This window comes from Triticum aestivum, chromosome 7D (genome assembly GCF_018294505.1).
Source record: "Triticum aestivum cultivar Chinese Spring chromosome 7D, IWGSC CS RefSeq v2.1, whole genome shotgun sequence".
In the NCBI taxonomy this organism is placed as follows: Eukaryota; Viridiplantae; Streptophyta; class Magnoliopsida; order Poales; family Poaceae; genus Triticum; species Triticum aestivum.
Window position 1 is genome coordinate 604,924,696 of NC_057814.1, and position 72,089 is coordinate 604,996,784.

General features: G+C 47.6%; 2 protein-coding genes across 2 annotated transcripts; both read right to left on the minus strand.

Annotated features, from left to right (window-relative positions):
- Positions 1–22,812: 22,812 nt before the first annotated feature.
- Positions 22,813–26,342, minus strand: LOC123170143 (L-type lectin-domain containing receptor kinase IX.1-like). Its single transcript, XM_044587981.1, has 2 exons — positions 24,226–26,342; positions 22,813–22,927 (listed from the first exon to the last, which is right to left on the minus strand). Exons 1-2 carry the CDS (start codon positions 26,253–26,255, stop codon positions 22,813–22,815), a joined length of 2,145 nt encoding a protein of 714 aa, XP_044443916.1. The 5' UTR covers positions 26,256–26,342.
- An 18,425-nt stretch (positions 26,343–44,767) lies between these two features.
- Positions 44,768–47,012, minus strand: LOC123170144 (L-type lectin-domain containing receptor kinase IX.1-like). The gene has a single exon (XM_044587982.1). The coding sequence runs from the start codon at positions 46,911–46,913 to the stop codon at positions 44,850–44,852; it is 2,064 nt and encodes a 687-aa protein (XP_044443917.1). The 5' UTR covers positions 46,914–47,012; the 3' UTR covers positions 44,768–44,849.
- Positions 47,013–72,089: the final 25,077 nt, after the last annotated feature.

Here is a 72,089-nt window from a genome sequence, read left to right on the forward strand (position 1 = left end):
TAGATGGATGGCGGCTAAAGGAGGATTTTGATTACTCGTACCAGGGAAATAATAAGTACCTCGTGCACTTCGGGTGCGAGGCCGATATGTCAAGAATCCTTCGAGGGGGGCCATGGGAGTATGAGCACGATCCGTTGTTAATTGAGGCCTATGATGGTATGAGGAAAGTGTCGGACTATAAGCTGGATAAGATGAGGATATGGGTACGTATTCTTGATGTGCCCATGAACTGGAGGACCGATGCAGTGGTGAAAGCATTATGTGTTAATCTGGGAAAGATCTTGCAAGCGGAGCTCAATGAGAAGGCTGGTAACTATGTTCGGGTCAGGGTGGAGATCCCGGTGTACCGTCCGCTGGAAACTTCAGTAGCTATGTTCGCCAAGCTGCAGGATACAAGAACTAAGATGGAGTTTGAGATTCAATACGAGAAGTTGCCACATTTTTGTTATACATGTGGATATCTTGGACACCAAGAGAAGTCTTGTGGTAGGAAACGCAAAGGAGGTTTGCCAACTGGCAAATACAGTGGCAAGTTGCGCTGCTCACCACCACGTCGCTTTGGTCGGCAGTCTGGTACGGTGAGGGCGAAGACGTACCCGATGGTATTTCGGGGGCTTGATTTCTCGTCCGAGAGCACGGCATCATCGGCCCGTGGACGCGGCAGCAAGGGGGCGCGACGAACGGAAGGCGGCTCGGTTGGGCGTCAGCAACAGGCCGAGGAGCATAGCACTGGGAACCCTGCGGTGGACGAGCTACTGGCTGCAAAAATGGAGGCTATGTCTGGGGGTAGCAAGGACGTGTTGAAGGAGCCACATGCAGCTACAGTGGGAGATGGTGCTAGCCACGGACTCGCCACATCGGGGGCTCAGAGCTCCAACCACTCTGAACCAAGGAGTTCTGACATGATACCAGCCATGCGCAATCTTTCACATGAAATCATCATGGCTAACGCTGATCTCTCTGATGATTTATCAACCCTGGGCAAGCGTGCAGCCGTTGGAGACAATAGTACTGCTTCTGTACAGGGGGCGGGAGACCTTGCTTTGGTGCCATATGATAATAAGGCCACTTTGGCCAATCGTGTGCTTTCAGGTACCCCCAAAAAGCGCAGAACGTCGGGAACTCGGGAGGTACAGCAGTCCCAGCATGAGGGCGAGGTGGCTGACCAGGAGATGGTGGACCGGACCAACAACTTGGAGGCTGTCGGCACAGGGGCCGCCGACGAACTGACGGGGCCGGCGGAGCCCCGTCAGGAGCAATGAATCTCCTTAGTTGGAACTGCCGAGGGGGTGGGAACTCTCGGACAGTTCGTGACCTTGTGAGTCTAGTGCAGGCTCACTCCCCGAGTATCGTTTTTCTTTGTGAGACTAGGCAGTCTAAGAATAAAATGAAACGTCTTCGTGCTAGGTTAGGTTTGAGAGGTTTTGATGCTTTTGATTGTGTCGGTCGTAGTGGTGGTCTTGCTTTGTATTGGCATGAGTCTTTGAGTCTTGATGTAAAAAAAATAAATGAATGATATATTGATGTGTATGTAACTGGTACGGCGGGTGAGACACCCTGGAGGCTTACCTGTGTCTACGGCGAGCCAAGGACGGAGGACCGTCATCGCATGTGGTCCCTTCTCCGTGATCTTCACCAAAAGGCCAACATGCCGTGGGTCGTTGTGGGAGACTTCAACGAAGCGATGTGGAGTTTTGAGCACTTCTCCGACACACCGCGTTCAGCAGGTCAGATGCTTGATTTCAGAGATGTTCTTGAGGTTTGTGGTTTGGGCGACCTTGGTTTTGCAGGTCTGCCCTATACTTTTGATAATCGTCGAGGGGGGCGGGCTAATGTAAAGGTCCGCCTTGACCGCGCCGTGGCCAACAACATGTGGAGAGATGTCTTCGCTCATGCCAGGGTGGAGCACCTGGTGGCGCCCAGCTCCGACCACTTGCCCATCTTGCTTCGATGCGCGCTCGAGGAGACGAGCCAGGCAACAGGCAGGAGATGCAGACAGTATGAGGTAATGTGGGAACGGGACCCATCCCTGCCCGAGGTAATTATGAACACATGGACTGAGTTGGGTGCTATGCTGAATCTTGGTGATATTGCTTCCGGCTTGGGTAACTTGATGAAAAAACTGCAAGGCTGGAGCCGCAAAAAATTTGGTAATGTGATTAAGGAAATTAACAAATCTCGCTCCCGCTTGGAGGAGCTTATGTCGATGAATGCATATAGGAAAGACATACGGGAGGAGACCGATCGCATGAACGAGCTGCTATACAGAGAGGAGATGTTGCGGATGCAGCGGTCTCGTATTGCATGACTGAGGGAAGGCGACCGCAACACTCAGTTTTTTCACCGGAAAGCGGTGTGGCGTGCGCGGAAAAATTGCATTAAGGCACTCATTGATGAGGCAGGGGTCACGTACAGGGACCATGGTTCCATGGCGGCTATGGCCACGGCCTACTTTTCTAAGCTTTTTACTGCTGATTCTTCTCTATGTGCGGATCCAGTTATAGATTTGATACAGACTCGTGTGACTGACAATATGAATGATGGCCTGTGCACAGAGTTTTTAGATAAGGAAATAGCTGATGCTCTCTTCCAGATTGGACCACTCAAGGCGCCAGGGCTGGATGGATTCCCAGCCCGCTTCTTCCAGAGGAACTGGGCAGTTATGAGAGAACAGGTTATGGCAGGAGTGCAGGAATTTTTTCGTACAGGGATCATGCCTGAGGGGGTGAATGACACTTCCATTGTTCTCATCCCGAAGGTGGATAACCCGGAGAGGCTAACTGAGTTTTGTCCAATAAGCCTATGCAATGTCATATATAAGGTGGTGTCAAAGTGTTTGGTGAATCGACTGAGACCTATTTTGGATAATATTATCTCTCCGCAACAAAGTGCCTTTGTCCCTGGCAGGATGATTACAGATAATGCACTAATTGCCTTTGAGTGTTTCCACTTTATTCAGCAGGAGAAGGACCCTAGCAAGAGCTTCTACGCATATAAGCTGGATTTATCAAAAGCTTATGACAGGGTGGACTGGATCTTCTTGGAGCGAATGATGAAAAAGATGGGCTTCGCTCGCCGGTGGGTGGACTGGATTATGGCTTGCGTCACCTCGGTGAGATATACAGTGAAATTCAATGGAACCCTCTTGGAATCATTTGCACCGTCGCGCGGGCTACGGCAAGGTGATCCTTTGTCCCCGTTTTTGTTCCTGTTTGTGGCTGATGGTCTATCTGCGTTGTTGAAAGATGGAGAGCAAAGAGGAGATTATACCTCGCTAAAAATATGCCGAAGAGCGCCGGGAGTGTCTCACTTATTATTCGCAGATGATACCTTGCTCTTCTTCAAGGCAGAGGCGGACCAAGCTAAAAAGGTCCAACAAGTGCTAAATACATATGCAAAGGCCACTGGACAATATATTAATCCGTCTAAATGTAGTGCCCTGTTTGGCACTTCGTGTCCAGCCATGATGCAAGACGTGGTGAGAGATATTCTCCATATTGGTACTGTTACTTTTGAGGAAAAGTACCTAGGCCTTCCAACGCCCGAGGGTCGCATGTCTCGAGGTAAATTTCAGAATCTGCAGTCCCGGTTGTTGAAAAGGATTATTGCATGGGGCGACACCCTCTCTCTGGCTGGCAAGGAGACTATGATCAAGGCAGTAGCTCAGGCCATCCCTACGTATATTATGAGCGTTTTCAAGTTACCTATGTCTGTCTGCGATGATCTGAACAGAATGGTCCGGAATTTTTGGTGGGGGGCATCGGAAGGCAAACGGAAAACACATTGGATAGCATGGCCAAGGATACAAGCTCAGAAAAGCAAGGGTGGTTTGGGATTCAGAGATTTCCGCCTCTTCAACCAGGCGCTCCTAGCGAGACAGGCTTGGCGTTTGCTAACTAATCCCACCAGCTTGTGTACGCAGGTTCTCAAGGCACGGTACTATCACGACAGGCGCCTCGAAGATACGGTATTCTCGGGGAATGCATCTCCGACTTGGCAGGCGATTCAGCACGGCCTCGAGCTCTTGAAAAAGGGCATCATATGGCGCGTCGGGGGCGGGCAGGACATCCGCATTTGGCGAGACCGGTGGCTGCCTAGGGAGCCATCACGCCAACCCATATCCCTGCAGGGTACGTGCCGCCTAAGGAGGGTGGCGGAGCTCCTGGATGGCGAGGGGTCCTGGCGCATGGACCTGCTCCGCCGCTACTTCCTCCCTGCGGATGTCGACGTCATCACCAGTATCCGTACGTCGACCCGCGTCACCGAGGATATTATTGCATGGGCACCGGAGAGGAACAATATCTTCACCGTTCGGTCCGCCAACCGCCTGGCCATGGACGAGCGCGAGCGTCCTTCGGCTTCCGCCACGAGCAGGGCACCGGATGGTCGTCGCGCCATCTGGAAGATCATATGGGGGTGCCCTGCTCCCCCTAAGGTACGCGTGTTCGCTTGGAGAGTCGTCACCAACTCACTTGCTACTTGGGCCAATAAAGCCTCGCGACACCTCGAGCTTACTGACATTTGCCCCTTGTGTGGTGTTGAACGCGAGGATGGATTCCATGCGCTTTGCAGGTGTCCCCTGGCAAGAGAGCTCTGGCGAGTTATGGCCTTGGACTGGAACATCCCCAAGGTGGAGGCCATCGTCAACACTGGCCCAGAGTGGATCTTTTCACTGCTGGACCCCTTGGATGAGACGGCGAGACTGGTGGTGCTCATGACCATGTGGAGAGTATGGCATGTCCGGAATGAGATCACACACGACAAGGCGCCGCCCACTGCCGAAGCCTCTCGACGCTTTTTGCACGGATACATCAACTCACTCATGTGCATACAGCAACATCCTGATGGTAACCTAGAGAAAGGGAAGATGGTGGTCCTGCCTTCACCACCACGCGCTCCAGAAAGTACGGCGCCCAAGGTGCGCGCACACTGGGTACCGCCCCAGCCGGGCTGGGTTAAGTTGAACACGGATGGGAGCTACATAGCGGCCACAGGTGCGGCGGGAGGAGGTATGATCCTGCGTGATGACAGAGGCGAGATCATCTACAGCGCATGTAGGGAGCTACGTACATGCGACAACGCTTTAGAGGCGGAGCTAGAAGCGTGCAGAGAAGGCTTGGAGCTGGCCTTGCACCGATCTAACCTACCTATTCTGGTTGAGTTGGATAGCGCGGAGGCGGTGTCGATGATTACAGCACGCGAGATGGATAGATCGTCACATCATGCACTTATAAAGGAGATTCGTAGGTTGGCTGTAAGCGATGCTAGGGAGATCTCTTTTACCCTTTGTAGCCGTCTGCAGAACAGGATTAGTCATGAGCTGGCCGCCTATGGCCGTAGCACTCCGCGCACAGCAGTCTGGCTTACTGCCGGGATGGACTTTGTTATAAACCTGGCTCTCGCTGAGAAGCCTCCTTGAGTAATGAGAATTCCATTTTTCCCGCAAAAAAGATATGAGCTGTAAAAAAACAAATCATGTACTTTTATAGTGAATAGTACATGTGCTAGGCATTCATGTTTTTGTTATGTTTGTGTAGCTCACATAAAAATATATTTCGCCATGAAACTTTGCAGACTAGTATACATTCATATGTATGCATTTATTTTCTTCAGGATTTTTTAAACCTAATAAAACAATATCTTATATTATCACAAGACAAGTTTTTGCATGTGACAATCAAATAACCTTAAAATGTTGATTTCACCGGACAACTCTTTTCGCAAACACTTTAATATGGAGTCGAGTATCTCTAAGACTAGCTCCTTGAGGAAATTAACAAACGTAACCCACGTCTGAAAATAATCTCTCTTATTCTCTTTATCTTTCTTTCTTTTCTCATCTTTTTTTTTATTATTAAAAACTAGTTCCACGGCAAGTCTTGATTTTATTTTATTTTTGCAGGGACACGGCAAGTCTTGGTTAACTAGAAGAAACAAAACAAATGCTACATGTATATATGTATGCAAGCCGGCTGGTGTTGCTTATATGTGATTCATGCTAACGAAGCAAACCATGTATATATCCTTAAAAGCTAAAGCAGACGTCTGAACCATATGCATGCAAATGAAGCAATCCATGTATATGTATATGTGATTCATCAGCGATTAAGAAATAGTTTTGCACCTAACGAAGGATCGAAAATTGCCGTAACCAACTGAGTGTAACGCACCGAGACCGACGCTTCAGAAGCCTTCAATGTTCTTCGTTGCTATCGTGTGTTTTATTTTGTTTGTTGCATTTTATCATGTCATCATGAGCATTGCATTCTCATGTTTTCATAAAACTTGCATCCGCTAGTAGTTGCCGCTTCTTTCGTGTCTCGGTTGACCTTCTCTCAGATCAACCAGACCGCTCTCTTCTCTCTCTTTTCTGAGCTCATCAAATCCCTTGTTCTTAGTTTTCCCTCATGTCTAAACCGGAGTCTCTCTGTACAGTACTCAAACCCCTCGCGTGCGTGTCTGAAACTTCTCCGAACCCGACCCGGGCAGTCATGACCGTTGGATTCGGATCATCCCCAAACATCTATAAGACATCTCTGTTTTATTATTTGGACTTCCTACCTATTTTTTCCCAGTTGTCCGATTATGATCGTAGGGACGAGCTAGCCCCTACCCAAAAAGCAACCTACTATTTATAATCAGCCTAAACCCTAGGGAGCCTGTTCGGTCGCGCTGCCGTCGCCTCCCACCTCGGGATCCCTCCAAATACCATCTGCCCAATCCTCTCGCGCAGCCACTTCCAGCCAACCAACCCGTGCAGCCCCCACCATCGATCTGGACCGTCCGATCCAGTACGAATGGCCCTCATCGTCCCAGTTCATCCCACCGAGGCCTGGATCCAGCTGCCCCGCAAGGCCCGAGCGCCTCGTTCCCTCCTCCCGTGCCTCGACCCGATATGGATCGGAAGCAGCACTGCCCTGCGCCAACCTCCGGAGCGTCGTCCGCCCCGGCAACCTCGACGTCAAGCTCCAGTAGGAACTGCTTCGCGCGCCCCTGTGCCCGCGAGCGTCTGAGGCTGCGCCCTCCTCCTCGTCCAGCCCCTCCACCTCGCCGACCAGCAGATGAGCCCCGTCGCGCCCTCTCCTTCCCCTGTTTTCCTCCTCTCTGTATCTCATCTCTCTCTCCCGTTCTCTCTGTATCAGGATGCAACCACCAGGAACCGCTCGTCCGCCTCGGGTCCTCCCAGATCGGGACCGTCCCGGCCTTCCCCGCACCTCTTGACGCCCAGCGCCGCTCGCCTCCGTCCGCCAAGCCTCTGCGCCGCCGTGCCTTCTTCCTCTGCTTCTGCATCGAGCAGGAGGAGGACGCCCCTGCCTCTCCCTCGAGTCGTTCGAGCAGCAGGAGCCCGCTCGTCCCGAGCGTTGACCACGCCTCTAGCGGTCTCCAAGGCCCAGCGCCCCTTCCAGCCTCCCTCTCCACCGAACCGGGCCGAAGCCCATGGGTGAGGCCACACCCCAGCGCCCCTCTGTTTTTTTCCGCCGATTGGGCCAACCAGATTCAGCCCGTTGTGTATTTTTTTCATGCTGCTGCGAATTAGCTATTTTTTCAGAGAGTGCCGTTTTACGGAAAAACCCTCCATGTTCATGCATATAATAACTTCAGAACCGTGCATCATATGTAAATAATTTATATATGAAAAATGCTTAGTTTTTCATCTAGTTTCATAATCTCCCACTTTCATCTATGTTTAAAATGTTTAAACTTGCCGTTTGTTTAAATTTGTATAAATGCCATGTCAAAATGATTTATTTCATAACTAATTAACCGTAGTTCCATTTTAAATAAACTTTATATGTAAATGGGGTAGAAAAATGCATAAATTCACATGTTGCACTTTATTTTCCTGTTTAACAACAATAAAATATGGTTTTAGACAGAACAGTACCAAATCTAAAATATGGACATGAGGATTTTCCAGAATTGTTGTTTGTTGTTCCGGCCTCATTTAAACTTGCCTAAATAGTTAGTTTACTTATGCTTCACCTCTTGCCATGTTAATCAACATTTAATATTGTTGAGTACATAAATGGGAGAGTACTTAATAAGTCATGTGGTGTTTCGTCAATATGCAACTCGTTGCATATTGAGCTCCACTTAATTTGTAGTGTTGTTTGTTGCACTTTGCCATGCCATGCCTCATTAAATCTGACATGCATCATACTTGTTTGTGCATCATGCCAATGTGTATGTGGTGGTTGTTTACTATGTTGTTTGTTTCTTTCCGGGTTGCTTCTCTCGTTAGCTTCGTTTTCGTTCCGGAGTTGTGAGGATTCGTTCGACTACGTCCGTTTGTCTTCTTCATGGACTCGTTCTTCTTCCTTGCGGGATCTCAGGCAAGATGACCATACCCTCGAAATCACTTCTATCTTTGCTTGCTAGTTGTTCGCTCTATTGCTATGCCGCGCTACCTACCACTTGCTATATCATGCCTCCCATATTGCCATGTCAAGCCTCTAACCCACCTTTCCTAGCAAACCGTTGTTTGGCTATGTTACCGCTTTGCTCAGCCCCTCTTATAGAGTTGCTAGTTGCAGGTGAAGATGAAGTTTGTTCCTTGTTGGAACATGGATATTTTTGGGATTCACAATATCTCTTATTTAATTAATGCATCTATATACTTGGTAAAGGGTGGAAGGCTCGGCCTTATGCATGGTGTTTTATTCCACTCTTGCCGCCCTAGTTTCCGTCACACCGGTGTTATGTTCCTTGATTTTCCGTTCCTTATGCGGTTGGGTGATTTATGGGACCCCCTTGACAGTTCGCTTTGAATAAAACTCCTCCAGCAAGGCCCAACCTTGGTTTTAACATTTGCCACCTAAGCCTTTTCCCTTGGGTTCTGCAGACTCAAGGGTCATCTTTATTTTAAACCCACGGGCCAGTGCTCCTCTGAGTGTTGGTCCAACCTGTCAGCCGCCGGTGGCCACCAGGGGCAACTCTGGGCTCGCCTACCGGAAGTTTGGACAATCCGGTGTGCCTTGAGAACGAGATATGTGCAGCTCCTATCAGGATTTGTCGGCACATCGGGCGGCTTTGCTGGTCTTGTTTTACCATTGTCGAAATGTCTTGTAAACCGGGATTCCGAGACTCATTGGGTCTTCCCGGGAGAAGGAATATCCTTCGTTGACCGTGAGAGCTTATAATGGGCTAATTTGGGACACCCCTGCAGGGTATAAACTTTCAAGAGCCGTGCCCGCGGTTATGTGGCAGATGGGAATTTGTTAACGTCCGGTTGTAGAGAACTTGACACTTGACTTAAATTAAAATGCATCAACCGTGTGTGTAGCCATGATGGTCTCTTTTCGGCGGAGTCCGGGAAGTGAACACGGTTCTTGTGTTATGGTTGTGCGTAAGTAGTTTCAGGATCACTTCTTGATCACTTCTAGTTTCACGATCGTTGCGTTGCTTCTCTTCTCGCTCTTATTTGCGTATGTTAGCCACCTTACATGCTAGTGCTTGCTGCAGCTCCACCTCACTACCCCTTTCCTACCCTTAAGCTTAAATAGTCTTGATCTCGCGGGTGTGAGATTGCTGAGTCCTCGTGACTCACCAGATACTTCCAAACAGTTGCAGGTGCCGATGATACCAGTGCAGGCGATGCTACCCAGCTCAAGTGAGAGCTCGATGGAGAACTTGGTCGTTACTATGTTTCATTTCCTGATGATCAGTAGTGGAGCCCAGTTGGGACCATCGGGGATCTAGCATTTGGGGTTATCTTCTTTTATTTTGGTTCCGTAGTCGGACCTTGATTGTATTCTGGATGATGTATGTTTAACTTGTTATTTGCATCGACACATGGGAGATATAGCCGCATCGTGGGCGTTACACTGAGCTACTCTGTAAGATGTACTACTACCGATATATATCTTGTTTAAGAGAAGGAAAAAAAATGTCAACAAGATAGTTGCTCTCATTGTTTACAGTTTCAGCAGGGGAAAAAACTACAGCACATTTGTTTTTAGTCGTATATCATACGCTGGTGTAAGGACTGATGATTCAACAAGAAGTCGACAATATTCACCACCAAGGACTTGATCAGCATGATGTTGACAATTTGGCCTGTAGTACTCTGATCCATCATTAATTGGCGTAGATATGACTTGATGTTAAGCAACTTGATGATTGGATTGGATGTAATCGTGAATTCATGGTTAGCTTAGTCAAGGAGGCGGAGCATTGGAAGCTAGCTGGGCCAAGGAGCATAGGCGTCTGTTACTTTTTTTTAAGATCTACATTGCATGGATACTTTAGAAAGCACGCTTATCCAGCCGGATACTACCCCAATACTTGGATACTGTCCTGGTACAGCCGGATACGTATCCTGTACGTGTCCCTCAATTTTTTTATTAAAAAAAGAAAATATTGTTTGATACTTCTAGGATACTGTTGTGATACATTTTGGATACGTGAAACCTCTTGTTTGATGTGAAATCTCTTCAATGGTAAAGGTACTCCTTTTGAAGATTTCAAAAATGGTTGTGAGTTCATGTCAAAAGGCGACTGTCGATGTTCTTGTTCAGTTGAAAGGTGAGCAAGAGAGAGCTGATGCACTAATTGAGAGCAGCAAGCCTAGGAAAATGCCACTGCCAACTGATGGGAGTGGGCCAAGTGCAAGAAAAAAAAGGGGGGTAATCCTATTAGGGCCCGACGACCCAGGGCCTTGTTGCGGTTCTCCAAGCTCAACAACAACGGGGAGGTAAAAAGGAGTATTTTTCCCCTGCTCTAGGGTTCCGTTTTCCTCTGGCGATTTGTCAGAGTACCAAAATCCTGAAGATCTAGCGTGATTCCTCAGGTCGGAGAATGAGTCCAAAGGGGATCGAGAGTGCAGTTTTTTCGTCAGCCGCATGGCGGAACCACCATCTGAGGTAATAGGGGGCGGTGGAGAGGTCAGAGAAGAGGTAGTTGAGAAAGTGCGGGGGGAGAAGATCGCGGGAGACGAGGATAGCCGGGAAGAGCAGCTGAAGGAGCAGGCGGGGGAAGATGGGGGGAGCGGCAGTGGGAGTCGCAATGATGCGGAGAGGGAGGAGCATAGTTGGGGTCCTATCCCTAACCTTGAAGATCGATTCGAGGGGTTAAATCTTCGGGGGGAAGAGGAGATTGATCTTGATTTCTCAGAGGAACTGGAAGATTTGATCAAAGAGGTTAGGTGGCTAGCAATTTTCAAGGTGCATACAACACGCGAATTTAGTCACTCAGCGTTGTTCAACTCAATGAGAACGGCGTGGTCGGCGGCGCAGCAAGTTCTCTTCAAACCAAAGGGGGCAAATCTCTTTATTGCACAATTCAGCTGCTTGGGGGATTGGCGAAGGGTGATGGATGGTGGTCCAGGCTTTTCCATAATGCAGCTGTGGTGTTATAGGAGTATGACGGGTTCAGCAATGTTAACGATTATAGGCTTGACAAGATTTTGGTCTAGGCCAGAATTGAGGGGATCCCGGATGGACTGATGAGGAAGAAGGAACTAGCAGAAAAGGTGGCACGGAAGGTGGGAGAGCCACCCATCACAGTTGTTGTGAATGAGGGATTCATTGACACATCAAAATATTTGAGAGCGAGAGTGTTTCTGGATGTTCAGATTCCTCTTGTCAGATTCGTGCCGATAACTCTGAAGGAGAGGAAGAAATATCCAGTTTTTTATGAGAAGCTACCAGATTATTACTATTTTTGTGGTTTGATGGGTCATGTGGTGGAGGAGTGTGGAGATGGCGTGCATGACCCGGGCGATTGTGAATGGGGACCTTGGCTATTGTGGAATTTTGAAACGGCTGTTCCCAGACAGAATTTTGCTAGGGAAGGAGGAAGAGGAGCTGGACAGAGAGGAGGCCGTGAGGCGGGAGGTAGAGGTGGATGGGGACGCGGTGGAGGGGGTCGGGGACAGAATGAAGCACCAAACGAGCAGGTTGACACGGAGTACTCGACCCAAGATGCTAGAACAATTGGTGAGATCTCACAAAGAGGACCCAGGAAGCGCCTAGTGAACCAGGATGGTACGGTCAATGTACTGGGGTAGCCTGCGGTGCCGATACAGCCAGGCACAGTTGCGGGAAAAGTGTTGTTAATTGATGGAGTTACTCCGGTGACTGTGGATGGTAATGTGATTGGCACAACGGGTGGCGGCAATCTGATCGCTGATGGCTCTTCTACCACTCCAAGAAAGGTTACAGTAGTCAAGAGGAGAAAGCAGGGAGGAGCAGAAGATGAGGTGGACATGGATATTACACATGAGGCGGCCTCCCAAGTGGAGGGTCGCCGGAATAAATGAGAATATTGTGTTGGAACTGTCGCGGGATTGGCGACCCCGCGACGGTTCGTGAGCTTTGGGAGCTCATACGGGAAAGTGCGCCGTCGGTGGTGTGTATTGTGGAGACGCAATTAACAAAACAGCGAGTGGAGGGCCTGACATCTTTGTTAGGCTTTGATGGGGGGTTTGCAGTTGCAAGTTCAGGGAGGAGCGGGGGTCTTGGTGTGTTCTGGAGGAATGGAGTGGTATTAACAGTGAAGAACTTTACAAGATATCATATTGATGCCTGGGTGACAGAGCAAGGTAAGGAAGATTGGCGACTCACATGTTTCTATGGAGAAGCGAACCGAAGTTTGAGAAAACAAACATGGGACACCATGGCTCACTTGAGGGGGGAATCTACCATTCCGTGGTTATGCATAGGAGACTTTAACGAAGTTTTAAGAAGGGAAGAACAATTGGGTCCGAATGAGAGAGATGTTTCCCAAATGGGTGGTTTTCGAGAGGCGGTTGACCTATGTGGGCTTGATGATCTGGGCTATATTGGCCTCGATTGGACGTTTGAGAAACGTGTAGCAGGAGGGCAGTTCTGTCGTGTAAGGCTGGACCGTGCTTTGGCAACTACTAGTTGGAGCGATCTCTTCCCTTTCACTTCGGTTAGACACCTACTAGCTACTAAATCAGACCACAGTCCAATCGTTTTATACTTGAACATGGATTCAGCAAACCGAAGAATGGCATTGGATAAACCCTTTAGATATGAAGCGATGTGGGAAACGCATAATGATTTTATACCAATGGTGGAAAGGTTGTGGAAGGATGATGCACATAGTGGTTCGGTAAGCGATATGAAAGACAAACTGGAAAGGTTGGCGAGTACACGAGCAAGTTGGGGGTCATGCACTTTTGGACATGTCTGAAAAGAATTAAAGCAGCTTAGAAGGAAGCTAGAAGAATTAAGAAGCGACCCGATCAGGCTAGGACCATCATATGAGGAGAAGAAGGTAGAGGCCAGAATTGTTGAGTTGAACTTTCGAGAAGAGATCATGTGGAGACAATGCTCACGAATTCAATGGCTTGCAGAGGGGGATGGCAAAACAATTTTTTTTCATCACAAAGCAAGTAACCGGAGAAGAAAGAATCGCATTGAGCAGCTCACACGCCCGGATGGCACGTTGTGCAATGATGAGAGAGACATAGGTACTATGGCTTCCGAGTTCTATGAAAACTTGTACAAGTCTGAAGGTACAGTGGGGATGGAGGAGGTCCTCTCTCATATACCTACGAAAGTCGATGCAGGTATGAATGCAATGCTCAATGCCCCATATACGGCTAGTGAAATAAAAGATTCCCTTTTTCAAATGTTTCCTACCAAGGCGCCGGGTCCGGATGGTTTCCCAGCGCAGTTTTTTCAGAAAAACTGGGGTGTGTGTGGTGATGAGGTGACCAAGATGGTCTTGCGTGTTCTGAATGGGGAAGATTCTCCGAAGGTTTTAAACAAGGCATTCATTGTTTTGATCCCTAATAAGGTACCCAACCCAATCTCCCTCACTCAATTCCGACCTATAAGCTTGTGTAATGTGATCTTCAAGATCACATCAAAAGTTTATGCTAATCGGTTGAAGAGGATTTTGCCGGAGATTATCTCACCCGAACAGTCTGCGTTTGTTCCTGGAAGGCTCATCACTGACAACATTATTGCTGCCTTTGAGTGTTTACATTTCATGAAAAGAAATAGAAGAAAAAAGAATGTTCATTGTGCTCTAAAAGTGGATATGATGAAGGCCTATGATAGGGTAGAATGGAGTTATCTGCAAGCAGTTTTGCTGAAATTGGGCTTTAGTTCTCAATGGGTTAGAAAAATAATGCAATGTGTCTCCATGGTTTCTTTCACTGTCCTATTGAATGGCAGCAAGTTGCAAGAGTTTCAACCTTCGAGAGGTATCCGTCAAGGAGACCCTATCTCTCCCTATCTCTTCTTGCTAGCGGCAGAGGAGCTCTCGTGTTTATTGAAGGCTCACAACTCAAATGAAAACGTGAAGGGGGTTATTGTTGCACCGGAGGCCCCTCCGGTTAACCAACTTCTCTTCGCGGATGATTGTCTGTTATTCTTTAAGGCCAATGAAGAGGGTGCCAATACCGTGAATGAGATGATCAAAGCTTATTGTGATGCTTCCGGACAGCGTGTCAATCTATCCAAGTCTAGCATCTTTTTTAGCAAAGGATGTCCAAATAATAAAAAAGAGGTGATTAAAAATATCCTAGTTGTACCCAATGAATCACTTTCTGAGAGGTATTTGGGCTTACCTTGGGTTGTTGGTAAATCAAAAAAACAACGCCTTCAGGTACATCAAGGATAGGTTGTGGGGTAAAGTCCGGGGCTGGATCGAGAGGTGTATGGCTTCAGCTGGGAAGGAAATCTTAATTAAGTCAGTAGCTCAAGCTGTGCCCAACTTTTCAATGTCTTGTTTCCTCTTACCGAGGGGTTTATGCCAATACATTGACACTATGTTGAGGAAATTTTTCTGGGCAGCAAGGAAGGCGAAAGGAAGGTGGCATGGGTGTCTTGGGACGTTCTGACCATGCCAAAATATCTGGGGGGGCTCGGTTTTCGTGATACAGAATTATTTAATCTAGCAATGCTGGCCAAGCAAGCCTGGAGACTGATTCAAGACCCTAATTCACTTAGTGCTAAAATCCTACGTGCCGTCTATTATTCCAATGGTGATGTGTTAACAGCAGACCTCGGCAGTCACCCGTCACAAGTCCGGAGGGCAGTTCATACAGGTGTTTCGGTGCTGAAACAGGGGCTCATTAAGCGCGTTGGCAATGGCCGTTCCATCAAGCTTTGGGAGGATAATTGGATCCCTCGCGATTTCATGCTGCGGACTCTCCATCCGAGGTCTATTAGCCCACCCATGCTGGTCTCTGATTTGATTGACGAACCCTTGAAAGCTTGGAACCGCCAACGGGTCTTGGAACACCTCCAAGCTCCTGATGCTCAAGTAGTGCTGAACATCCCTCTAAGTTCTCGCAATTTGGACGATAGCTGGGCATGGCATTACGAAAAAAGTGGCAATTTTACTGTCAGATCTGCCTACAGGCTGCTGATTGACACAAAAAAAAGGCGTGAGGCCTGGTTGGATGGTAGGCCTTCGACGTCCAACACAAGTGCAGTTCAGAAAGAATGGAAAAAGCTTTGGAAAGTTAGAGTCCCGGGGAAAATAAAGAATTTTGCGTGGCGGCTAGCACGGAACTCAATTCCTATAGAGGTTGTTCGACACCACAGGAGTATGGCCGACTCTGCTGTGTGTCAGGTTTGTAACAATGCAGAAGATTCATGGCACCATGCGCTAGTTCATTGCAATATGTCTAAGTGTGTGTGGGCACTTCTGGATGATGAGCTTGTTGAAGACCTTACTGCTAGCAGGCATACTGATGCAAGGTTGTGGCTGATGGAGCTGATGGAGTCGACCAGAGATGAGGAGTTCATCATTATTTTGGTCTCACTCTGGGCTATTTGGTGGGCTCGGCGACAAGCAATCCATGAAGGGATTTTCCACTCTCCACTCACCACTTATAACTTCATTCAGAGGTTCCTGGGTGACCTGTCTTTGGTTCACGGCAAGGTGCCCAGTTCTACGACAGTTGCCCCAGCAGCAATTCAGGGACAAGGGAGTTATTGGAAGGCCCCAGCTGTCAGATGCATGAAATTAAACGTCGATGCTGCAGTCTCGAGAAGCCAAGACAGGGGATCCTTTGCTGTAGTTTGTAGGGACGAGAAGGGATCCTATCTTGGAGCTTCGGTTGTGGTTATCCAGGATGTTGTCCAGCCGGAAATCCTAGAGGCTATGGCTTTCAGGGAAGCGCTTGATCTGGCATCTGATCTATACTTGACAAACATTCAGATTGGCACTGATTTTGTGCGGCAACTGTAAATCACCTCAAAGGTGCTTACAGAGGGACCAGCAATGCAATTATTCAGGATATCAAGATGAAGATGCAGGTTTTAGCCCAAGTCATTTTCGACCATGAGAAAAGAGAGCACAATTGGGAGGCTCATAATTTAGCTAAAGCTTCAGTTTCCCTTACCTTGGGGCGCCATGTGTGGCTTTTTGGTCCCCCAGAGTTCATTTGTATGGCACACAACGTTGTCAGTTGAATATAACAGTGGGGATCTTTCTCAAAAAAGAAAAAAAAGAAAAAACAACAACAACAACAACGGGGAGGTGCAGCTAGCAGCAGCAGCACAACAACAACGGGGAGGTGCAGCTAGCAGCAGCAGCAGCTCGTGGTCATCGCTCGTCGATCGGACCCCTACACATACGTACCTTGTGGACCTGTTGGATTCGGACGAGGAGGCGAACGATGACTAGACGGCGTCAATGACATACTAGTATAGATAGTAGCATCCACAGACAAGTGGGCAAACTGAGCTTGTGAATCAATGTCTTGAGAACTACTCCCTCCGTTTCAAAATAAATGATTCAACTTTAGTATAAAGTTAGTACAAAATTGGATCATCTATTTTGAAACGGAGGGAGTACCTGATATGCTTCATCGGTACGTGTCCGAGCAATTGAAGTCAGTGGATTCTGTTGGTCGAATTCTGGAATAATACATCGTACCACATAAGTCCTCATTCTTGAGGAATGGCGCTTTGGATCTCAGCCTCCATGGAGGCCGAATTTTAAAGAAAAAAACAAAATTGAAAATTTTCAGTTTCTAAAAAAATAAAAGAAATGTAAAAATAAACAAGGATGTGAGGTGTATGTGTGTAAAATTTTATAATAATATAATTAAAATGCAAACTATAAAAAAATAAAAATTCATAGTCTAGGGAAATGAATAGGATTTTTAAATATATATATATATATATATTTTTATAAAAAATTGGTATAATATATAATCTAAGTTGGAAATATCACTTATGTGACCCTGTCGGCCTCCCGTAGGCCCAAGAGAGACATTTCGATTTTTACCGAAGTTGAAGTGGACTTTTCGACCTATTATGGACCGAAGAGTAACGTTTCCAGTCCGAGGAGGACTCTTCTGCTGTAGGCCGAACAGGACTCTCCATACACACGTGTTGGCCGAAAAGATCTCTATAGCCAACGATGACCCCGTTGACCTTGCAGCGAGTCACGTAATTAGTATTTATCTCCGTGAATCTCTCAGGTTCTGGCTTTATTGTGGAGTCCTTGCCCCGTGAATCGTTTTCCTCTTCCCTGGCGGTTGCAACCCTGGCCGCCGTCAGGAGAGGCCAGTCTTCCAGCGCCGTTTTCCGGTGGCTCCTCTCTACTGGCGATCTCGGTCGTCGGTGATGAGGGGGTCGCCGGATCTATATATGTGGATCGTTTTTTCTCTTTCGTAGTCTAAGTTTTTTAGGCTGTTCATCGCTTTGGCTTCGGCAACGACGATGACAGCGCTGAATAAAGATTCCTCAGATCCTTCCCTCACGGGGTCATCGGTCGTATGGTTGGGGATAAATTTGGAAACCAGTCTGTTCAAGTAAGGATGATGTGGTGGCGACGGCATCCTCGTGGTGGACCTGTGTCCTCGGGCTTCGCCGTTGTGACGGCGTTTGCTCCAGCGTCGGCACGGAGCTTGGGAGGTAGTCCAGAGCGGATGCAGATTGTGGTCTGCATCGACGACATCTGGAAGACGGGACGTGTGCTGAGTTCGTGGTTCGTGGATGGCAAGTATGGTTTCCTCCTTCGGCGTTTTAGTCGTGGTGGGGTTCTAGATCTGGAGTTCGATGGCGTGTCCGGGGTGTTGTCCCGGTCTGATTCGTTTAACGGTAAGGGCTTCACTTTTGGTGAGCCACCTTGGAGGTACGCAAAGCTGCATATCAGCTATGGAGCCGCGTCGAGCTCGGGTGAGGAGGTGATCCGTCATTCTTTTCTTCGGTGGCCGCCGTGGTGGTGCCGAAGGCAGACGATGGGCGTTGGGGTGAAACTCAGAGATGTTCTGCTATCTTTTCAGTTTTGTCATCTCGGTCCTTACGTGACTTGTACTTTAATCTTTATGATATGAATGAGACACTTATTACCATGAAAAAAAGGTTCTGGCTTTTTTTTGCATGGACTATGTATGACTATTCGAGTACCCACGTCTTTTTTTTGCATGATAATACATGTCTCATTTATACATAAGGATCATAGTACAAGCCACGTACATACCGACCTGACAAAATTAAGAAGACAGCAGAACCCAGCCAAGAAGTAAAATTACAAACAAGACTGAAGAATCCTCTGAGCTTGACACCAACGCCCTTCACCTGCCTCTGGCACCACCATAGGAGAAAAATGACGGATCACCTCCACACCCGAGCGCGACACGGCTCCATCGCTGATATGCAGCTTTGCGGACCTCCAAGGTGGCTCGCCAATAAAAGCGAAGCCATTGCCGTTGAACGAATCAGACCGGGGCAACACCCCGGACACGCCATCGAACTCCAGATCTGACACCCCCGCACAACTAAAACGTTGGAGGAGGAAACCATACCTGCCTGCCACGAACCACGAATCCAGATTCACCATCTTCCAGATGTCGTCGATGCAGACCACAATCTGCATCCGCTCCTGGACTACCTCCCAAGCTCCACGCCGGCGCTGGAGCAAACGTCGTCGCAACGGCGGAGCCCAAGGACACAGGTCCATCACAAGGATGTTGTCGCCGCCGCACCATCCTTGCTTGAATAGTTTGGTTTCCAAATCCACCCCAAAAACGAATCGCCTCATTGCTAAAGGATCTGAAGATTTATTAATCGGCGCCGCCATCACCACTGCCGAAGCCATGACGATAAATAACCTCAAATCCTATAAGAAACTAATACCTAAAACAATCCACAGGCGTGGATTCGGCGACCCCCTCGCCACCGACGACTGAGGTCGTCAGCAAAGGGGAGCCGCCAGAGGACGGCGGCGGAGGAAGACGGCCTGGCGGCAGGAGGCGAGATCGAAAGCGACCCGTGTGTACCGAGTATTGTTGTTGCCTCCGACTTCGGGTACCCACGTATACGCGCTGGCCGGTGGCGCGAGTCTATTTGCATATGTATGCGTATGGGTATTCAAATACGTGATACACTCACGTAAAAATAAACGTGATACACACAGGTACCCACCGAGTCATTGTACGCATGCACTTAGAAAACGGTAGGCAACCTTTGCATATGTACTTACGATCAGCACCTACGTGCCATATTTACTACTCACTCCGTTTTAAGATTCTTGTTTTAGATTTGTCTAGATATGGATGTATCTAAATTAAAACGTAAATAGATACATTCGTATTTAGATAAATTTAAGACAAAAAATTTAGGATGGAGGGAGTACCTTGTATAAGGGCATCTCTCATAGTGATCCAGAAATTCTCTTCCATATCTAAGGACCAGTCCACGGACATGGATGCCACAGACGGTCATCCAACACTGTTCACATACATTTTAAACTATTTTTCAACAAGCCGAATGAAATTCATACAAACAAATCGGATTTTATGCAAACCGGACGAAAATATTTGCATTTTAAACATATTTTAACTAAGAAAGGTAAAATTATATGCACGTCCGGCCGCGCGGAGCTCCATTCCCATGACACTAATAAACTATACTAGTCTAAGACCTGTCGCGACGGATCGCTTTGTCTTCTTCCCCATGACCGACGGCCCGCTCATCGAATTACCGGGAGCCCCGGAGGTATATTCTTCCCCCGTATCTTCCCTCTATCAGGTTGCGCCGCTAATCGGAGTGGCAAAGAGGGTGTTTCAGCCGGAGGGGAAGGGGGCTCCTAACTTCCGTGGTGCCCAGGCGGGGCCAGCGATGGTTCGAGATAAAGAACCAGGCAAGTCACCAGTTGTGCAAGACGGGAATGCGCCGACTGTGGCCTTCCTGGGTCCCAAGTGGCGGCAGATCTCCCATGTTTTACTTTCCCTCGACGTTCGTGGCCGACGCGGACGCGTTGGCCACCGACTCGTCGATCTTCGTGTGGCCGGCTTCTTTCTCTGGCGACAAGGCACGGTTATGCACGCGTTGACGGCGAATGGCGCGGTCATAGGCACGGGAGGCGCGATACGACATGGCGTCATCCGCGGCAGCCACGATGCCTGTCCCCTCTCCCCCTCCCCCGCGTGCCGACGTGGAGCAAGTCACAACTCCTCCACGAGCTGGCTTGGAGCCGCAAGTTGCTGAACCATGCACTGGCTTGAAGCGGCAACTGGCTCCGTCGGGCTAGGCGAGGGAGGTGGAGCAGCGAGCGGCCTCGCTCGTATTCGGCGGGTTCGTCGGGCCATCCAGCCGGCTTTTATGCAGGAGAAAGTACGACCAGATCGCCCGCGAACCGATACAAACCCGCGTTGAATGGCACAACACGTCCAAACTGCGCAATCTGTATGGTTTGAGTGTCATCGTCGGAGATGTCCTAAATTTTCATGCTGCTTGTTTATCTGTATATTGACTCTTTCAGCTTGTGTGTGCCATATCTAACTCGCGCGCTAGTATCCGAGTATGTACATGCATGTTTATGTCGTTAATTATTCGGCTGTGTGTATACGTCTGGCCAGGACATGTGAGTATTCAAATGCATAGTACATACACGAACGAGGCCACACTAAATCTTTGCATGCATGCACTTACGAATATGCATGGGTATTCAGATACAGACTTTCTCTGTTTCGTGTGTACCATGACAGGGCACTCTTCGGCCTACGTAAGCAAAAGAGTGCTCTTCGGCCCGGAACCACTCTCACTTCGGTAGAAGAGTGCTCTTCAGCCCGGAACCACTCTGTCTTCGGCTTCGGCTAGACCGTAAAGTTTCTCCTCGGTCTACGGGAGGCCGACGGGGTCATATAAGTGATATTTAAATTTAGGTCATATATTATCAGAAATTTTTATAGAAATAATTATATTTTAAAAAATTGATGAATAGTATCATGTGTTAAAAACCCTAGATTTGTTGTTTTTTTTTGCACAGCCCTTATTTCAACGTACTTTGTCCTGAAAATTTACACACATGTGCATTGTGTCATCATCTATATCTATATTTGTTTTAAAAAAATTGAATGTAAAATTTTGAATTTTCACGAGTTTTGAATCTTGCATTTGAAGACCATCATGGAACTCGGCCTACAAAAGCAATTTCCGCCATTCTTGGCTCTATATAGACGTCAGCCATGCTTCTATGGGGATATCAAACACTTCTGCTCAAGTAGCGAACAACCTTGCCGCCTGATGACATCGTTGCTTCGTCAACATCTTCATCGAGCTCTGCAACGAATGAAGGATTTTGCTGACCATAAACGTACATAGTGTTCTTTTGTTGCAGGAGATTGGGCCTCCTTCACGTGGAGCCGTACATACAAACTTCTCTGCCGCACAAGGCCAATGTGAAGCTTGTCTTTCGTTATTTTGGGCCATACCGAGGGTTGGAGCCACTCAGAAATCAGACATATGGACTTCTACTGCCTGAGCATGCATCAGAAGATCCATCCCATCTTCCATGTTCCACAGCCGTATGCAAGATTGCCAACGACAAGTACCGTGCACCAGCAACCGCCTCGCCTCACTGACGATCAACTATCGCTGCAAATTCAAAAGCATGAGTTGGATCGCCGCACCAAATGTCGTGGGAGTTCCACCATTGAGGGGATCCTTGTGCAATGGTCTAATTTACCGAAAAAATCTAGCAACCTGGGAGAATGAGAAGGAGCTTCACGTGAGATTTCCCAGCATTGCGGCTTGGGGACAAGACACTGGTAAAGGAGGGGTATGTTATCGGCCCATCCATGACTAATCAAGCCACTACTAGGGATCAACGCCCATAGAGCAAATTCTAGACAACACTATTTCAGAAAAAAAGTCCTAGACAACACATCTCCTTTACCACCTACTCCCCCCCCCCCCCCCCCCCCCCCCCGCTCTCTCTCTCTCTCTCTCTGCTACCATTCCCCTTCCTTCTCCCGTCAATTCGAATTATATAAGAGAGAGATGTGCCTCGGATAGATATAATCGAAAGTAGATCATGACAGTATAGATGTCAAGCTATGTCTTGTTTGTTGGTGTTTGCACACAACGTGTTGCTGAAATACCTTCAAGGATTTAACTTACTTTGGTTGCTTTGTCGAAGGCGTTGTCTGCTTGCTAATGTGTTGGCCTTCAGTGGTTAGTCTCGACAAGCAAAATGAAAATATGTGTCCTAGTTGTGTAAGGCCGGACGCGGCAAAGGCGAGGTGTGGGTGTTCATCCATTATCGAAGGCGTTGTTGCGGAAGAAGTAGATTTAGTCTCAATGCTTTATTCATATCTTATAGTGACTCTATTGTGGTTGCTTATGTTCTGTACATCATTTATTGATGTTTTTGACCCCATTGCCTTATGTCAACTTTAATTAAAAAAATGGTCATGTGAATCATAACAATGCAGAGGTTGGGGTTCCAACCATCTTTAAAAAAATTGTCAGCCGGTTCAAATGACATATATGTTTGTTGCCCCTAACATTAAGTTTAATGTTATGCTTACATATTATGGTCACCATACTTACAAATTTGGATCAATCAGTTAGCTAGATCCTTGGAATGTCATAGCAACGCAGTTGAGGATGAGCCGGAAGAAAGACGGTCGCCGCCGGTGTTGACCAAAGAAGAGCGAACACTATTGGAGCTGGAGGTGGAGCTGTCAATGGAGAAATTAAGCCTCATCCGTGCCGGAGGACGACGCAGGGTCCGGCACAGTCCTGTACATGTGCAATGGGAGTGCTCACAGCCTCGCCTCATTGGACTGCAGGACGTACCGGTTAGGGTGCCCGCACTAGAGCCCGTCGACAAGCACCCGCGCCATCCACCGCTCGTCCGCCTTTTCACCCCTTAGCCGCTCATCGGCCACGTTGAGGATCGTGTTCCTTTCGTACAAGCTCCACACCCACCTGACCAGTGTGAAGGATTTTCCCGCGGTCTCCATCACTAGCCAGACGCCCGAGACGATTTGCAGGAGGACGACACTGAAGTTGTACATGTCCAACTCGGTGCATGGCCGTCGCGTGTTGAAGAACTCCAGGTAGATGTACCCGACTGTGCTGAGCACGGCCTTGGTGGTCTGCATCAACCTAGTGTCGTGGTTGAAGAGCCGGGCCAACCCGACGTCTCCGTGCTTGGTGCTCATCGATGAGTCAAGCATGATGTTGCTTGGCTTGATGTCGCCATGCACGACGCACTGCTCCCACTCACATGGAGGTAGTGTAGCACGGATCCCAAGCCAAGGATTATCTTCTACTCCCTCCGTCCGGGTTTATTAGGCCCCCTTTTATTTTGAGCCAAAGATTGACCATGAATTTTAACTAATAAAATAAAAAGTACATGCCACAAAAAGTATATCATATAAAACCTCTTTCAAATACAAATTCAACAATATACTTTTTGTAGCATAAACTTTATATATTTTTAATTAAATACATGGTCAAAGTTGGACCCAAAATGAAAGAGGGCCTAATAAACCCGGACGGAGGTATGACCTCTATGGCCATGTCAAATACGGGATGTCCTTGCCGTAGAGGTACGTGCATGTCTAAGCTGCCCTCGGTGGCGAGCTTATAGACGAGGAGGAGACCCCTGTAGCTGTCGTACCAGCCCAGCAGCTGGATAAGGTTGCGATGCTTCTGTCTGCTGATAATTCTCACCTCTGGCTTTAACTCATTTCTCCCCTGCAGCGACGACTCCGCCGACAATTTTTTTCAGTCCAACGCTTGGCAGGGGAGTATATTTAAGCGTGCGCCGAGCCGAGGAGTAAATTTTTTACTCCTTTATACGGGTTAGGAGTTCTCTAGCCTTTTAGGGAATCAGCTAGAGATGTCCTTACAAATCTGGGTGAATCTACCTAGATCCTTGGAATGTCGTAGCAACGCAGTCGAGGACGACTCAGAGAAATGGGTGATGTTGCCGATGCTGACCGAAGATGAGCGAACACAAATGGAGCCCAAGCTGTCAACGGAGAAAGACCCATACAGGCCAGACGACGCGGGATCTGGCACAGTCCGGTACATGTGCAGCGGCAGCGCCGGCAGCCTCACCTCGTCGGACTGTAGGACGTGCATGGCCTGCGCGATGGACGGTCGCTCGCCCTGGTCTGGGTGTGCACACCAGAGCCCGACGACGAGCACCCGTTCCATCCACCGAGCGTCCGCCTCGTCACCCCTCAACCGCTCGTCCGCCGCGTCAAGGATCGCATTCCTCCCATACAGGCCCCACACCCAGCTGAGCAGAGTGAAGGACCTCTCCGTGGTCTCCATCACCGGCCGTCGGCCAGAGGTGATCTCTAGGAGGACGACGCCGAAACTGTAGACATCCGACTTGGTGCTAGGGCGGCGCGTGTTGACGAACTCCGGGTCGATGTACCCGACGGTGCCGAGCACGGCCTTGGTGGTCTGCATTGACCCGGCGCCGTGGGCGATGAGCCGGGCCAACCCGAAGTCCCCGAGCTTGGTGCTCAGCGACAAGTCGAGCATGATGTTGCTGGGTTTGATGTCGCCGTGGACGATGCACTCCTCCCACTCTCCGTGGAGGTAGCGCAGCGCCGACCCCAAGCCGAGGATGATGTTGTACCTCTGTGGCCATGTTAGATACGTGCCGTCCTTGTTGTAGAGGTGCCTGTCGAGGCTGCTCTCCGCGACGAGCTCGTAGACAAGGAGGAGCCCCTTGCGGCTGTCACACCAACCCAGCAGCTGCACAAGGTTGCGATGCTTCAGTCTGCTGATGATCCTCACCTCTGCCTCGAACTCCTTCCTCCCTTGCGCCGATGACTCCACTGACAGCACCTTTACCGCCACCTCACGGCGGTCTTGGTCACTACCGACAGCAGCTGCGGGTGTGAGCGTGAGGTGACCCCGGTAAACGCTCCCGAAGCCGCCTCGCCCGAGCTTCTCCTCCTTGGCGAAGTTACTCGTTGCCGCGACCAGCTCGTGGTACATGTACCGTCTGGGGCCTCCGGCAGCCACACCTCTCTCGAGGTCAGCTCTGTCGTCACACTCTTCTTCGCTGTCCTCGTTTGCTCTTCTTTTCTTGTGTCGACGCCATCCCAGCACTGCGGTCGCACAGACCAACAAAAAAAGCAGAGGAACTAGGACAGATGCTAGGATTGGTACCAACTTTTTGTGGATGTTGCTGTTGCTGGTTGGAATTGGAAGAGGAGGTTCGGCAGGTGGACGTGCTTCCTTCTTTGATTCAAGTTGCAGAGTAGAGCTAAATGACCATGACAGTATCTGGTGCAGCTCGGCGATGTCGCCAGTCGCCGCGGAGAAGCCGACGGCGACCTCCTCCGGTAAGTATCTACTCAGATCGACGGTTGCATTGACCTGGTACAAGGCATCTTCGATGAGGAGATCAACGGCCAGCATCTTGGAATCTTTGTGGTACTTGACAGTGGCTTCCATAACATGGAGGGACGTGAGGCTTTTTCCCGGCCAGGTCGTGGTGTCCGTTGATGCGGTGGAGTTGACGGAGTTGACGTCGATGCCGACATGGTTGCCGTTGATATCGGCATATTCCCGGTTGAGGAAAGTGTCGAACTCGACGGCCACGATTCGGCCGTCTCCTGTCCCGTTAGTGTGGGTTGGGAGGAGGCCGAGGCCGCCGCCGGCGCTCCGGGGCGGGAGCACCGAAGGGAAACTCCCGAGGAAGAAGGCCATCCCGTCGCCTGTCAGCGGCATGCTGTCCTTGTCTGGGGTGATTCGGAAGGAGAAGGTGGTGGTGAAGCTAGCCATCTCGCCGGTGGCGTTGCTCCACAGCGGCACTTTGTGGTCGTACCATGCCCGGCCGACGCTGCTCTGAATGTTTGCATCACGCGTGTTCTTTGTCAGCTCCAGCCACGACGTGCTGACGAGTGCATCGCCGTTGACGGCGATGAATGAACCGGCTCTTGGGTCGGAGAAGTTGAGGTTGAAGAAGAGTGAGAAGGCCCGGCGCGGCGCATAGTAGAGGCATAGCAGCAACACCAAGACTAGGGTGGTAGGAGGAGGACGGCGAGAGCCCATGGCCTGGTGTTGGGAAGGAGAAAAGCTTGAGCACTATAATGTTAGGGGAATATAGTTAGTCTCCAGGGTCAAATTTGAAGTTTTCAGCTGGTCTCCAGGCCAAAGTAGAAGTGCACGATAGCACATGAAAGCAAACAGAGAGCCAATGGTAGCACACGGCTCTGGCGGAGCTCCAAATGGTTGCACAGGACAAAAGTCACCAGCTCCAAATGGTGGTTCAACTTCAATAAACTGGCCAATAAACTGATGTACTTATCCTTTTTGTTTATACTTAAGAGCAGCATCTGCCGGCGACCGAGACGGAAAAGACAAATGCTTGCCGGCCGGCAAGCTAACCTTTTTGTTGAAATATATTGTCCGCTTCTCTCTATCAGTTTGGATTTTTAAAGCAACTGACTGAAGTATGAATTCAATATGGTATCTGAGTGAAGTGGTCTTGAGTTTAAAATTCTGCTAGCAGTACTAACAAAGATTCTGCGGCCTAAATCGATCCCACGTCTAAGAACTAAGAAAGCCTAGACGTGAAGGAGAATGTTCAAATATAAAGCACGCCTCTCTCCATCAATACGGACTTTTGAAGCAGCCCGCTGCACCATGAATTCGATACTTTTCACTCATCTATATAGTAACATGTCTACGTTGGAATTGTGCCTATAGGTAATAATAAAATGTTCATTTTTCTGTTGTTTCATGATTTGTGCAATGAATAATATCTTTCTATCTATCTATCTATCTATCTATATCTATACCTCTATACCTATACTAATTAGGCACTTCCTAAAAATTCCCACGTTAATCAGTAATTAGGAGCCGTTAATCTGGTGAGACCAAATTATTACGGTGTAGATCTCCATAAAATTCACACGATAATAAAAAAATAGAAGCCCTTTATCTGGTGGGACCGAACTATTATGGTGTAGATCTTTCGATCTATACCTTTCAATTAATCCACGTGATTAAAAATATATTAACTGTTTGATCTATTAATTTTGCACGGAGAGAAGAGACAAACTGACCCAACTGACCCAAACCGATTATGCATCCAGTCAAGAGTCTGCGTCATGCACGGCTCCATACAAGCGATCTAAAATAGGATACATATGTATTGTACTTGGACTTGGACTGTAAGAAAACCTGCTGATTATTCGTTGCAAAAGAAGAGGCCGTCCAACATTCTAACAAGTAGTACACGTACATCTTCCTGAAGAACATGGTCGCCCTCATGTTCGTTTAGATGCGTTCGCAGTACTGCATAATTTATCCTCGCTGCAACGCTGCCGTTCGGGGATGCGTGAGTCGAAGCCTGCAATCCAATTAATTATCCTCGCTGCAACGCCGCCGTCTCAGGATGCACGAGTCGAAGCCTACAATCCAGATAAGTTAATATGTTGTTACGATGGGCATGGCGTTTTGCAACGATTGAGCAGTAAGTACCAGAAGACGGAGGCTTCTCTACAGGAAGATTTCACCACAGCATGAAGAGAGAGAAAACCGTGAAGGTGTGATAGATAAGATGCAAGCCACGCCATCTGCATGCTCTATAAGAAAGATCGGCTCCATGATCTCTCTAACCCCATGATCAAAGTACATGTCCATGGTTCTTCTCGCCCCAGTTCTCGCGTCGAGAGAAAAGGCAGTCTAGCTATAAGATTGGGCCAGGGTGTGGCTGCAGCAGCAAGAGGCGGTCTATTGCTAGCAAGTAATTAATATGATGATTATTCACTTGATTTGTTCTGATGTGACAGGGTAATCTGGTTCGATACCATGACTACGCATCCTCAAATTTTAATGCTCGACTGAATCGATCCTTATCAATTTCATATTCCAGTACTCGAATTTAAACCTCTTGATATTATATTCTAATTTTGACCACCCTGCGTATCATGGTTATCTTCTTAAGCCAACAATTTCCAAGTCGATTAATGCATGGAGGAGCAATTGGACGGATGCATTCATGGTCTGCCTACAGAGGAGTCCCCCCCAACTGTTTTCTTACAATCCTACAACCAGTGCTAAGCATTACAACAAGGAGGAGAGGTTATGTACAAAGGCGGGTAAGATGTCTGACGGCCGAATCATATGGCCTACATGACATCCGGTATCATCTTCTTCTATTTTTTTTCTAAGTTGTAAATTGACATCATATCGGATATCTTCTTCCTTTTACTTCAGTTGTAAATTTCGTTTAGTAGTAATAACGTCTTGATAGTCATTTGTACGTTGATGTTTTGGCTTGAAAACAAGACAATTTTAAACTTTGATATTGCTAATGTCACTATGTATTACCATCTAACATCCAGATTGTATATCTTTTGTCATTTACGATGTTCAGTTGTATTTCCTTCAGCCATGCATGTTTGCATTTTACTAAATTGGCATAGAATTGCAGCAATTAGTCACGTGTGGACTTGGACCAACAAAGTTGGAAGGATGGAACCGGTGGTCTGCAATAATTGAGCAAGTATCAATACTATTTATGCTCCTAACGATCCACGGCGACGAGTCCATTCAGCAGCTGGGTAGCTGTTCCATTGCCCATGACCTCTTCGTGTCACGTGACGCACCATGGCGCCGGCTACCCAAGTTGTTTCCAACGGAGAGTTCATGCACATGCAGTAATATCCACTTCTCGGCCGGTACGCTCTGTACTCAGCCCACAGAGTCTAGCAGCCACGCGACCGATTATACTTAGCCACTGACTGGCTGCCTCCTCCAGAAAGGGGTGGACTACTTTCGGATGATGTCCACGGGATGAAAGCAATAGATAGGATCAAAGAATAGAAGAATAATTGGAGAAAAAGCAGCTGCAAGTTCCCTAATTTTACTTTTCTTCCTTTTAGCTACTTCGTTCTCTTCCTATAATTTACATGGACTACGTGGTGTGATGCTTTGTGTGAGAACACGCCTTATATCAGTAGGTTTTAGTGCATGCATCCATCAAATTTAGTTCTTTCTCACCTTAATTAACAAGAGTACTCAGTGAACAATATTTTAGAAACACAACGTGGATGTCCAAATTATTTACAACTGTTGATCTAGCTTTCAAAGGATTTGATTATGGAAGTTTTAGCAATGCTTTCACTAAATACAAAAGGTGCACACACAAGCATTGCTTAAATAATTGTTTTATGTTATTCACATTTTTCTTAGAAAAAGGAGGATAATCCATGCGACTCACATATTTCAAGCCGTCACAATTTGTACCATTGAATTATTCTGTGAGTATATCATTAGATATATTGGCCCACATGTATCTAATTATGTTTGCAAGATACTTGATTTTTAATCATTGGTTACTTGCATTGCAAATTTTCAGATGGACTACAGTGATATACAAGCCCGATGAGATCTTTCTAGAAAAACTTGATTGTGGAAGATGGAAATTAATTAATTTTATATGCATTCCTTTGTTTTACTGGTATTTCACTAAACTCAGGATTTGAAAAGCATGTAAATTGCAAGCATGTATTTGTGATCCTATTTGTTTCTATATTTGAATTTCCAGCACCTGTACATATACTAACGTTTTCAGTGAAAAATATCCTATCTTCGGGTTACACAACAGAATACTACTATGCGTATCTTAGATAGCAAGCAATAAATAAAAGCGATGCAGACATTGGTCTTTCAGTGTAACATGCAAATAACAAGATTTCGGAGTAAAGTTTAAAGTCGTGCATCCTTTTTTAACAGAATTAAAGGAACCATTCAAGGTTTATGCAGGCGAACAATATATATCACGATATATTAGTACCATTGGGTTTTAGAGGGCGGTAAACCGTACAAGATTTTAAATTTATCTTTCTAGAACTAATAATTTAGGTCTCCGGGGCACTTATACAGAGGAAAATATTTGTAGATATTGGCATGTTATCATGCTTTACCTTTATGTTCATCGATATATTGTGTGGGTACAAATCTAACAACCAGTCCCAAAAATATTGCCAGACAATGCAGTATTTGTCTAACATCTTGTATGTAAATTTGTAATCAGGGATTTATTGAAAAGAATATATCATTTATGCTACACGGTAACCAATATTCATCGTTGCATATTGTAGATGCAATGATCCAAAATTATTCTAGAACTAATGTTATAATTTTGTTTCCAAAAAATATTGCATGCACCAAAAATAATATAAGTTCAACCTATATAAATCTATCTAGAATAGGCTAACCCGTGCGGACGCACGGGTTGACGACTAGTTGTAATAATTTGTTAATGAATTTGCTTGTGAAACACCATCAGCATATATTCAAGTATATATTATTCTAAACACCCCTCCTCATAAAATGTATGTAAACACATACATTTAGACTGCATACATATTGATTGATGACCGTGTTTTTCAGTCATAGATATGGAGATATCAACCCGACATTATGGATGCCCGTTAGTTGAACTGACATTGGATAGACACATACTGCCAGAAAATTGTCCTTTTTATGTCATCACTATATATCTCATATGCATCATATATGTCTATATCCTTAGACCTTAGATCAGGCTCATACTCATGATATTAAACTGGTCTGCTTAGTGGTCACCAAATATTACTAGGAGATCGTAAAGATGGTTTTCGGGCTTAGCCAAAGCATGCCGCAAGTCATGGATTTATCAATATGAGAATTGCTCCTCCGGTGATGCAGAGCTTAAGTGATTGGTTTTTGGAATTGTGTGGCCATACTTATGATTGAAGAGTTAATCATATTTTGGGGATTTTAGTGCACGTACCTCGAGTTGGAATCAAGGATGACTACCTCGCCTTCAGCTCGACCCTATCACAGGGCAAAAGGCTTCATACAATAGTTGCTAAAAGGTTTTTTCAGTGCGATCTTTATACATATATACAGGAAATGGTATGACCTGTTAGGGTCGGCTATCGATTGTTGACAAAAAGGTATTTTTGTGCATTGCCGTATATATATGAGGCTCTAGGGTCACACACACTTAAATGCGTGGGAATTATTGTAGACCAAAAAGAGTGAACAACCGACAGGAAATTAGGCCAAAAAGAGCTCCAAAACTTGCCTGTCTCATGTCTAATTTGGTTGAAGACCAATAGGTGGTGGAACACCCGCAGAACCCTTGAGGGCTGCGAGTCCCTATACAAAGGAGGGCAAGGGAGGGCGGAGGCACGACCCAAGGCTGCCCCAAACCCCTAGCCTCACTCACGGCCAGCCTTGAGTTTTTTTGGGGTGGGGGCGTGGAGGTAATAAGACTTGGGGCTCTTAATAGAAAGCACTATCAAACTAATATCAATATACTCATATTTGAAATATCAATAAACATTGAAATGCATCCAAGAAAATATTCATATCCAATAGTATTGACATATCACCATGAAATTTTCTTCTAACACACTAACGAGGCTATGATGGGGTCAATGTCAATCTCGTCCAACACTAACGAGGCTCACTTAAGCCCTGAGGCTGACAGTGGGGGCTGCCCGCCGGGATTAAAGGAGGGGAGCAAACAGAGGCGACGGTGCTCACCGGCGGCGCTAGCGACGACAAGAGATCACACGAAGCTTGGCGAGGGGACGGTTGGAAGCAGGGGGCGGTGGCGGTCACGTGGGTAGTCGAACCCGACTTGACTGTACATTGGCTTAACTTGGGAATGACTACAATACAATCTGAGCCAGATTTGGAAAAATAGAACATTTGAAGATGGACCGTCGGATGGCAGATTGATGGCACATATTTGGGTGCAAGGGATCATGTTGTTAGACTACAATTAGTTGGCTAGTATACCGGCCGATCTAGTCAGCATTATCCACGTGCATGCGCCATGTATGCTGCCACGTCACTCATGGAGGAGTAGGATCAAAAATGCTAAACGCACGGACCCATTACGGGCTGATTACGGGCCTTCCCTATATTACTTTTCATCCCCCTGATTTTCAGGTGGGTGGGGCCTGCACATCCCCCTTAAACCAATAAACATTTTCCATGCCAGCACCAGCCCCGTAAAACGCCCGTGAAACTCCGTGTGTGTAGCATCGTTGGAGTAGGATCGGCTGTTAATTTGTTAACTATGCACCTTGTATCCTCTCTCTCTCTGATGTATTCTCTCTATTAATTTCCCCATTGTGGATGAATGCAAGTGAGATACATTGCTATCTCTATCCATTTCTATTTATGATATCAGAGTGATCCTTCATCGCTTCCGACATGGCCTCTTCGGCCGCCGCCGCCGCTTATTCTCCGGCAGCCTCCTCCTCCCCTTTTCCTCCCATGGTGTCCTATCCTCTCCCTGCCTTCTTGTTGGAAATATGCCCTAGAGGCAATAATAAATGGTTATTATTATATTTCTTTGTTCATGGTAATTGTCTATTATTCATGCTATAATTGTATTGTCCGGAAATCGTAATACATGTGTGAATACATAGACCACAACCTGTCCCTAGTAAGCCTCTAGTTGACTAGCTCGTTGATTAACAGATAGTCATGGTTTCCTGACTATGGACATTGGATGTCATTGATAACGGGATCACATCATTAGGAGAATGATGTGATGGACAAGACCCAATCCTAAGCATAGCATAAAAGATCGTGTAGTTTCGTTTGCTAGAGCTTTTCCAATGTCAAGTATCTTTTCCTTAGACCATGAGATCGTGCAACTCCCGGATACCGTAGGAGTGCTTTGGGTGTGCCAAACGTCACAACGTAACTGGGTGACTATAAAGGTGCACTACGGGTATCTCCGAAAGTGTCTGTTGGGTTGGCACGGATCGAGACTGGGATTTGTCACTCCGTGTGACGGAGAGGTATCTCTGGGCCCACTCGGTAATGCATCATCATAATGAGCTCAATGTGACTAAGGCGTTAGTCACGGGATCATGCATTGCGGTACGAGTAAAGAGACTTGCCGGTAACGAGATTGAACAAGGTATTGGGATACCGACGATCGAATCTCGGGCAAGTAACATACCGTTTGACAAAGGGAATTGCATACGGGATTGACTGAATCCTCGACATCGTGGTTCATCCGATGAGATCATCGTGGAACATGTGGGAGACAACATGGGTATCCAGATCCCGCTGTTGGTTATTGACCGGAGAGGCGTCTCGGTCATGTCTGCATGTCTCCCGAACCCGTAGAGTCTACACACTTAAGGTCCGGTGACGCTAGGGTTGTAGAGATATATGTATGCGGAAACCCGAAAGTTGTTCGGAGTCCCGGATGAGATCCCGGACGTCACGAGAGGTTCCGGAATGGTCCGGAGGTGAAGAATTATATATAGGAAGTCCAGTTTCGGCCACCGGAAAAGTTTCGGGGGTTACCGGTATTATACCGGGACCACCGGAAGGGTCCCGGGGGTCCACCGGGTGGGGCCACCTATCCCGGAGGGCCCCATGGGCTGAAAGTGGAAGGGAACCAGCCCCTAGTGGGCTGGGCGCCCCCCATGGGCCTCCCCCCATGCGCCTAGGGTTGGGAACCCTAGGGTGGGGGGACTTCCCCCTTGCCTTGGGGGGCAAGCAACCCCTTTCCACCCCTTGGCCGCTGCCCCCCCCAACCCTAGATGGGTTTTGGCCGCCCCCCCCCCCTCCCAAGGGGGGCTATATAAAGGGGGGGAGGGAGGGCAGCAATCTACAGCCTTGGGCGCCTCCCTCCTCCCCTGCAACACCTCTCTCTCTCTCTCTCGCAGAAGCTCGGCGCAGCCCTGCCGGAGACCCGCTACATCCACCACCACGCCGTCGTGCTGTTGGATCTCCATCAACCTCTCCTTCCCCCTTGCTGGATCAAGAAGGAGGAGACGTCGCTGCATCGTATGTGTGTTGAACGCGGAGGTGTCGTCCGTTCGGCACGCGGTCATCGGTGATTTGGATCACGGCGAGTACGACTCCGTCATCCACGTTCATTGGAACGCTTCCGCTCGCGATCTACAAGGGTATGTAGATGCACTCCTTTCCCCTCGTTGCTAGTAGACTCCATAGATGCATCTTGGTGAGCGTAGGAAATTTTTAAATTATGCTACGATTCCCAACAGTGGCATCATGAGCCAGGTCTATGCGTAGTTACTATGCACGAGTAGAACACAAAGAAGTTGTGGGCGTTGAGTTTGCCAATTCTTCTTGCTGCTACTAGTCTTTTCTTGTTTCGGCAGCATTGTAGGATGAAGCGGCCCGGACCAACCTTACACGTACACTTACGTGAGACGGGTTCCACCGACTGACATGCACTAGATGCATAAGGTGGCTAGCGGGTGTCTGTCTCTCCTACTTTAGTCGGAACGGATTCGATGAAAAGGGTCCTTATGAAGGGTAAATAGAAATTGGCAAATCACGTTGTGGTCATACGTAGGTAAGAAACGTTCTTGCTAGAAACCTACAAACCATGTAAAAACTTGCAACAACAATTAGAGGACGTCTAACTTGTTTTTGCAGCAAGTGCTATGTGATGTGATATGGCCAGAAGATGTGATGAATGATATAAGTGATGTATGAGATTGATCATATTCTTGTAATAGGAATCACGACTTGCATGTCGATGAGTATGACAACCGGCAGGAGCCATAGGAGTTGTCTTTATTATTTTGTATGACCTGCGTGTCATTGAATAACCCCATGTAAATTACTTTACTTCGTTGCTAAACGCGTTAGCCATAGAAGTAGAAGTAATCGTTGGCGTGACGACTTCATGAAGACACAATGATGGAGATCATGATGATGGAGATCATGGTGTCATGCCGGTGACGAAGATGATCATGGTGTCCCGAAGATGGAGATCAAAGGAGCATGATGATATTGGCCATATCATGTCACTATTTGATTGCATGTGATGTTTATCATGTTTTTGCATCTTATTTGCTTAGAACGACGGTAGTAAGTAAGATGATCCCTTATAATAATTTCAAGAAAGTGTTCACCCTAACTGTGCACCATTGCGACGGTTCGTTGTTTCGAAGCACCACGTGATGATCGGGTGTGATAGATTCTAACGTTCGAATACAACGGGTGTTGACGAGCCTAGCATGTACAGACATGGCCTCGGAACACACGCAATACACTTAGGTTGACTTGACGAGCCTAGCATGTACAGACATGGCCTCGGAACACAGAGGACCGAAAGGTCGAGCATGAGTCGTATAGAAGATACGATCAACATGGAGATGTTCACCGATCTTGACTAGTCTGTCTCACGTGATGATCGGACACGGCCTAGTTAAACTTGGATCATGTTTCACTTAGATGACTAGAGGGATGTCTATCTGAGTGGGAGTTCATAATCAGATGAACTTCATTATCATGAACATATTTAAAAAGGTATTTGCAAATCATGTCATAGCTTGCGCTTTAGTTCTACTGGTTAAGATATGTTCCTAGAGAAAATTTAGTTGAAAGTTGGTAGTAGCAATTATGCGGACTGGGTCCGTAAACTGAGGATTGTCCTCATTACTGCACAGAATGCTTATGTCCTTAATGCACCGCTCGGTGTGCTGAACCTCAGCGTCGTCTGTAGATGTTACGAAACATCTGACATACACGTTTTGATGACTACGTGATAGTTCGGTGCGGTTTAGAATTGTGGCACCAAAGACTTTTTTGAAACGTCGCAGAACATGTGAGATGTTCCGAAGACTGAAATTGGGATTTCAGACTAGTGCCCACGTCAAGAGGTATGAGACCTCTGACAAGTTTCTTAAGCCTGCAAACTAAGGGAGAAAAGCTCAATCGTTGAGCGTGTGCTCAGATTGTCTGAGTGCCACAATCGCTTGAATCGAGTGGGAGTTAATCTCCCAGATGAGATAGTGATAGTTCTCCATAGTCACTGCCACCAAGCTAGTAGAGCTTCGTGATGAACTATAACATATCAAGGATAGTTATGATGATCCTTGAGCTATTCGCGATGTTTGACACCGCGAGAGTAGAGATCAAGAAGGAGCATCAATTGTTGATGGTTAGTAAAACCACTGGTTTAAGAAGGGCAAGGGCAAAAGGGATACTTCATGAAACAGCAAGTCGTTTGCTGCTCTAGTGAAGAATCCCAAGGTTGAACCCAAACCCGAGACTAAGTGCTTCTGTAATGAGAGGAACGGTCACTGAAGCAGTACTACCCTAGATACTTGGTAGATGAGAAGGCAGGCAAGGTCGACAGAAGTATATTGGATATACGTTATATGAATGTGTACTTTACTAGTACTCCTAGCAGCACCAGGGTATTAGATACCGGTTCGGTTGCTAAGTGTTAGTAACTCGAAATAGAAGCTGCGGAATAAATGGAGACTAGCTAAAGGTGAGATGACGATATGTGTTGGAAGTGTTTCCAAGGTTGATGTGATCAAGCATCGCATGCTCCCTCTACCATCGAGATTTGGTGTTTGCGTTGAACATGATTGAATTATGTTTACCGCAAAACGGTTATTCATTTAAGGAGAATAATGGTTAATCTGTTTACTTGAATAATACCTTCAATGGTCTTGCACCTAAAATGAATCTCGATCATAGTGATACACATGTTCATGCCAAAAGTTATAAGATAGTAATGATAGTACCACATACTTGTGGCACTGCCACTTGAGTCATATTGGTGTAGAACGCATGAAGAAGCTCCATGTAGGTGGATCTTTCGACTCACTCGTTTTTTAAAAGATTGAGACATGCGAACCATGTCTATTGGTATATATGCATGAAGAAACTCCATACAGATGGATCGTTTGGACTCACTTGATTATGAATCACTTGAGACATGCAAATCATACCACATGGGCAAAATGACTGAAAGTCCTCGTTTTCATTGAGATGGAACAAGAGAGCAACTTATTGGAAGTAATACATTTTTTATGTACGCAGTCCAATGAGTGCTGAGGCATGCAGTGGATATCGTTATGTTCTTACTTCACAGATGATTTGAGTAGATGCTGAATGTATTTACTTGATGAAACACTAGTCTGAATTATTGAAAGGTTCAAGTAATTTCAGAGTGAAGTTGAAGATCGTCGTGACAAGAGGATAAAATGTCTGTGATATGATCATAGAGATGAGTATCTGAGATACGAGTTTGGCGCACAATTGAGACATTGTGGAAGATGTTTCACAATTAATACCGCCTGGAACACCATAGTGTGATGGTGTGTCCGAACATCATAACTGCACCCTATTGGATATGGTGCATACCATGATGTTTCTTATCAAATTACCACTATCGTTTATGGGTTAGGCATTAGAGACAACCGCATTCACTTTAAAAGGGGCACCACGCAATTCCGTTGAGACGACACCGTTTATAGAAACCTAAGTTGTCGTTTCTTAAAAGTTTGGGGCTGCGATGCTTATGTGAAAAAGTTTCAGGCTGATAAGCTCGAACCCAAAGAGGATAAATGCATCTTCATAGAATACCCAAAAACAGTTGGGTATACCTCCTATTTCAGATCTGGAAGCAAAAGTAATTGCTTCTAGAAACGAGTCCTTTCTCGAGGAAAAGTTTCTCTCGAAAGAATTGAGTGGGAGGATGGTGGAGACTTGATAAGGTTATTGAACCGTCGCTTCAACTAGTGTGTAGCAGGGCACAGGAAGTTGTTCCTGTGGCACCTACACCAATTGAAGTGGAAGCTTATGATAGTGATCATGAAACTTCGGATCAAGTCACTACCAAACCTCGTAGGACGACGAGGATGCGCACTACTTCAGAGTAATGCGTGATCCTGTCTTGGAAGTCATGTTGCTAGACAACAATGAACCTACGAGCTATGGAGAAGCGATGGTGGGCCCATATTCCGACGAATGGCTCGAGGCCATGAAATCCGAGATAGAATCCATATACCAGAACAAAGCATGGACTTTGGTGAACTTGCCCGATGATCGGCAAGCCATTGAGATAAATGGATCTTTAAGAAGAAGACGGACATGGACGGTAATGTTACCGTCTATGAAGGTCGACTTGTGGCAAAGAGTATTTTCACAAGTTCAAGGAGTTGACTACGACGAGTTTTTCTCATCCGTAGCGATGCTTAGGTCCGTCGGAATCATGTTAGCATTAGCTACATTTATGAAATCTGGCAGATGGATGTCAAAACAAGTTTCCTTACCAGTTTTCGCAAGGAAAGGTTGTGTGTGATACAATCAGAAAGGTTTTGTCGATCCTAAGGATGCTAAAAGGTATGCTAGCTCCAGCGATCCTTCCATGGATTAGAGCAAGCATCTCGGAGTCAGAATATACGCTTTGATGGAGTGATCAAAGTTTTTGGGTTTATACAAAGTTTGTTAGAAACTTGTATTTACAATAAAGTGAGTGGGAGCGCTACAACATTTCTGATAAGTATATGTGAATGACATATTGTTGATCTGAAATGATGTAAAATTTCTGGAAAGCATAAAGGGTTGTTTGAAAGGAGTTTTTCAAAGGAAGACCTGGATAAAGCTACTTACATATTGGGCATCAAGATCCATAGAGATAGATCAAGACGCCTGATGATACTTTCAAAAGACAGCACACCTTGACATGATTTTGAAAGAGTTCAAAATAGATCAGCAAAGAAGGAGTTCTTGGCCGTGTTACAAGGTGTGAGTATTGAGTGAGACTCAAGACCTGACCACAGCAGAAGATAGAGAAAGGACGAAGGTCGTCCCCTATGCTTTAGACGTAGGCTCTATAATATACTATGCTATGTACCGCACATGTAGTGTGCCTTACCATGAGTTGGTCAAGAGGGTACAATGGTGATCCGGGAAAGGATCTCATGACAGCAGTCGAACTTATCCTTAGTACCTAATGGATTAAGGAATTTTCTCAATTATGGAGGTGGAAAGGAGTTCGTCGTAAAGGGTTACGTCGATGCGAACTTTGACACTAATCCGGATGACTCTGAGTAGTAAACCGGATTCGTATAGTAGAGCAATTATTTGAAATGGCTCCAAATAGCGCGTGGTAGCATCCACAAGATGACATACATATTCGTAAAGCACACGGTTCTGAAAGGTTCAGACCCGTTGACTAATAACCTCTCTCACAAGCATAACATGACCAAACCAGAACACATTGAGTGATAATCACATAGTGATGTGAACTAGATTGTTGACTCTAGTAAACTCTTTAGATGTTGGTCACATGGTGATGTGACCAGTGAGTGTTAATCACATGGTGATGTGAACTAGATTATTGACTCTAGTGCAAGTGGGAGACTGTTGGAAATATGCCCTAGAGGCAATAATAAATGGTTATTATTATATTTCTTTGTTCATGGTAATTGTCTATTATTCATGCTATAATTGTATTGTCCGGAAATCGTAATAAATGTGTGAATACATAGACCACAACCTGTCCCTAGTAAGCCTCTAGTTGACTAGCTCGTTGATCAACAGATAGTCATGGTTTCCTGACTATGGACATTGGATGTCATTGATAACGGGATCACATCATTAGGAGAATGATGTGATGGACAAGACCCAATCCTAAGCATAGCATAAAAGATCGTGTAGTTTCGTTTGCTAGAGCTTTTCCAATGTCAAGTATCTTTTCCTTAGACCATGAGATCGTGCAACTCCCGGATACCGTAGGAGTGCTTTGGGTGTGCCAAACGTCACAACGTAACTGGGTGACTATAAATGTGCACTACGGGTATCTCCGAAAGTGTCTGTTGGGTTGGCACGGATCGAGACTGGGATTTGTCACTCCGTGTGACGGAGAGGTATCTCTGGGCCCACTCGGTAATGCATCATCATAATGAGCTCAATGTGACTAAGGCGTTAGTCACGGGATCATGCATTGCGGTACGAGTAAAGAGACTTGCCGGTAACGAGATTGAACAAGGTATTGGGATACCGACGATCGAATCTCGGGCAAGTAACATACCGTTTGACAAAGGGAATTGCATACGGGATTGACTGAATCCTCGACATCGTGGTTCATCCGATGAGATCATCGTGGAACATGTGGGAGCCAACATGGGTATCCAGATCCCGCTGTTGGTTATTGACCGGAGAGGCGTCTCGGTCATGTCTGCATGTCTCCCGAACCCGTAGGGTCTACACACTTAAGGTCCGGTGACGCTAGGGTTGTAGAGATATATGTATGCGGAAACCCGAAAGTTGTTCGGAGTCCCGGATGAGATCCCGGACGTCACGAGAGGTTCCGGAATGGTCCGGAGGTGAAGAATTATATATAGGAAGTCCAGTTTCGGCCACCGGGAAAGTTTCGGGGGTTACCGGTATTGTACCGGGACCACCGGAAGGGTCCCGGGGGTCCACCGGGTGGGGCCACCTATTCCGGAGGGCCCCATGGGCTGAAAGTGGAAGGGAATCAGCCCCTAGTGGGCTGGGCGCCCCCCCATGGGCCTCCCCCCATGCGCCTAGGGTTGGGAACCCTAGGGTGGGGGGACTTCCCCCTTGCCTTGGGGGGCAAGCAACCCCTTTCCACCCCTTGGCCGCCGCCCCCCAACCCTAGATGGGTTTTGGCCGCCCCCCCCCCCTCCCAAGGGGGCCTATATAAAGGGGGGGAGGGAGGGCAGCAATCTACAGCCTTGGGCGCCTCCCTCCTCCCCTGCAACACCTCTCTCTCTCTCGCAGAAGCTCGGCGAAGCCCTGCCGGAGACCCGCTACATCCACCACCACGCCGTCGTGTTGTTGGATCTCCATCAACCTCTCCTTCCCCCTTGCTGGATCAAGGAGGAGACGTCGCTGCACCGTATGTGTGTTGAACACGGAGGTGCCGTCCATTCGGCACTCGGTCATCGGTGATTTGGATCACGGCGAGTACGACTCCGTCATCCACGTTCATTGGAACGCTTCCGCTCGCAATCTACAAGGGTATGTAGATGCACTCCTTTCCCCTCGTTGCTAGTAGACTCCATAGATGCATCTTGGTGAGCGTAGGAAATTTTTAAATTATGCTACGATTCCCAACACTTCTTTCTTCCACAGACACATCTCCCTGCCTCCTCTCTCCCAGAGCCGCCTGTAGTCACCACCACCACCCTTCCTCTTTAGGCCGCGCCGCCCACCTCAAACTTCTTCCCCACCCTGGTCATGGCTCACGCCATTCGAGTCGAGGGGGTCAATATCCACCACCACGTGGGGACGCGGCTGGACATGAAGGGGTCAAATTATTCGGTGTGGCGTGAGCTCATGCTCGAGATGGCCCACCAGTACGACGTCGCCGACCATTTCGCACTGGACTTCACTGACCGCGCGCGACGTGCCTTGGAAAATCATCAATAAGGCCGTGAAGAAATGGTTCTACGGGACCATGAACACTGAACTTTGCGGCTTCATCCTCAACCGGGGGCCCACCGCCTTGGAACTGTGGTCGTCCATCAAGGCTCCCTTCCTCAGCAACAAGTGCTCGCGGTAGTTCTACCTCAAGACCAAGCCTTACGACATCCGCCAGGACAACTCCATCTCCTCCTTATGCGCCCGCCTCAAGGCCGTCGTGGATGGGATGCGGAACGCCGGCAAGGCGGTGGACGACGACGAGCTCATCATCCAACTGCTTTGTGGCATCCACAAAGATAAGCATCAGATGACGTCCAAGATAATTGAGAAGTCGCCGACGCCCATAGCCTTCAATGTCGCTATCGGCATGTTTCAACCGGATCCACTCCTCCAAATGCAATAATATAGAGAGAGCCTGTGGTGTGCAGAAGATGAAATGTCAAATCTTGCTCAAGATGCCAAACTACTCAATTAACACACAAAAGATTATTGTTGCGGCTACCATGACACTACACAACTATGTCCACCTCCATGAGAAAGAGCATCTTCACTTTCTTCGATGTGTGAGAGGGATCCGGATTATGTTCCAACTATCCTAAAGAGATACAAGAAGTATTTTATTTCTCCAAATGCATCGGATGCTTCAACATACGTGGAAACAGGTCCTAGCATGGATTTGTTTAGGCACGAACTAGCTACCACCATTGCTCGTAGTTGGTGAATTAGTCATGTTCATGTCTTTAGATATGTGACCATTTTGATTTGCAAACTTATATGCAAATGAAGCTTTTGTTGTATGACACATGAAAAAACTAGTTTCTCTTCAGAATTATAACTTGTGTTAACTGAGAAAAATTGTGGTATTTCAAAAAAAGAAATACTACTTCATATTTGGCGCTTCATGTGCCATTGGAAAGCTCTCTGTACTGGGGTGGATTTACGAGCTGCTCGGCTCGTTCAGCTCGCGCTCGTTAAGCTTGTTAAGATTAACAAGCAGAAAACACTGCTCGGCTCGATTAGTTTGAAGCTGGTTAAGCTCGTGAGCGCTCATTAATAGATTATAATGTATTACGGTCTACATGATGAGTGTGTAGGTGTGGTTTTTAAGATGAAATATGGTGACCACAAAAAGAAATGCACTAGTTTGTTGCCGCTTATGTTAGTTAGATTGAATAGATTGGCTGAGGTGGTATAAAAAGTTTGTCACATAAGATAAAAATATGTATTATGTTGTTACTAACGAGCTTAATGAGCTATTCGTGAAACTCGTTAGCTCATTCGTTAAGCTCGTTAAGCTTAACAAGGTGAAATCAATGATTGGCTCTGTTCATTAAGAAGAGAGCTACGAGCTTAACGAGCTGAACAATCAAGCGTTCATTAAGCTCGCGAGCTACGAGATTTTGGTCCAGCCCTATGTGTACATCTCTTTGTACTGAAAAAATCGCAGCAATAGCAGCTGTGAAAAAAAAAACTGTGCATGTTTCAGCCCAAACTAACACAAAGTCATGCAGCCCAACCCATTATTGTGCTCTGTTTTGGCCTCATTAGAGCCAGGGGCTGAACGGGGCTGCCTCCAGCCAGCACAAGAGGGGCGCCCAACAGGCCTAGCACTGGGAGAAGCCAAGACAGCATCAGAACGCTTTCTGCTTGCCGGGTGAAGCAAGAAGCTGGCTCGAGATGCTAGATTTCCAGATTTCGTGAAGTTTGGAGAGGTTCAGAACATGCCCTAGGGTGATGTGAAGAGTAGGAATAGAATACGCAATTTTGAAGTGGCAAAGTGGCGGTGAAGAGGAAGGGGGAAATAGAGGGGATAGAAATGGCGGGAGGGAAAGGGTGAGAAAGAGAGGGGAAAGAAAGATATTACAATTAAAAAGGTACTTTTTGTATTACAAAATGAAAGAAAAGAAAAAAAACCAGTTGAAAGTATAAGCCGAGTGTTATATATCGGGTTCTCGGCTTACCTTTAACTGATTTAAAAATGAATACGGAATGTTCTCTCACACATTGTAGTTCTCTGATGTTTCCCGAGTAAATTGCACAAAACCACCATTTTAAAGGCTTGGTTTGCAGAAAACACTACGCTACATTTTTTTGGCAGAAAACACCACCTCTACGGTAATCTTTTTGCAAAAACCACTGATCGGCGGATTGGAGTGTTTTAAGTATGTTTATGACAGGTGGGTCCAGATTTTGTCGACGTGGCGTAACGGCTCTGCCAAAACGGCGTCAAACCGGACATGGGCTCCACCTGTCAGCTGGATCTTCTTCTCCAATTCTCCTCTGTTTCTCTCACTGAAAAAGTCAACTCCCTGTCTCGATCCCCTTTCCCATGGTGGAACCCAGGCGTGCAGCCACCCAAGCCGATCCCGACCGCCGTCACACAGCCAGACTGCGTCGCCGACGAGCCCAGTGGCCCCTCCAGTTTCTCTCCCCTCCCTCTACTCCTACCGGTCGCCTGGATTGACCTTGTGTCGCAGTCGCGCAACGAACAAGCGCCATGGACGCCGCCGAGCTTCTCTGCCCTCCCTCTACGCAACGAACGAGTGCCATGGACGTCGTCGCTTCGCCGGCGAGCCTAGACTGCCCTCTGACTGCTCTCCCCTCCCTCTAACCGTCCTGCTCACCCGGATGGGCCCAGAGTCGCAGCCGCCTGAAACGAGCGCCAAGGAAGTCGCCGCCTCGCCAGAGCGGCTACGCCGCCCGCGACGACCATCTCTGCCCACAAAAAAGAGCTCGTCGCCGTCCATGCTGCCCTCGACCTGGGACGCCGTCACCTCGCCGGCTTGGCCACACCACCCGCGACGACCGACGACCATCTCTGTCCGCGAAGAAGAGCTCCTCGGCTGCGGCGGCCACGCCGCCCACGACAACCAACTCTGCCCTCCGAGCAGAGCTCTTCGTTTAGGCCTCGTCGCCGGCGCGGCCACGCCGCCCGCGAAGAAGAGCTCGTTCATGGAGCTGATTGCTTTTCTGATTTTGATGTAAGGGCCTCCTTGTAAAATCCCTCATCTAACGCTGTTTCGGTAGAGCCGTTACGCCACGTCGGCAAAATCTGGACCCACTTGTCATAAACGTACTTAAAACGCTCTAATCCGCCGATCAGTGGTTTTTGCAAAAAGATTACCGTAGAGGTGATGTTTTCTGTCAAAAAATTGTAGCGTAGTGTTTTCTGCAAACTTAGCCTTCAAAGTGGTGGTTTTGTGTAATTTACTCATGTTTCCCTGATCCACAAAGATTGTCCAAATATTCTTTCATTTGAGGGAAAAAAAAGAGTAATGTTTATGCACAGATCACGAGGCACAAAATGAATGGTTAGATAAGGGGATGGGTGCTCTCAGGTTTAGCCGCAACTTTCCCCACAAAATAATTGTTGTTGTCAATGCATGGTGGATGTAACTAGAAAATCTAATTAAGCATGACAAATCTGGATTAATCAATTAGCTAGATCCTGGAGTTCCGTAGCAACGCACTTGAGGACGAGTCGGAGGAATGAGTGGTGTCGCCGGTGTTGACCAAAGAAGAGCGAACACAACCGGAGCCAGAGCTGGAGCTGTCAATGGACAAAGCCTCGTACGGGCCGGAGGAGGACACGGTGTCCGGCACAGTCCTGTACATGTGGAGCGGGAGCGCCGGCAGTCTCACCTCGTCGGACTGCAGGACGTGCATTGCCTGGGCAACAGACGGCCGCTCGCTTCGGTCCGGATGCGCGCACCAGAGCCCGACGACGAGCACCCGCACCATCCACCGCTCGTCGGCCTCGTCTCCCCTCAGCCGGTCATCGGCCGCGTCGAGGATCGCGTTCCTGCCGTACAGGCTCCACACCCACCTGACCAGTGTGAACGATTTCCCCGCGGTCTCCATCACCGGCCGCCGGCCGGAGACGATCTCAAGTAGGACGACACCGAAGCTGTACACATCGGACTCGGTGCACGGCCGGCGCGTGTTGACGAACTCAGGATCAATGTAGCCGGCGGTGCCGAGCACGGCCTTGGTGGTCTGCATCAACCCCGTGTCGTGGTCGGCGAGCCGGGCCAACCCGAAGTCACCGAGCTTGGTGCTCATCGATGCATCGAGCATGATGTTGCTCGGCTTGATGTCGCCATGCACGACGCACTGCTCCCACTCTCCATGGAGGTAGTGCAGCGCGGATCCCAATCCGATGATGATCTTGTACCTCTGCGGCCATGTGAGAAATTTGTTCTTGCTGTAGAGATGCTTGTCTAGGCTGCTCTCCGCCACGAGCTCATAGACGAGCAGGAGACCCTTATGGCTGTCGCACCAACCCAACAGCTGCACAAGGTTACGATGCTTCAGTCTGCTGATGATCCTCACCTCAGCCTCGAACTCCTTTCTCCCCTGCGCCAACGACTCCGCCGACAACATCTTTACCGCCACCGCACGGCGGTCGGTGGCTACAGTTGTGAGGGTGAGGTGACCCCGGTAAACGCTCCCGAAGCCGCCTCGCCCGAGCTTCTCCTCCTCCGCGAAGTGTCTCGTTGCGGCAACCAGCTCGTGGTAGGTGTATCGTCTGGGTCCGCCGGCAGCCACACCTCTCTCGAGGTCAGCTCTGTGGGCGTACCCTTCTTGCCTGTCCTCATTTGCCTTCATTTTATTGTGTCGCCACCATAGCAACACGGCCACACATACCACCAAAGAAAGCAATGGGACTAGTACGGATGACAGGATCACTACTATTTTTTTTTTGTTCTTCCTGGTCGGAAGAGGAGATAGAGTGGAACTGAATGACCATGAGAGTATCCGGTGCAGCTCGGAGAAGTTGCCGGTGGCCGCAGAGAAGCCGACGGCGACCTCCTCCGGTAGCTGTGTGCTCAGATCGACGGTTGCATTGACCTGGTACAGGGCATCGTTGATGTGGAGATCCACGGCCAGCATCTTGGACACGTTGTGGTACGTGACAGTTGCCTTCATAACATAGGACGACGTGAGGTTCTTGCCTGCCGTGGTTGTGGTGTCCGTGTGCACCATGGAGATCATTGAGTTTACGTCGATGCCGACATGGTTCTTGCCGGTGCCGCCATAGTAGGAGTTGTCGTGAGTGTCGAACTCGACGGCCACCATCCGGGTGGGTCCCGTCCCGTTGGTGAAGGCCGGGAGGAGGCCGAGGCCGCCCCCGCCGCTCTGGGGCGGGATCTCCGACGGGAAGTGGCCGAGGAAGAAGGCCATCCCTTCGCCGGAGCTGTCCTTCACCGGAGTGATCTGGAAGGAGAAGTTGGTGGTGAAGCTAGCCATCTCGCCGGTGTCGCCGTTCCACAGGGGCACCTTGTACGCGTACGACGCCCGACCGACGCTGCTCAGGAGGTTCTGCGTCAGCTCGAGCCTTGGCGGGCTGATGGATGCGTCGCCGTCCAAGTCGATCCATGAGCCGGCGCCGGCATCGGAGAAGTTGAGGCTGAAGTCGAGCGAGAAGGCCCAGCGCGGCGCATAGTAGAGGTGTAGCAGCAGCGCCAGGACTAGGGTGGTGGTCGGACGGCGGCGGGAGCCCATGGCTTGGCCTTGGTACGTACAGTGCTTGCGAAGGATGAACCTCGAGCATTATAAAAGTAGGGGGAAATTGTATAGCTCGTCGACGTTTCAAACCGGCGACCGAGCGACCAAAGTGGGGGTGTGGCCAGGGTTCTCTTCTCCGTAGCTTGGACCTATGAACGTCAGGGAATCGGTATCCACGACGAAGCAGATCGAGCCAATGGTGTCGTTGTTGTTGAAATTTTCTATTCAAGATGCGGCACACGTACGGCTCCTCCGACTGAGCTCTCCAAGTAATGGCTACACAGGACGAAGTCGCCGCCATCCGGAGCTTAACGGTCCTCCACACAAACCGGTTGTGTACAGCTTCCGGCGAAAATGACTTCACTGGGATTCTCGCGGCCGTTGTGGAGTCAAGGATGTTAGCGTGGCCACGGAGGGCACCTCGCCGGAGTTTCTGACCTCGTGTGCCGGTGGAGCCGAGAAGACGACAGCGGTCAGGAGCGCCGGAGGGACTGCATTGGTACCGGGCGCTCTGGGTGGTCATTCTTGCCGCCGGCCCCGCGGCGATCCGGAGCACGTGGTTCGCCGAGTTGAGAGTTGAGACTACCTCATACTTCGTGCCCTGACACGCCAAACCAGGAAAAATATCATACGGAAACAAACATTCGATGAAAGCTGATGAAAACCATGAGAAAATGATGTTTTGAAGTTTTGAAAAAATATCAAAAAAAAAGATGTTAAAAGGGTGATGTTCTATTGCCATGCAAAATTTCAAGTTGAAACATGTTACGGGATGTGGGCTATGAAAAAGATAAAATTAGCATTGAATAGTGTGGAACATTGATGTAACTATTCATTGCTGAATTTGTCCTTTTCATAGCTCGCATCCCCGTAATGTGTTTTTACTTGAAATTTCACATGACAATAGAACATCATCCTTTTAACGTAATACATTTTTTTCAGATGTTTTGAAACTTTCAAACATAGTTTCCACGAAGTTTTCTTTGGATGTTAGTTTCCGTATGATATTCTCCCCGCCGAACCATGAGGTTGTTGCTTGGTTCGTCGGCTGGAGTGGGTTCGGAGTGCTCGCTCCGTCGGTGATGGTTGTACCATTACTGGTGTAAAAGCTTGTGGCATAGAGGGGGGTTGCTCGAGCTGGTCTTTTCGTGGATTGTTTAGCTGGAGGATAGCTCGAACGCAAAGGACGTCGAGTATCTGCTCCTGGGCTCAAATGCTCCCTGGTGACCAGTCAAATTGAAAAAACAAGTTAAAATTCATAAAATTCTAAAATATTCTTAAACTTTTAAAAATTATTTTATGCTTGCAAAATTTCAGTACGAAATGACATTCTTGAAAGTCGTGGCAAAAAAACAAAAAGATATTTCAAAGCTCATAGTTTTGAAAATATTTTGGAGTGCTGATTTTGTTTTCACGACTTCCACCAATGTCATTTCATGCTAAAGTTTGTTAAGCATACAAAACATTTGTCAAAGGTTACCATAAAATAATTCTGAATTTTGTTTACTATTTTTCGATTTTACTGCTCATCAGACTGCATTTTAGCTCGGGATTAGAATAGGACTTTTGGACCGCAAATAATATGTATCGCCCATGGTGAGGTCATTTCCCAGGGACCTCCTATGTGTCGCCGGCCCAATACTGTGCAAAGTGTAGCTGTCAAGAAATATTATTTAGTAGTGATAAAAAAAGTACTGTAACAACCAGAAAGTCATTGTAGTGATCATGTTTTTATTTTATTTTCTAACATTCTTATTTCTTAAAATATATTCTTTGAAACACGAAAAACACTAAAATTCTTGAACAATTTTTTGGAAATAAGAACAATATTTAAAACATGAAACATTTTTGAATTTCAAACAATTTTTATAAAACTCAATTTTTTCAAAATCGTAAAAGAGTTTTTCAAAAGCATGAAAAAATTAGAACACACGTTTTTTAAATGAGTGCATTCCTTGAACATTTTTTGAAAAAATGAACATATTTTGAAATTTGTTCAAATGTTTAAAAAGAGTGAGCAAAAAATGAAATTCTTCTTTTTGTAATTTTCGAAGAAATTTTGAATATTTAATCGTTTTTTATGAAAAGGGAATAAAATTCATAAATTCAGAAAAAGTTCTAAAAATGCGGACATAAATTTAAAATTCTAGAAACTTTTGGATAAAATATCAAACTTTCAAGGTTTGATTTAAAAAAATTTAACTTTATGATAATCGAAAAAAGAAAAAGTAGCATAAGAGAAAAAAGAAGGAAAATAAACAGTAAGAGAACAAACTGGTTAAGGGATCTTCTAATGGTTTCCAAAACAGGTAAAAACCGACTAAAAATCTTTTAGAAAGCTCTGAAAACCAAAACTGAAAAGCTATGCGTACTGCTGAGATAGTGCCTATGTGATTGGTAAGACAATTTGTCACACGTGCTTCCCTCAATAACAATTGTCACAAGTGCCACAAATAGGAAAATGTCATTTCCTTTTTGGTGTTGATACGCGGGCGCTCTAGGCGCCCGAACTCCTCCCTGGCGCTCATTACAGCACTTAGTTTGGCTGGCCCACAAAACGCACAGAACAGCGAACACATGGCGTGGAAAAACCGATCAAAAAGTAGCTCTCTCCCGGTTCTGAACTCACGCAGTTCCATTTACGTATGAGTTCCACTAAGAACCGGAGCTACTTGCCATTAGTGATAGGTACCAGTGCCAATTACATAATAACCATTCGCCGCGCTATTTATAGCACAGAACCATCTACTGTATCACTTGATTTTTTTTAACTATTTGGAAAAATAATCATGAATGTGAAAAAGTTCGTCGATTTTGAAAAAAGTTCATCAGTTTTGAAGAAAAGTTCTCAATTTTTTAAAAGTTCATTGATATTTGAAAAAGAAAGTTCATCGATTTTGAAATAAAGTTAATAACATTTGAAAAATGCGAGGATTTTGACAAAAAAATCGTCAAATTTGAAAAAGTTCATCAAATTTGAAAATTTTCATCAGATATGAAAACAGTTCATCGAAATTGAGAAATTCATGGATTTTCAATAAAAATCTATATTTTTTATAAAATATTAATTTGAAATAATATTGAATTTGAAAAAAGTTCATCGAAATTGAAAAAAATCATTGAATTTCAAAAAAAGTTCATCGTTTTGAAGAAAAAGTTGACGAATTGGAAAAGAAATCATCTAACCAGGAAAAAAAAGGAAAAACAGAAACAGGAAACAAAAAAGGAAAAAAGAAAAAGGGAAAAAGAAAAAAAAAGGAAAGAAGAAATAAGAAAATTGGAAAAGGAGGTTCATTATCAAATTGTGCATGGTGGCCTGTGGTTACTGTAGCGTAGCCCGATGCGTAGGTCGCTGGTTCGATCCCCTGTGGGATTGCCTTTTTAGTTATTAAAAAAACAGAAAGCAAAATGGGGAGATGGGGCAGCCCATCACGGAGGTGATTTGTGCAGCCGTTTGCCAAATCCAGAAATACCCCTGTGGGATTGCCTTTTTAGTTAAAAAAAACAGAAAGCAAAATGGGGAGATGGGGCAGCCCATCACGGAGGTGATTTGTGCACCCGTTTGTGAAATCCAGAAATAAGAATAGAAGCTCCTCAGGCCGCTCCTCAGCGATTTGAGCCTCCTGGCCGTCGGATCTGGTTGCTTGATGGATCTTGGGCCGTCCGATGGACCGCGTGGAAGACCTCGGCCGTCGGATCAAAAAAAGTTACTGTTGGAATGAATAGTTACCGTCTCGTTCGTGCCACCGCGCGTAATTACGCTGCCCTGCCGAGGGCATTTTCGTCATTTCGCTTCCTGGGGGTATAAAAGGGGGCCACGCCCGTGGTGAAACCCTAGCCGCCTCGCTCCCTTTCTCGCACGTCGCCGCCTGCCTCCTCTCCTCCCCGCGACCCCGCACCACGTCTTCTCCCAGGCGCCCACTCGCCCCGCCCCTGATTGAACCCTAGCCGCCACTCCTCGCTGGCCATCCTCCCCGTCCACGGCCGCCACGCGCATCGCCGCCAGAGGGCGCCGCCGGTTGTGGGCGCGCCTTCGCGGATTCGCGCCGCGGTTGCCGGAGGCGTGGGCGCCGCGGGTCAACCTCCTCGGGGACGATGGGCGCGGCCCCGCCGTCCCGCCCTGCCCGCCGCGGCTGCCATGGACGAGCTCAAGCTCGACTGGGGAGCAAGGGGCCGCCCCGCCCGTCCCGCTCGCCATGGCCGATGACCGCGGCCCCGCCCGCCGTGGCGGCCACGGACGAGCTCGAGCTCGATGGGGGAGCAACGGTTAGAGGAACGTGAGGCTATGGGGGAGGAAGAAGATGGCGCCCTCGTTCTTGCCGTCAGTTCGTCGCTCGATCTGTGCCAGCCTGCTGCGTCAAATGTGATGGATTCGCTGTGCGACGTCAGTGTTCCTTGTTCTTGCCGTCGTTGCGCTAGATCTGATGGTGCGTTCATCAATTTGTGGGTAGGCATTTATTTTGCCCCGTTCTTGGTCATTCCCTGCAGCTTAACCGTGATTTTGTCTCTGATTTTGCTGCGGTTGATCCATCGTTTGCAGGTGCTTGTTCTTCTCTTCAGTTCGTCGCTCGATCTGTGCCAGCCTGCTGCGTCTTCATCCAGGGATGTACAGGTCGACTGCTTTTCCTCTCCTTCTTTGTGCTTCTCTTCTTTCCAGACCTAGGGTTACATTTGTGAAGTAGTGTATATTCCTTGTCTTTTCTATATGAGTACGCTGCTAGATTCGGTCTATTGTGTGCAGGCTGGCCAATGAGAGGCAAAGGGTATTATTCCCTGGTTGGATTTATGTGGTGTCCTATCTTCCTTAATTCCTGGATTATAGGTGTGTGATTCTTGTTCCTTGTCTGGATCGTGCTAGGCCCTAGGTTTTTTTATTCATTTGCACATGATTCTGGGTGCTTTTGTTCTTTTCTTTGTTTTGTTTACTATTTATTTTTGGCTTTATACCAATAGCCTGCTGGTTTGTCGGTTGGTCCTGCTCGTCCTCTGTTGTGATATTGAGGCATGCAGGCTTCAATTTACTTTTGTCCATTTGAGTTAGGCTGCTTAATTTAGGTTTGTTTACTAAGTTAATTAGATTTCTAATTTAGTGATTATACCTCCTTTGGTTTTTTTATGGAATTTGGATATACATGCCTTTGCTACCTATTCAGTCAATGCTCTACTCAGTTTTAGTTTCTTTGGGCATATGCTTTATATAGCTTTCTGGTCTCTCCTTCTGGCCTACCATACTGTTTTATAATTTGTCTCTCTTCACAAACCTAGGCTTAGTCAGTGTTATACCGTACTAGATTATGTGTTCTGCCCAGCAGCGTATTTATCTGTGCTTCTTGGTTTGTCCAGAGAGTCTGATTAGAGAAAGGTCAGTTCATCTCTGTAGCTTTTGTATAGCAGTACACATGTGTGAATAGAAACTCTTCATGCAAGGTGGCAGTAAACGGCCTTTCGATTTTACCTTAGGCACTACAAGCAGCCAATAGATAGGCACATTGCTTACATGATGATAAATTTTGCCCACAAGAATGTCCTAACAAATCTTATCTTTGATTGCAGCTAAAAGAGAGCTGACTAGGCCCGCCTGGGAAAGCAGGTAAGCACATTGGTGTCTGGTGTGTCAGATCTGCTAAATTGAACTCTTGCACTTCAAGATAGATTTCCATGTATTATTACTTTTGACTGACAGCGAGTTCATAAATTTTTGCTCTGTAGTGATAATACTCTTAGATTATTTCAGCCTTATTGATTTGAATGCTGAAATATCTTTCTGACCCTATACAAAAAATATTGTTTTGTGTAAATAATGCATCATATTTTTTACTGTTGGCAAATGAATTATTTATGTATAGTTACTACCAAATTATCAGAATAATAAATCTATCACTCGCTCCAATTATTTGTAATTCTGGGTTAGGCTTTTCTTATCTAAACTACTTGATGTGACAAAATATCTTAAACAAGCTCTATGATTTGTATGCTCTCTTATATTATCAAAGATGATTGCACTTATATGATATGTTTGATAGTTCCTATATACATCACCTCCTCACCTCCTTGGCCACTTCGGTGCCCATGGCTTTCGTGCTCGTCGGCGGGATGGTGCAAGGCGCAACTCCGACGTGGTTCCTCACTGGTTGGATGGCGTTCAGGCGCAACCCCGGTGCCCTCTGAGTACTGCCTCGGCTACAACCTCCCTCTGTGAGCTCCATCTTCCCCATGCTCTGCTTCGGCTACTATATGGGACATGGCCAGGGCTATGATGATCAGTTATGGCTGATATAGGCATGCTCTCAAGCAGTCGAGGAACTTGTGGGTATTAATTTGGATCCTCCCTCATTTATTTGAGCTGTTTTGATCGCGTTCTTATTTTAGTGGCTCTGTCCTTGGATGGTCATTTCTAATGAGTGATAACGAGGGTAGTTAAACCCTCGTAAGAACATATTGATCCGGTGATCCATCCAGAAATCCAGAAATAAGTCCAGAAATAAGAGAAGGATGTCTCACCGAGCTCTCACAGCGATTAGGGACTCTCGGCCGTCGGATCGGTTGCTTGATGCGATTCTGGGAGATGGATCTCGCTCCGGATTGATCTCGGCCGTTGGATCGAGCCTGAACTCCTGCAGTAATGAACAGTTACTCCCAAAATGAGATATCTCGTGCCACCGCGTTTGAATCACGTGCCCCATCGGTCGGAAGCCATTCTTGCTAGGGCGATGATGATTAGCCGTGGGTATCAAGTTGGGTCCTCCCTCTTGTCTCTAGAATCCTTTTTGATCCTGTGATACTTATTGTTCTGTCCTTTGGATGGTCATTCTTATTGAGTGATAACCAGGGCAGCTCCACTGTATAAACAGATTGATCTGGTGATAAGAGATGATGGGGGTAGATTATATGATCGAGGAAAGGCAAATCTGAGCCCATACGCATTGAACCCTGAACCCTTTTTATTCGCACGTGCCCCACCGGTAGGAAGCCATCCTTTCTAGGGCGATGATGATTCGCTGTGGCTGAAATAAGTGTGCCTTTGAGCAATCAAGGCACCTGTGGGTATCAAGTTGAGTCCTCCCTCTTGTCTCTAGAATCCTTTTTGATCATGTGATACTTATTGTTCTGTCCTTGGATGGTCATTCTTGTTGAGTGATAACCAGGGCAGCTCCACTGTATAAACAGATTAATCTGGTGACAAGAGATGGCGGGGGTAGATTATATGATCGAGGAAAGGCAAATCTGAGCCCACTATGCATTGAACCCTGAACCCTTTTTATTTGTATTTAAAGGTGTTGCTTATTTATGCTCCAGTGTTTATAGCCGTCTTATGTGAATATTTCTTCTCTCTCATACCTTTATTGCATATAAGTTGTTCTTGACTTTTATTGTTTGCTGTTCGTCCTTGATTTCATCTGGTTAAGAGTAAGCAAGTTGTCGGTTCAATGGCTTGTTTTAATTTGTTGATAAACCAGCAGAAACCACGGTGTCATGTTTCTAATAACAGCGTCTTTAGGCTGGTTAATGTTTGTATTGGAGCCCACTACCTTTTATTTCGCTTGTTTCTTACCATCTTCCTTGCTTCTCTGGCTGTTTCACGGTTGGGACGGTGGCGTGGCATTGGGGCTATCTTGCGGGTTGGACGGAGAGGGAGCACACCGAGTGGGCTTCTAAGATGGCTGAGGTGATTATTTGCTCCCTTGTTTGTCTTTCCCTTTGTGATGTGTATGTGCTCATCAAGGGCTTTGTTGTTTTTTAGGGATTTGTCTAGGGTTTCCTGGTTAATCCATTCTGATTTTGGTCTGCTCATGCTCTTGGCTTCCGGACCGTGGTGCTCAAGGTGGTCTGGCTGTCGCTGCCGCCCCTGCTCGACGATGCTGCACCCCTGCTCGATCACTTTATAAAAATAGCGTATGCAGAAGTGAAAACGAGTCAAACAGATGATCAGTGCCTCGGTCCTTCAGTACTTGAGGTATGTGTTAACTGTATTAATGCTGTTATGTTTTTAGTGGACAATATTTCTGACGAGTGTATAAACCCACAGTTGACCATGGTCCGCATATGAGTTTAATTGGTGTCTAAGATAATTAGTAGCATGATTTTATAAAGCTCCAGTTCCATGGTTCTGAGCACTTGTGTTTAATTGGAATCACTTGTTATTATAGAACTATGTTGTTGACTATAGTTCCATGTAGCTTGAGTATTTATCTGTACTTGAAGTCTACAAGTGTTTTCTTAAGTATATCAGAACCACCTGACCGAGAATAATTAATTTCGTAACTATTAAGTAAACTGAATTGAGCATTTCTTAGATTTTTTTGGTTCAGAGCTTTTATTGTCTCTTTGGTGATATGTTGGAGTTTACTTTTCCTGTGGCATACGTTTATTTTGGAAGTTATTTGCATGTATACTAGTATGCGGTTGTCTACGTGCCCCCTTACAGCTGCTTATTATCTATAAGTGGTGAAAATTATTTTCCTGAGTTTAATTGTATGTATCAAGCCGCTTGGTGAAAAGACTTCCTATTATATCTTGACATGTGAATTGAATGATGTGGTTATATTAACATCGCTCTTTGTTTTGTTGTCTACTTCTTTATTTCCCTTTGGATGGGCGCTCATGTCGGCGTGGGGCACAGCAGCCGCCGAGGGAGCCGAGCCGGCGGATGTGGAGGCTGCCGAGCGGCGGTGCTCGCGTGAAGGAGGAATATGATGATGCGTGGAGTGGCGTGGGGTAACAACCATCTCCATCGAGTGGCGGTGCTCGCGTGAAGGATGAGTTCGTGTTAGTCCCCCTATCCCGATCTGGATTTTATGGATCTTTCAAAAAAAGTTCTTGTTAGGGATTTGAGTTTTTTCCATTTAACATGCTCTCATGTAGGGTAGTAGCACTCTCTCGGCTGTGGCTGCACGTTCAACTGGCCAGTCAAGGAGCTCCAGCAAGCAGGTCCGCCTACTCTCCTTTCCCCTGAGCTCCTGCAACTACACAAATCATCTTCCTGGTATTTTCTCACTTTTGATTCACAGACTATGTATTGTAGTTAGTTCTGGTGATTATCAGTTGATCTAAGACCACTGTACGTGCATATCTCAGACTTGAGAAGAATGCACATAGCCTTGCTGAGAACATAATATTGTTTCGATGATTATCTTGTTTGTGCGCTTGTTTTGATAAAACACAGGGGTTATAGAGGAATTGAAACATGTTACATTGAAATCAGAGAGCATGTCGTTGTTGCTTAATTCCGTTAATCTTGGCTGTCACTGTATACCTTGAGATTCAGGTAGAAGCAATAGAATCCAGGAAAAAAATACCTACCTGCATGTGTTCCTTAGAGAGTTTGTTTTCTTCATACCTCACCATTCTTAATATATATGGTCATCTATGTTCTGGATATCACACTCGACGGCCTCCCTTCATGGCACAAAACTGAAACTACGCCATGAATATATTTATTCAGTGAAATAGCTGATTCCAATCATTCATCAACTAGCTTTGTTTTAATCACAGCAATAAGTCATGATATCTTGAAATTGCCTGATTGGTGATTATACATTTTATATGATGTTTTTCACCTGCAAGCTCTGCACTTCTTTCCTTTCAACTTTATCTCTCTTGCTTTATTTCATGAATATATTCCTCTTCTCATTCCATCATTCAGTCTGTTTGCAACAAAATCCTGATTCATAGTCTGTTTTTTTTTAATGCTTGGCACATCCTAAACAAAATCCTGATTAAACGATAGGCTTGGCATATCTTTTTTTATCACTATGGTTGCTTTTATCCGCAACTGATTTCTCTGATTCCTTTCCCATGCTGTAATGCAATTGTTTTGGGCAATTCCCCAAGGCCTTATGTTTTATGTTATTGGGAACTGCAGGACACCCAGCGAGTGTTTAGGATCCCACACACGACAGTTCTTGGCATGCTCCTGGCACACCTTGGACTATCACCGGCTCAGTATGAACGCGTTGTTCATGAGGACGGCAAGACCCATGTTGTAAATTGTCTGTAAGCGACGTGTTGCCGTATCTTCTATGCCTAAAACGTCTGTAAGCGACGTGTTGTCGTATCTTCTATGCCTAAACGCGTCTATGTTATGCCTAAAACTTAAAGTTATCTATGCATAGTTGTAAATTGTCTTTAAGCGACGTGTTGTCGTATCTTCTATGCCTAAGATATTTGGTGCTAACCTATCGTGAAACATGATTTCTATGTTCATGCATTGTTAAGTAGCTTCTTATTATGTGCATACAAACGTTTGGACCACCACCCTCGCGCCATGGCGTGATCCCGATCTAGTGTATACTATGGGAGCTTGAAGCGCAAACGCTGAGAGCAACTAATCAAATAGCGCTCCTTCGGGAGCCTCCCCACGGGTCACTTGGGGGGGGGGGGCGTCTGAGAACGCGTCACTCCGCCCGCTCTCAGCCGCCGCCACATTTCGCGCTCTTTGAATTTTGCTTTTTCTTGCGGCACACGTTTTCGGCTTTTAGATGTTTTCTCGGGTTTTCCGGTTTTTTGGTTCTTCCCCGTCTTTCTTAGGTTTTGGACCCCAACGCAAAAAACGTGTTTTTTAGTTTATTACAGTATTAATACATAAAGTTGGAGCGCGTGTACAGTTTCATACAAAAACTTGCAAATTGACTCAAATAAGCCCCTAAACTTACTTTGACGGAACAAGCTTATACAAATTAGTCTGAAACCTGCCCGTCGGATGAGAGGCATGCACCGATCACTACGGTTTTCATTTCTCATCCGCCCTTTCGCCTTTCTGTTTCTCGTCGTCGACGGTGCGATGCTCGACCGGATGAGATCGATGCTGGATGGAGCCGCGTCCTCGCGGCATTGGCGAGTTTCCGCCGGACTACGGTATGAAATCACCTTCCTTCTTCTATATTGGATTGTCCCCCTGTATTGGCATCTCTTATCGCTAGGGTTTTCATCCGGTTTGATCGGTGGTATATTCGCCCGCATGTGGTTCTTGTGTGGTGCGTATGGTTGATAATCAGGCGTCGGTAGATGAAAGGCATTGTTTTGTGGTATTTCCGCCCACTTGTCATTGTGTACTGACACCGGTGTTGGGTGTGATGTTTAGAGTTGTAGAAAGTAGTGTTCTGCTATAGTGGAGTTGTTGTTGTGTGCTCATAATCGTGTGATGTGATTACTTTCATAGTTTTGTGACTGAAACAAGCGTCGTTTAAATATTTTCACTACCACTATTTTACATAACTCGGAAGAACAGGCTAGAAACCTACGCCCTGCGTGAAATCCTTCTGTACACACTCTACGAACAGGGCTACGAGAATGCCCACAATTCTCCTTCTTTTCAATGTCACAAAAGTCAGGGCAATACTCAATGGTGGAATAAACCCATCAAAATCATACTCGGTGGCCATTTGCATTTGACTCTACAAAAAATTGTCGAGTTCTGCTCAAAGTCACATACTGTAGGACACAAGAAATTATGAATAGAAAAGCACCTATGGTTTTTTGTGGGCCCAAATGAAGCTTAGATGTCACCAACCATTCTTCAGTACAACCGTCGCCCAGGCCGCCATCGGGACCGACATTGCCACCGCCACCGCCCACGAGGAGGGGCTGACTATCCCCCGACAAGGACGCAGCATCACGGCGAGCCACGTTCTTCCGTCCTTGCCGCTGTCGTTGCCACTGTCAAGGGTTAGGGATTTGGCTTGAGGGGAAGGCTGCCTCGGTCGAGTGTGAATTTGTGGGAAGAACAGAGAAGAACGACTAGGGATTTAGCTGGTGCGTGGCAAACAGAGAGGCTGGCTAGGCTACTCGGGGATCTATTTACATCATACAACGGGGGGTTCCTATAAATTAACCTGGACGTGGGCCAAGTTCCTAGAGCCGACGTGGTAGGTTTCGACTAATTTGTATCAGTTTGTTCCCGTAAAGCAAGTTTAGGGGCTAATTTGAGTCATTTTGTAAGTTTTTGTATGAGATTGTACCCGCGCTGCAAGTTTATGTACCAATAGTGTAATTAACTCTTTTTTTTCTTTCGCAGGAGGTACTGATTTGCTTCAGCGTGCCTCTCGCAAAAGGAAAAAAGAACGCATTTTCTGCTTTTTTTTGTCCTACGATGAGAGTCACGGATTTACTTCTTGTAGAGGCACGGATTTGTTTTTGTGGGAGTCACGGTTGTGCCTCTCAAAATAAAAATAAAACATGCTTTCTTTGTTTTTTCTTCCCCGCGGGTACAGATTTACTTCTTGTGGCGGCACGGATTTGCTCTGTGCTTCTCACAAAAAGGGAAATACGTGTTTTTTTTATCACGAGAGGCATAGATTTATTTCTTGCGGAGGCACGGATTTGCTTCACGGGGCACGGCCATGCCTCTCGGAAGGGGAAAAATGTGCTCCAGGTTCGGTTTTTTCGGCCAGTTTTTTCGTGAAAAAAAATTCATCAAAACCTATCAACATGGGATCTATTTCCTCCGTCCCGTAATGTAAGACATTTTTTGCCACTACATCTCAACGTGAGGATTTCAACGGTGAAAACGGTTCGAGATTTGAACACATGGTTTAAGAGATAAAACGTTTTGAATAAACGAATCCACGAAAGTAGGGAAAACTCCTAAGTTACCACAAATGGCGTACATACAGTGTGATACTTTTCGTAACCTAAAGAGGTGAGAATGATCTTTGCAAAGTCTGTTGCTTAACTAGTGATTTTGGCAAACGCCTTGATACACCATAGTGAGTTAGCGGTACGAAGTGCCTACAGTATAGTCGTATCGGTTGGCCTATTTACCCTCCCGATCACTTTTCGGAAGTGTCAGGGAAGACGCAGAGTCTATCTCTCGCAGCGAAACTAAACGGACCTCTCATGTTGAAGCTACAGTAACGACCAACCCAATAGCGGACACTTAAAAGAAACTAGAAGAACGCTCGTGCGTTGCAACAGGGCCACATTAATTTTAAAAGTTCAATATTAATTATGTTAATATTACATTTAATATTCTCATACATATTAAGTGACATTGACGACCTTTTTTACCATCAAATTCTCACACACACATCCTCTCCCTCCCTCTCCCTCACTCTCTCTCCCCCTCTCCCTCACTCGGAAGGTGGGACGAAAATAAACCCGGAACGGAGACTACCAACTGAGACATTAAGAGTAGAGATCATTTAGTTGATAAGAATAAATAGAAAACGGTGTTAAAAAGGAGAAACAGATTATAATACATTGAAAAACCAAAAGGACGATGTAAAAGGGGATTCGCCCTGCCCCCGGACCTTGCCACCGAACCGGCTCAGCGGTCCAGTCCCCGCGCGGTCGTCTTCTCCTGTTCCCCGAGCCGCGTCGCTACAGAGCCGGGCTCCCGCCCGACCACCTCGCTGGCATCGAAGGGGAATGGATAAGGGTGACGCCCTGACTTCCCTACCCCCGTGGCCTCACTCCTCCTCGACGCCCCTCCCAAATCCACTTCTCCTCCTCGCTCGCTCGATCCCGTCGATCTGGACGAAGTCAGACGCCACGGCCACCATGACTGACCCCGTCCACACGGCCACTGCCCTCCCTGCGGGCTAGGAGCTTGTTGAGGAGCTCCGAACGCCTTCGCTACTTCGTCTGCGCCAACGAGATCAAGTCCAGCACCCCCGCATCGACGTCGCTGCCGTCTTCCTCAACCTTGGGCCACCGCGACATTGCCGTTCGATCCGCGCCGCCCCGAGCTCCCATGTCTTCCCCTAGGGCGCCATTGACACCGCCATGATCTCCTCTTGCCTTTTCCCTGTTTCCCCTCTCGTTTGCTCTCGTTAGGTATTTCGCCATGGCCGAAAACTGCCATCTGCCATGGCCATTGCAGGGGTAGCCACCGAGCTCCTCGGATTGACCCCGTGGCACATGCCCGCTCCTATGCACGCCCATGCCCGAGCCTGCCGCTCTTCTTCCGCGCCCGCGGGGCCACTCCCTCTCCATGCCCACGCCCGTGCTACACCGCGTCGGTCGCGCCCGCCGCTGCCGTCGCGCTCACCGCAGCCACCGCACCACTGTGCCCCGCGAGACACACACCCTGGCCGCGCGCCACACTCTCGCTGGTTGCGCTCGCCCCGTCTGCTGCCGCCTATCCCTTCGCTCGCCCCGCTGTCGCGCCCCTGCCTCGCGCCGCCTCCAGTCGTGGCCATTGAGGGAGACCTGGATTAGGGGGTCCTCGGACAGCCAGACTATTTGCTTTGGCCGGACTGTTGGACTATGAAGATACAAGATTAAAGATTTCGTCCCGTGTCCGGGTGGGACTCTCCTTTGCGTGGAAGGCAAGTTTGGCAATTCGGATATGTAGATCTCCTCCCTTGTAACCGACTCTGTGTAACCCTAGCCCCCTCCGGTGTCTATATAAACCGGAGGGTTTAGTCCGTAGGACAAGAATCACAATCATAATCATAGGCTAGCTTCTAGGGTTTAGCCTCTACGATCTCGTGGTAGATCAACTCTTGTAATACTCATATCATCAAGATCAATCAAGCAGGAAGTAGGGTATTACCTCCATCGAGAGGGCCCAAACCTGGGTAAACATTGTGTCCCCCGCCTCCTGTTACCATTAGCCTTAGACGCACAGTTCGGGACCCCTACCCGAGATCCGCCGGTTTTGACACCGACATTGGTGCTTTCATTGAGAGTTCCACTGTGCCGTCACGGTAAGGCTTGATGGCTCCTTCGATCATCGGCAACGAGGAGATCCAGGGTGGGGTTTTTCTCCCCGGACAGATCTTAGTATTCGGCGGCTTCGTACTGCGGGCCAACTCGCTTGGCCATCTGGAGCAGATCGATAGCTACGCCCCTGGCCATCAGGTCAGGTTTGGAAGCTTGAACTATACGGCCGACATCCGCGGAGACTTGATCTTCGACGGATTCGAGCCCATTTCAGGCGCGCCGCACAGTCACGACAAGCATGACTTAGCTCTGCCGTCGGATGGTGTTTGGGAGATCACACCTGCGGTTACTCCGGCCCTCAATCCGGAGCAAATCGTGCCATCCAAGGACGGGTGGATGGACCCCGCCACGGAGGCCGCACACTTAGTGGCGATAGAGCCGAATACTAACTTCACCTCCTATGAGACCTGTGTCGCCAGACCCTTGGATTCGTCCCCGGCCATAGGCTCCGAACCGCTTGCATCCGTGCCTATCGAATCTGATTGGGCACCGATCATGGAGTTTATCTCTGCGGATATCTTTCAGCACTCGCCCTTGGGCGACATGCTAAATTCATTGAGGTCTCTCTCTCTGTCAGGAGACCCTTGGCCGAACTATGTCCGGCTTGAATGGGAAGCGGACGGCGAAGAAATTCGTTCCCCACCCACCACCCACTTAATAGCCACTGTCGACGACTTAACCAACATGCTCGATTTCGGCTCCGAAGACATCGATGGTATGGACAACGATGCAGGAGAAGAACAGGAACCACCGCCCACAGGGCGATGGACAGCCACCTCATCATATGATATATATGGTGAACACCCCCAAAGAAAGCGATGGCAATAAGGCAACGGAGGATAATCCCCTCGAGAAGCAATCTAAGCACCGGCGTCATCGGCGCCGCTCTAAGCCCCGCCATAGCAAAAGCAGCGATACCGGCACAAGAGACACTAACGCTGCGGATAGTGCCGAAGACGAAGACAATCCCCCCCAGCTAGGCTTCGAGCGGGAGGATGGGCAAGGTAGCCCTAAGGAACAGACGACAGACGAAGAATCAGAGGATGACAATTACATACCCCTCTCCGAAGACGAGGTGAGCCTCGGCGACGAAGAATTCATCATGCCTGAGGATCCCGTCGAGCAGGAGCGCTTCAAGCGCCGGCTTATAGCCACAGCAAAAAGCCTGAAGAAAAAGCAGCAGCAGCTTCAAGTTGATCAAGATCTGCTAGCGGATAGATGGACCGAGGTCCCGGCAGCCGAGGAATACGAACTCGAGTGCCCAACCAAAAGTTACCCAAAGCGCAAGTGCTAACCCAACTCGAAGAGGAAGCATTAAAGCCTACTCTACCAGCGTATGATGCGGCTGACCGGCCACCTCGTGGCCGAGACAAGAGGCATATCAGCCCGAAGTCCAGCCCACACCCCGTCGCTAGTCAAACAAAAACATTAAGGCCCAGGGCTACACGCTGGACCTGCGAGACGTATTGGAGAACAAAGCAGGACATACAAGATCGATCTACGGATCACGGGGGCGCGCCCCAACGCGTAACGACGACCATCACGCCGGATATACTAAAAGCAAATCCGGCCGGGCCGAATACAGCAGATCAGACTCGTATGAACTGCGTCGTGATATAGCCCGGCACAGAGGCGCCGCACACCCCCTATACTTCACCGACGAAGTAATGGATCACGAATTCACAGAGGGGTTTAAACCCGTGAACATTGAATCATATGATGGTACAACAGATCCCGCGGTATGGATTGAAGATTTCCTTCTCCACATTCACATGGCCCGCGGTGATGATCTACACGCCATCAAGTACCTCCCACTAAAACTCAAAGGGCCGTCCCGGCATTGGCTGAATAGCCTGCCGGCAAACTCCATTGGCAGTTGGGAGAAATTGGAAGACGCATTCCTTGACAATTTCCAGGGCACTTATGTGCGACCACCGGATGCTAACGACTTGAGTCACATAACCCAACAGCCCGGGGAGTCAGCCAGGAAATTCTGGACTCGGTTCCTAACTAAAAAGAACCAAATTGTCGATTGTCCGGATGCCGAGGCCTTAGCGGCATTTAAGCATAACATCCGCGACAAGTGGCTCGCCCGACACCTCGGCCAAGAGAAGCCGAAGTCCATGGCAGCCCTCACGACACTCATGACCCACTTTTGTGCGGGCGAGGACAGCTGGCTGGCTCGCAGCAACAGCACATCAAGAAATCCTAGCAATTCAGATGCCAGAGATAGCAATGACAAGCCACGTCGCAACAGACACAAGCGTCGCAACAACGACGACAACGCCGAGGACACGGCAGTCAATGCCGGATTCAGTGGCTCTAAGTCCGATCAGCGGAAAAAGCCGTTCAAAAGAAGCAATCCGGGCCCGTCCAGTTTGGACCGCATACTCGATCGCTCGTGTCAAATTCACGGCACCCACGATAAACCAGCCAACCACACCAACAGAGAATGCTGGGTGTTCAAACAGGCCGGCAAGTTGAATGCTGAAAACAAGGAAAAGGGGCTGCATAGCGACGACGAGGAGGAGCCCCGGCCGCCGAACACAGGAGGACAGAAGAAATTTCCTCCCCAAGTGAAAACGGTGAACATGATATACGCAACCCATATTCCCAAGCGGGAACGGAAGCGTGCGCTAAGGGACGTCTATGCGATGGAGCCAGTCGCCCCAAAGTTCAACCCCATGGTCTTCTTGTCCGATCACTTTCGATCGCAGGGACCACCCTACCAGCATCCGTCATGGCGGTTCTGCCGCATTGGTCCTTGACCCCATCATTGACGGATTTCACCTCACTCGAGTCCTTATGGACGGTGGCAGCAGCATGAACCTACTCTATCAGGATACAGTGCGCAAAATGGGTATCGACCCCTCGAGGATCAAACCCACGAAAACCACCTTTAAAGGCGTCATACCAGGTGTAGAGGCCTGCTGCACGGGCTCAATCACACTGGAAGTGGTCTTCGGATCTCCGGACAACTTCTGAAGCGAGGAGTTAATCTTCGATATCGTCCCTTTCCGCAGTGGCTATCATGCACTGCTCGGACGAACCGCATTTGCCAGATTCAATGCGGTACCGCATTATGCATACCTCAAGCTCAAAATGCCAGGGCCTCGCGGGGTTATAACAGTTAATGGAAACACAGAGCGCTTGCTCCATACGGAGGAGCACACTGCGGCCCTCGCAGCAGAAGTACAAAGCAGCCTTCTGAGGCAAACCGCCAATTCGGTGATAAAGCCCCCGGACACCGTCAAGCGAGTCTGGAGTACCCTGCAACAGGATCGTCTGGCACGTCCAGAGCTCGCCTAGCAATTCAGCCTCCGTCCTAGTCCCAGTCAAGCGGCGAAATTTGTGCCGCGTATACATAATTACGCACTCAAAATACCATGGGCATAGGCGGAGGCACGGCCCACAATGCGGCTCAACCGCCTCAGGGCCCGTATATCTTTACCATTTTCTCTCTTTCAGGACCCTATTCTCTGGAAGCCCTTTCCGATAGCCTGATTATCGGACCCATCACGGGAAGGAAACACCAAGGAAGCAAGAAGCTCTGACGTACAAGGGAATCCCCAGGTGGTCTCTGGTAACGATCGCTATACCTGTTTTACATACCCACACGTAGCTTGCCCTTGGATAGGACATGTCAAATAGTCCTATTTTTTGCTTATTACACTACTTGTATACATACGCTTTGACGTATCATTTAAATAACAATGTACAGCGTTAGCTTATTATTACATTTCTTCATCTTTTTCTTTGTCTACTTATTTACGACAAATTGCACCCGTACATTCTGGTACGTCCAGTGCGCCAGGGGCTTCAGTGTATCCCATAACACGGCAAGAAAAGTCCGAACACTTTCGACAGTGCGGCACCCCGAACATATAGCATTATATGCATCAGTTCCGAATCATGTCTTGGGTCAATAGGTGGGTTTGCCCGGCTCCCATGTTTTGGTGCCTTACGTTCCGTTATATCGGCTAAGGTAGCACTGGGAGAACTACTGCGATCGTGTCCCGGTTCTTCCGGACGAGCACCTTAGTAGAGAAAGCCGAAAACTGATTGTCATGATGTGGCGAGAGCTGGTCGCTCTTCGAGAGGTCTCAAATCCTTAAAGATTTTTTCTGCTTCGGGCGAGGAATCGGCCTAGTCCGATTTCGGCGTATATAGCGCACCAAGTTCGGCCTTCCGAATACTAGGTGCTTCGCCAAAATTTAAAATTGTAGACTTCTATGGCTAAGTGAGAGTGATAAAGCTGTATAGTCCGATTGCCTTGTTCGCTGCGCTAAACACCTCCTTAAAGGACCAAAATATTTTGGATAAAGAGTGTTTAAGATTTATCCCGAACACCTCAGTACTAGTTACATGGGGGCAGAAGCCGACGACTGGCCAACTCTCAGATTTTATAAACAGCCGCACAGAAGGTAATATTTTAAATCAACAAGCGTTATATAGCGCACATGAACTCGTTTTCATATTACAGGATCACATGAGTACATTCATTTAGATATTCCCTTTTGCTCCTACGTGCATATGCACCCATTGTCGAAATACACATTTTGAAAAGTTGAAAAATTCGGAACAAAGTCCACATTCATTCAAATATTACATCCTTAGTACATTCCTCCGCCACAAGGCGGGCACCCTTCAGGACACTATCATAATACTTTTCGGGGTGGCGATGCTCCTTGCCCTCCGGTGGCCCCTCCTTCACCAGCTTTTCGGCATCCATCTTCGCCCAGTGCACTTTCGCACGGGCAAAGGCCCTGCGCGCACCTTTAATGCAGACGAAATGCTTTATGACTTCAAGCCGGGGGCAGGCATTCACAAGCCGCTTTACCAGGCCGAAGTAGCTGCCGGGCAGGGGCTCGTCAGGCCACATCCGGACTATGAGACCCTTCATGGCCAGTTCGGCCGCCTTGTGAAGCTCGACCAGTTGCTTCAGCTGGTCGCTCAAGGGCATCGGATGTTCGGTCCCAATATATTGAGACCAGAACAACTTTTCCGTCGAGCTCCCTTCCTCGGCCCGGTAGAACTCCGCGGCATACAATACGCTGCGCGATAAATCTGCGAACGCTCCTGGAGAGCTCCGAATTCGGGTAAGTAAAAGGAAAGTCTCCTTCACATGCTTGCTTTGCATAATGAATGCCTTACCCGCCGCTATCTTCTTGACCACCTGCATCTACTGAAGGGCCCTTTGGGCTTCAGCCTTGGCATTTTGTGCGTTCTCGAGGGCCTTCGCAAGCTCGGACCCTTGCGTCTTAGAGTCACGCTCCAATGACTCGTATTTTTGACGAAATCCCAGAGCTCTTGTTGGACCTCGCCGACTCGGGCCTCTTGCTTCTCGCGCTCGATGCACTCCTTGGCCGCTCTGTCTTCAGCCTTGGACAGCGCCTTCTTCAGGGCCGCCACTTCGGTTGTGGCCCCTATCAAAATTCATGACGATCCTATGATCTAAAAACCACTTTTTCTTTATCAATGTACAGACGGGGTATCACTTACCTTTGTTCTCTTCGAGCTTCCTCTAGGTAAGGCCGAGCTCTTCCTCGGACTGCTCAAGGTCCCGCTTCAGTCCGTAGACCTCCGCAGTACGAGCGGCAGCGGCCAGCATCGAAGCCTGCTTATTCACATAGACATATTCTGATTAGACTCCTGCGATTGTTATTTGATCCTCTGTTCGGCTTTTCTTTACGAACACCAAATAGAGCATCAGGGGCTACTGTCTATGCTGTGATATTTTCTCACAATTACTTACCTCAAAGCCTGTTAGGAGGCTGGCACAGGCTTCGGTCAATCCGCTTTTGGCGGACCGAACTTTCTCGACCACCGCACTCATGATGGCTCAGTGCTATTCGTCAATAGAAGCGCTGCGAAGCGCTTCCAGCAAGTTGTCCGATGCCTCTGGATGGACAGAGGCCATCGGCACAGACGGCTCGCTCTCCTTAGCGAGGGGTCGCCTGTCAGAATCCGGAACCACTGGAGGTTCCGGCGCAGTATCCGGCTGGGGGCCAAACTCGCTGCGGCCCCCGTCATCAGAACCCGTGGGAGTCTTACCCCCCACACGCCCGGCGTTTGGATATCGCCTTGGGGCGCCTCCAGAATTATCTCCCCTTGGTCCGGTATCCTCTGAGACAGCACCTCTGTGTCGTCCGTGGGCCGGGGGGAGGTGGCTGTCGGGAGCGAATCGATGTTCATCGCCGACTGGCCCAAACACCCATCCGAAGAGGATACGTCGATGTGGGCTTTGGACGGACTGCACGATCATGCTTGACATGATATAAGAAGCAATAAAACAAAACATACCAGAACTATTATAGTATCCGGATACTTACAACTTCGCCAGGGGCTTGTCCCTGGGCAACCACTCCTCGTCGCTGTAAGCGGCTGTTGTGGAGTGGTTCGGAGGGAGGGTCTTTCCCTTCTTGGACCCTTCGGCCTCCCCAGATGGGGCGGCCTTCCTTTTCTTCCCCCCCCCCCCGGTTGGGGGGGAGAACTTTCCTCTTCCTCCTCCTCGTTTTTGTGGGAGGAGTGCACCTCGGTGTTTTCGGATGATGAGTCCGATACGACCTTGCGCCGGAGACCTTTCCTGGTCCCCGCGGCCTTCTTCTTGGCCTTCTTCTCCGGTGCCTCATAGGGCGCCAGAACCAGCATCTCTGTTAAGAGAGTCGTTGCTGGATCTTCGGGCAGTGGAGCCGGACAGTCGATCCGCTCCGCTATCGCTACCCAGCCCTGTTAAAATGGCGTGGAGGTTCAGATCCCTCACACGATCATACTGGGGAAAGGAACATCTTGTGAGATATAAAGAGCTTACAGGATTGGCAGGGCGCTTTGCGCTGAGTCCGCGATCTTCTGTAAGGGGAGGAGGTACCTCGGCGGCCTTGAACAGCACCTTCCATACGTCTTTGTGCGTCGTGTCGAAAAGCTCTCGCAGCGTCTGGTGCTTGGCCGGGTCAAACTCCCACATATTGAATGCCTGTCTTTGACACGGAAGGATCCGGCGGAAGAGCATGACCTGGACCACGTTGACAAGCTTGATTTTCTTGCTTATCATATTTTTTACACAGTTCTGGAGTCCTGTCAGCTCCACCGACGAACCCCAGGATAGGCCCTTCTCTTTCCAGGAGGTGAGCCGCATGGGGATGCCGGATCGAAATTCGGGGGCCGCCACCCAGTTGGTGTCGCGCGGCTCGGTGATGTAGAACCACCCCGATTGCCACCCCTTCACGGTCTCCACATAGGAGCCTTCGAGCCAGGTGACGTTGGGCATTCTGCCCACCATGGCGCCTCCACACTCCGCTTGCTGGCCGACCACCACCTTCGGTTTCACGTTGAAGGTCTTTAGCCATAGGCCTAAGTGGGGCTTGCTGCGGAGGAAGGCCTCGCACACGACGATAAACGCCGAGATGTTGAGGATGAAATTGGGGGCCAGATCAGGGAAGTCCAGCCCGTAGTAGAACATGAGCCCGCGGACAAATGGGTGGAGAGGAAATCCCAGTCCGCGGACGAAGTGGGTGAGGAATACAACCCTCTCATGGGGTTCTGGAGTAGGGACGATCTGCCCCGCGTCTGGGAGCCAGTGCGTGATATCTGCGGCTAGGTATCCGGCTTCCCGGAGCTTCGTAATGTCCTCCTCCGTAACGGAGGAGACCATCCACTTGCGTCCCGCTCCGGACATGTTTGGAATGGCTTTGCGGAGAAGATGAGAACTTGGGCCCTGGAGCTCGAGTGTGTGAGAATGGATGGGCAGGGGAAGGAGAAGGCGTGGGTGAAAAAGAGGAATCCTTATCCCTTTATAAAGGCGGTAGAAACTGTGAGCCTCCCCACTTGCCCTGTAAAATCACTTATTCCTCAAGCGCCGCGATTGATGGCACGGTTGGGTTACCCATACCCGTATTGATGAGAATCCCGTGATAAGGGGACACAATCTCTGCTTCGACAAGACGTGCCAAGAAAACCGCCTCGCAACATGTGCAGCAGCTGGTTGAGGGAAACGGTTCGAATAAAGACCGGGTCGTGGCGTGATGTCACGTTATGAAAAGTTGTCAGCGGATTAGATTTGTGGAATATTGTACTCTCTACGGTGGTATGTGGAATTTGTTTCGCAGAGCCGGACACGATCCTTGTGTTCAAAATCTTCTATGGAGTATTCGGAGAGGGAACCCACCTTGCAATGCCGAAGACAATCTGCGCACCGGACTCATCGTCATTGAAGCCTGGTTCAGGGGCTACTGAGGGAGTCCTGGATTAGGGGGTCCTCGGACAGCCGGACTATATACTTTGGCCGGACTGTTGGACTATGAAGATACAAGATTGAAGACTTCGTCCCGTGTCCGGGTGGGACTCTCCTTTGCGTGGAAGGCAAGCTTGGCAATTCGGATATGTAGGTCTCCTCCCTTGTAACCGACTCTGTGTAACCCTAGCCCCCTCCGGTGTCTATATAAACCGGAGGGTTTAGTCCGTAGGACAAGAATCACAATCATAATCATAGGCTAGCTTCTAGGGTTTAGCCTCTACGATCTCGTGGTAGATCAACTCTTGTAATACTCATATCATCAAGATCAATCAAGCAGGAAGTAGGGTATTACCTCCATCGAGAGGGCCCGAACCTGGGTAAACATTGTGTCCCCCGCCTCCTGTTACCATTAGCCTTAGACGCACAGTTCAGGACCCCCTACCCGAGATCCGCCGGTTTTGGCACCGACGGCCATCTTCTGCCGGCCGCCCCCTCAGCCACGCCGGTCGCATCTCTGCCCTCCACCGTCGGCCGCTCGCCTCGCCTGCTGCGTGTTGCTTCCTGCTGCTATGCGCTGCTCTACCGCTGGTACGCTGCTGCGCCATGCCCTCGACACCGCCGTGGACAAATGTGGCGGAGGGATTGTTAATGGAGTACAAGAAGGAGGTGGCGGAGAAGGTGTGGAGAGGCAGGAGGTCTGGGGCGGTGTCACCTGGCTGTGGTGGAGGTGTTTATGCGAGAAGGAGCCGGAGTGGAAGGAGAGGTCACAATTGGAAAGAATCGCAAAAAAATAATCATAACTCGGAGATCTCAGTTCAAAAAAATGCTAATATCGATGGAGGGGTGATTTCCTTCAATAGGTGGAAAACATAGGAAATATTGGTTGTTATCAAGGAAAGGTAAAAATTTAGGAAAGTTAGGATTTTTGAACTGATTTCTATGCAAATGGGGTTTTATTGTTTGGTAACGTGATATTAGTACCTGCCCGTTTGTGACGTGTCTAATTAGGAAAGTTCAAATGTTAAGAAACTATTTATTGGGAGGAAAGTTGTGACGTGTCTGTTATTTGTTTCCTAAAACAAATTTCACTAATAAGATAAATCGATTGATTTAGATAAGTTAGGAAAGTTAGATTAAAATGTATTATTTGTTTCCTGAAAATCTGTTATTTGTTTCCTAAGACAAACTGAACCAATAAAAGGAATCGATTGATTTGCATAATTTAAGGAAGTTAGATCCGTGGTTTGTTATACGTTAGGAAAGTTCTGATTGTAATAAAGAGTGGAGAGAAAAATAAACCGATGGACCAGGATGGGAGGGGGTGGTGGGAGGAGAGACGAAAAAAACCAGCGAAAATAAACCGCGGACCAGGGTGGGAGGGGGTGGTGGGAGGAGAGACGAAAAAAAACCAGCGAAAATAAACCGCGGAGACTATTCACCAACTCGTCCATTAAGAGTAGAGATATGAAGAGTAAAAAAGAAAGAGTGCCTCACCCGGGAGGATTCGGATCCTAGGTCACCAAGTTGATCGTGAGGGCAGGTAGCCACTGTGCTAGACTCCGGTTCGTGACTAAATAGGCGGTCGGGCCTTCTTAAGTCGAAACGAGCCGTTTTCACTGTTTCTTTTCCGTTTCCAGGTTTTTCATTTCTTTTTCTTTTTTTCCCTTGGTTGTCTTTATTACTTTTTTTTTCTTCTCCATTTTTTGTTTGGATTTCTTTTTCTTCTCCATTTTTTGTTTTTCTTTTGCTTTTTCTTATGTTTATTTTCATTTTCACTCTACATTTTTGTATATGTCAACAACATTTTTTTAATAAGTGATCAACATTTTTGTATACACGTTCAACATTGTCCGAATCTCTTATTCAACATTCTTCAAATACTTTTTCAACATTTTAATACTTATTCAACATTTCCAAATACTTTGTCAACATTTTTCAACTACTCATTCAATATTTTTTAATACTTATTCAACATTTTTAGATAGTTGTTCAACATTTTTAATACTTATTTAATATTTTTCAAATACTATTTCAACATTTTTCAAATACTCATTCAACGTTTTTAAAATACTTATTCAACATTTTTAATACTTCTTAAACATTTTTATTTACTCGGTCAACATTTTTTAAATACTTGTTCAATACTTTTTAATACTCGTTGAATATTTTTCAAATACTAGTTCAACATTTTCCAAATTTACTTTTGAAGTGTGTTTTCTTGTAATATATATTATATATATGGGTCGCGCTATTCGTCACCCTGGGTGAGGAATAGT

What these genes read in the sequence shown, in the direction of transcription:
- LOC123170143 (XM_044587981.1), bottom strand. Translation starts at nt 26,255, where the DNA reads ATGGGCTCTCGCCGTCCTCCTCCTACCACCCTAGTCTTGGTGTTGCTG. An exon ending in GCGTCGTCTGGCCTGTATGG is followed by an intron (nt 22,928 to 24,225) that starts GTCTTTCTCCGT and finishes GGCACGGATGAG; the next exon opens with GCTTAATTTCTCCATTGACA.
- LOC123170144 (XM_044587982.1), bottom strand. Translation starts at nt 46,913, where the DNA reads ATGGGCTCCCGCCGCCGTCCGACCACCACCCTAGTCCTGGCGCTGCTG.